Source organism: Rhinolophus sinicus, linkage group LG14, assembly GCF_036562045.2.
Source record: "Rhinolophus sinicus isolate RSC01 linkage group LG14, ASM3656204v1, whole genome shotgun sequence".
NCBI classification, from domain to species: domain Eukaryota; kingdom Metazoa; phylum Chordata; class Mammalia; order Chiroptera; family Rhinolophidae; genus Rhinolophus; species Rhinolophus sinicus.
This window is the reverse complement of record NC_133763.1, coordinates 23,956,336-24,028,424: the sequence shown is the minus strand read 5'-3', so window position 1 is coordinate 24,028,424 and position 72,089 is coordinate 23,956,336. Positions and strand designations below refer to the sequence as shown.

At 37.8% G+C, this 72,089-nt stretch overlaps 1 long non-coding RNA gene across 1 annotated transcript; it reads right to left on the bottom strand.

The window, feature by feature from the left end:
• Positions 1–18,508: 18,508 nt before the first annotated feature.
• Positions 18,509–53,138, bottom strand: LOC141568580 (uncharacterized). The gene is made up of 3 exons (XR_012491740.1): positions 52,993–53,138; positions 22,239–22,548; positions 18,509–20,119 (listed from the first exon to the last, which is right to left on the bottom strand). It is a non-coding gene; the product is annotated as an uncharacterized LOC141568580 (long non-coding RNA).
• Between the last annotated feature and the right edge of the window lie 18,951 nt (positions 53,139–72,089).

The following is a 72,089-nucleotide window of genomic DNA, read 5'->3' as shown; positions in this document are numbered from 1 at the left end:
TGCACCTGAAACAAATATAATGTTGTATGACAACTGTAATTGAAAAACAAATTTTAAAAACTGTATGTTCACTTGGTACAAAACAATCAGGACCAGAAGCAGCAAGTGCATTTTTAAATAAATAATTTCAAGTATGACCTAATAAAATCAACTTGTATATCTGTACTACTCGGGAGGAGAGATGTAAGAAAGAGAAGCCTTCTTATAATCTTGAACAAAAGAGACAGGAAAAAGCACCCTGAGATGGTGCCGATCCCATCCACTCCCTTACCCTCAAGTTTTCTCATATTTTTGGCCAAAGTCTGTGTTTACTGACCTGTGTGACACATGTGTGCATGCATGTGTGTGCGTGCATGTATGTGTGTACATATGTGCATGTGTATAGATGAGGAAGTGAAAGACCTGTGGCAAGGAGAACATGAGAATTCTCAAAAGACTGTGAGTTTAGTTCTTTAAATTCTTTGGTAGCGATGGGGATTAATAGGGAAGTGTGGAGCGTGATAATGATAGACAGTAAGCATTTTATGATTTGCTTTGATTTTCATATCTTCACTTTATAGAACACCATAAATCAATGGTCGTGTTTGAAGATAGCTTCTATTTTTAAGTAATAATTCTCATTGAATCAATTCCTAATGTGATACTTTTAGACTTGAATTGTCTGATCTGACTGCTTGATACTCTAAAGACTGACTTTACTTTATTTTAATTACAGACTGAAACTTCACTATGGTCTCCAATTACCCTCTTGACTCTACATATTGACCAAGACAAATGAATAGTAGCCAACTTTTTCCCCTGCCCTTTCCGGTTACAATTTGTGTGTCGAAGGGTCATAATAAATGCTACTTGAAATGCAAATACCATGGGAATTCAGGTAGTTTTACTTCATTTCTACACTCCAATTGCAGTTAATGTTCATCTAGCTCATGTTTACACTGAAGTGTATGATCAAAGAACAAGAAGAGTGTGATTTGTAATATTTTTGAAAAAGACACAATATAGTGTACCAGAATGATATAATCTGCAGATCCTATCTAGACATTTTTCAAACTGTAATTTCTCATAAGGAATATAACATTGTTTGAGTGAAATTAATAGAAGTGGGTGATTTAGATAACCAATAGAGCAGTAAAATTCTCAATATTCTCAAGACAAATCTTCATTCATGGCCAGTTGTACTACATTGACTCAAATTATTCAGGTCAAAGTTGGCATGGTCTTATCCTGTTTGTCAAAGCAAACTGGATGTCAAAAGTATATAAAAGCCCAGTTATTGATTAACTCCTGAGCAGTTTCTACTTTCCAGTCACTGAGCTAAAGTCTGAGGATATCAAATATGAACAAGTCATCATCTCTATTTGTAAATCAGTGCTCAGAGTAGTGAGGGAATCAAAGGTGTGAATTTGAAAGGTGCTTTAAACAGAGTGTGAACAATAGTCTATGGATACACAAAAGAGGGTAATAGAATACCCAGGGAAGTCAAGGAAGGCTTCAGAAACTAAGTGATATTTGAGTTGGACCTTGAATGAAGTTTGTGGGTGGGGCAAAAAAGAGGCGCTCAAAGACAGATCTATGAACACGGGGGTGTTCAGAAAGCTAAATGCTGCTCACTCTCACGGTAATCCTCATTAGCCTTCTGCTGGCCACCTTAGAGAACACCGGCAAGCACCCTGAACCTGGGCCAGGATCTTTGGGGACCGATTGATTATTCAAGAACTATTCCTGTTAAAGTCTAATTTGCCTAGCATCTGTGTACAATCCCATATTGGATGGCAGCTGAGTTTTTCTTGGAAATAGAACAATGATAATGCAGTATAGTCGAACACTTGTTTTAACTTTTAGAAACTGCTTCTAAACCCATGTTTTTATCTAGTGACTCATTTGAGTTCCTGGGGCTTAGTCTATTGAAACAAAGTGGAGAAAAGGCAAATTCTCTATATCCCTCAAGCAAGATAATATTTTCTTATGCCATTTTCTGGAAAGTATAGGTAAGAGATTGTTTGCCTAAATTACTCTACTTATTACTTTATAAAACATCATGTCTATATTCCATTTACCTTTTCTTGGTAGATCTGTCCTATCTCTGACCTCCCCCAACCTGGATCTCCATCTACTCACAAGTTCTCTGACACATTCACATGTTCCCTAGTGAATGGACAAAACTTTTAAAATAAACCTTTGCCCATTTTAGTGTGCATGAAAATAAATATTTTATCCAAGTCTCTATGGAGTGTGTGTGTGTGTCTGTGTCTCTCTCTGTGTGTGTGTGTGTATGTGTGTGTTAAATGCCTTAAGAAGCCCTATAATGCAACAAATGCAAAGCTTTGATGCTTAAAAATAACCAGATCACAGCTGGTAGAATTTAAGGCAACTAAGATCTTAAGCAAAACCAATACACTGAAAACCTATCACCCTGTTACTTTCTAAGTGAGGAAAGCATTTTTTTTCGAATAGTATTGCCATTTCTTACTTGGCACACACAGATGTCTCCTTACCATTCATGTGCCAGGTAATTCTAACACTTTATGCATAAACATCTACAGCTCATATTATGATCTGAAATATTTTAAAGACATAAGGTATTTTGTACATGTTCCCATGTACATGTAAAACATCAAACATGATTTAATGTGCAAAGTATATGAAAGGATTGTTGAGTCTGTCTCTATCCCTCCTTCCTTCCCTATTTTCTACTTCCTTTCTACATGCTGCCCACCCCGTGTTCTGCCAGTTAATGATCACAGGGCTCTGAGTTGCACCTTGCTTTGCCCCTGAAGGGAATGCAGGTAAAGGGACATGAGCCTTGGATTTTATTGGAAAATGAGGATATGCTCTCACCTATCACATAAAAATTTTAGATCTTTCTAGATTCTTCTAAATTCCCTCAGTTGTGCGCTTTGGTTTCTCAAGCTTGTTTTGTTTTTAATACATTTATCGATTGCTACTGTGTACAAGCATTACAGGCTCCTGAGATCTCTCTTAATCCTTCTGTTTGGCCTGGTTTTGCCTCGCTGTATATCTTCCCTGGTGAGTAGATCTCAATTCTTTATTGTAATACAAGAGAATAAACAATGATTGGACCCTGAAAAGCATTTGGCAAGAATGATGACAGCATGCTAAAATGACAACTTAAACTGCAAATCCAATTTGTTTTATTGTGGGTATTTTGCTATGTGTTTGTTACTAAAATATTCCTTGCGCAAAAAAAAAAGCCAAACCAAACCAATAAAAACCTTACATTTCATGATACTAATGCTAATTTTTGTCCAGCATGAGAGGCCTTGGAATTTTCAGAGTGTTGTTCAGAAGCAGTTCAAAGTATATATTTTGAACGATTCCTAAGTGCCAAGGAAGTTACGGGGCACTGCGCTGCAAAGATGCAACCCAGTCCTTTCCTGTTTGGGGCTCCAAGACTAACGTGAGACAAAGAAACAGAATATTTCATACGATGCAGTATGGAGGCACAATGGGACAAGCGGAGTCACTCAGACAATGAGTAAGAAAGTTAGAAAACATTTCTGGAAATATGGTTATTTGAGAATTCATAACAGAACAAAAGAAAATCGTAGGAAAACAATCATTTCAGGAAGGAGAAGCAGCATGGGCAATGCAATAGGATGGGGTATGGGGAAAAAAGTGAAAAATCTTAATAAAATATTTTTAGAAACTGCATTAATGTACTTAACAAAAACATGGGGTGTTGTCGTGCAGGGTGTCATGTGGGGTCTCTACTCCCGCTCCCCACATAAAAATGCAGGATGTGGCTAGGCCCAAAAGGAACACCCATGGAGCCATAGGTAGGGAAGTCATACCACTGTGGTCTCACTGGAGGCTGGGTTCACACAACGTGCGACCTGCTGTCCGCTTTTCTGCCAACTGACTGACGACTCTCCTCCCCTCTCCTCCACTCTGCTCTTCTTCCCTCTGTAGCCGCAGCAGTTATATTAGTGGCCAATGGCTCAAGGGTTACAGCTGACGGCCATCTACCACCCAAGCCAGCACCTTTCCACGCAAGGCTGAGAGCCTGTAAACTACTTTCTGGGGCTCTGTCCCCACACTCCACCCCTACAGGGTCTTGCCTCATAATCTACGTGACAAGCATCTTCCGCAAGGGTCCCTGTGCTGTATTAGCCTACTGACACCTACGGACAAAAACAAACAGTAGTCTTAGGAACCAACAATGGCAAATCCCTTCCATCTGGGAGGATACATGCTAGTTTTTTGTCCTGGGAAAGGAGGGTCGCTGCCGCTGGCACCTTTCCCGGTTTGTGGTACCAGACCTTTATGGCAGTGCTTGGGGTCCCTTGCATAGTTTCAACATGTAACAGAATAGGGGACCCCATAATAGGCCATAGTGAAAGCACATAGTTTCCTCGCAAAATCATCCCGGTATCAGGACCTCTGTATGCTACAGTCACTTGCAGTGGCCACTCAGCCACCACCCCTGGCGTCACTTGCAAATCATGAGTCAAACCGGCCTCCCCATGGGGCTATCAGGCCCAACCATCGACAGTGGGGGCTTTTGACCTGCCAGGGCCAAGTCCATTGCTGCCGTTCCCCTGCTTTCAAGCATGTGGGTGCTGGCAGCAAAATGTTTCCATTTCTGCCATAGCCTGGCTTTAACAGAGTCTCACTGGTGGTAAGTTGTAATTGAATGGGAGCGGCCATTCTATGTAGCAGAGCTTCTGCTGGTGCGGGCCTTCCCTTCTGTGGTCTCTCATTCAGGACTCTCAGGACGTCCCATAGACGCAAGGCCCAGTCACGCATCGTGGGACGGTGTTTTCACACCCAGAGGCCTTGCTTCAAAAGGCCATTATAGCGTTCAATCATGCCAGCTGCTTGTGGGTTATACGGGGTGTGAAACAACCATTGCACGTCCATCCTGGTAGCCCAGCACTGCACTTCTTGCCCCGTAAAATGGGTACCCCTGTCACTTTCAGTGACTTGGGGACGCCCATAGAGGGCACACAGCCCTGTAAGGGCGACAACTGTATGCCGCTGATCCGCAGCCAGACACGGCCAAGCAAACATCAACCCCGTAGCAGTGTCCACTCTGTAAATGCATATATCGCATTGCGGGCCTTAGGCAGGTGTCCAATGTAATCCACTTGCCAGCGAGTGAGGGGCACCCTCCCTCGCGTAATCTGCTGTGTCTCCCAGGGGAGCCTCCGCCTTTGGGGGCTGTCCTGGGCACAGACGGCACAGTCATAGCAGGCGTCTGCTATCTCCTGCCATTTCAAAGGCAGGCCCCAGCGTCTGCTCACCTGCCACATGGTTTGGCTTCCAGCGTACTGCAATTTCCTATGTAGCCAATGGGCCACATCAGTGGCAGGAGCCCGTTCTAACCATCGTACCCGTGCTAAGGTGTCTGCTTCATCATTACCTGGGGACACTAAGGGGGAGTGACCTGTGACATGCATTAGGGTCACCTCCTTTCTCTGTCCTAGGTCCCAGAGGTCCTGCCACATGGCTTGACCCCACAGTGGACGGTGTCCCACCAACTAGTTTTGGTGTTTCCATGTAGGCAGCCACAACGTGAGGCGCCGGAACACCACCCAGCTGTCAGTGCAAATAACTGGGGTCCCAGGCTCGTGGCTGATTACCATCTACACAGCCCGTAATTCAGCCCACTGGCTACTCTGGCCCATCCCAGTATCAAACCAAATGGTGTCTGTTTTGGGCTGCACACCAATAGCCGTCCAAACAGCTGCAGCCTCTCGGCTAGAACCATCGGTAAACCAGGCATCCTCAGGTACTGGGGACTGTCCTTCTTTGTAGGGCGAGGGCTCCAAATGCTCCCCCCTAGGCAGAGCGCTTGGCTCATCCTGGGCTACAAGCTCTACAGGCCCTAGGACCTGTTGTAGCTCTGTGCTCAAAGGGCTTGAACTAAGGGTGCTATGTTGCTCCAAGTAGGCTCCCCACTTGGCAAGCGTGGTGGTCTGTGCCACCCCCGTTTTGGGTCCTTAGGTCCACATACGGACCCACTCCTGGATAGGATATGTTGTTCGAATCAACATGCGTGCCGTTCCTGTGATGGCTTCTGTGGCCACTAGGGCTGCATACACAGCAGCCAGCTGTTTCTCTATTAGAGAGTAGCGGACCTCCGCTCCTTTCCATAATTGGGACCAAAATCCCACTGGCAACCGGAGACACACCTGCCATTGCCAGAGGCCCCATCCGTATCCCTCTTGGGTTACGTGAACATCAAGTTCAAATGGGCGGCCGGGGTCCACTAATGCAGAGCCTGTGCCTGCTGCACTGCCCGTTTCGTGGCAATGAAGGCTTGCTCTATAGCCTCTGTACAATCCCATGAGGCCCCCTTTTTTATCATATTGTACAAGGGCCTTGCCATTTGTGCTAAATGGGGTACAAACGCCCACCAATATCCTAGCAGACCCAAACAGGTCTGCAATTGGGAGACCTTAGTCAGCCGGGGAAAGGCTTGTATCTTATCAATAATTTCCTCAGGTATAACCTTTGTTTTACCTGACCACAAAACACCCAAAAACTTGATGGATAAGCCAGGGCCTTGGACCTTTTCCTCATTCACCGCCCAACCGCGTGACTTCAGGTGGTGGAGAAGAGAGGGAGCTGCTTGCTCTAAATCAGAAAGAGAATCTGATGTTAACAGAATATCATATACATAATGGAACAAGGCCACAGAGGATGGGTGATCCCACTGTGCCAAATCCTGGGCCACGAACCCATGGCAGATGGTGGGGCTGTGCAAGTATCCTTGTGAAAGGACTTTGAAAAGTCCACTGCCACCTGTCCCATGTAAAAGCAAGCTGCTCTTGACACTCGGGTGCAATGTCAATGGAGAAAAAAGCATTGGCCAAGTCCACTACGTAGTGATATGTCCCCAGGCGGACAGTCAGACAATCCATCAAATCATGAATTGAAGGCACTGCAGCGTGCAAGGGTGGCGTCACCTTATTTAACTCCCTATAGTCCACAGTCATTCGCCAGGTCCCATCTGGCTTCTTGACAGGCCATACTGGGGAGTTAAAGGGATTGTGCGTTGGCCTCACAATATGTGCCTTCTCCAATTCCAATATTGTAAGACCAATCTCCTCCTGCCCTCCTGGCAGGCGGTACTGTCGCACTGTAACCATGCTCCAGGGCTGTGGCAACACTTGAGGAGGGTGGTGAGCATGCCCACGTGTCACTGCTTTCACCACCCGGATCCGGAGACGGAACTCTCCTACCGATGTCTGTAAGCTGAGGCCATGTAGCACGTCCACCCCTAGAATATACTCCAGAACGGGGAGACATAAACCTTGCAGGTACGAGGGGGAAGCCTTCCTATACCCAGTGGTAAGGAAACAGCTTTTACAGTCACAGTGTTTCCCCGTAGCCATCGATGCAGACTGCTGGTCCAGGGAACATGTCTGGGTTCCCATAAACAAGACTGCAGTCTGCACCAGTGTCAACTAGGGCCAAAACCCTCTGTACATTCGAAGGGGACCAATGTATGGACAGTTCCACGTGGGGCCTCCGGTCCCTGCTCGTCCCCTCTGACCGGGTACCTTGGCCCCACCCCTAATCAAGCTGAAAGGAGTCGGCCTCAAGCGGATGCATGAAGTCCTGGAGGGACATGGGTCACGCTTTCCCTGACTCCTCCTTTAAGCTTCTCCGGAATTGTTGTTCCAGACACAATTGTTTCCAAAGTTCCAGCAGATGTGCATTGGGTTGTCAGTCTATTTTCTTCCGATCGACCCCTGCTGCCATGAGATCACTCCACATCTGTGCGTGTGTTACTCTCTGAGGCCCACGACCTCGCCCCTTTACCTTTGGTTTGGGCTTCCAGGTCTCAACTGCGCGGACCTCCTCTCTTAACTTCCTTCGCCTCCAGTTTTCAACATCCCCTAGGGTGGCCATGGCAGTTGTAACTTCATGGATCCGTCGCCCTACATAAGGTGTAAGAATAGCAACCAAGGATCCAAAAGCACTCGCAGGTGCAGTATCCAAAACCAGATCTCTCATGCTGGCTGTAAAAAGATTGTCATCTGGGCCCTGCATGTTAAGGTTAAAAATAGCATGTCTCATACCCATTTCACAGATTATTTGCATAAGTTTCGTATATGACTGCCATTGACTCACAGTGTCTGGCAGCTCGCCAGCCTGTCCCCATACTGTGCGTACCGCAGCAGTGAGCCACTCCATTAGAGAATGGTTGCCCTGGTCGTGGGCCAACGTATGGCAGTTCTGTATCCTTTGTTGCAGGGATGGATGCACAGTCATGAAGGCTAGCTTTTCCATCTCACCTGTGGAGCAGAGAATGCTGTCTGCTCCCTCAACCCATAAACGTAGTAGTCAAGCCGAGACTAGCTCTCCAGGGTGCTGTCGGTACCGCCTCCCCAGCTCCTGCAATTCAGTGGGAGTGTATGGGGTGTAGGTTGTGAACTCAGTCACAGCTGGGTTGCCCTCAGCAATGCCCCCAGGGCCCAAAGGTTGCTCACGTTTTACCTTTTGCTTCAAGATTGGCCGGGCTTGGGGGTTGGGAGCTACACTGTGTCCACTTGCATCGTCTGCCTCTGCCTCAGAGTCTCCACCTTGGGGCTCCTCCTCTAACAGGCGGACCCGGGCTTCCAGCGATTCCAACCGGGACACCTGGTCCAGCACCTGGGCCATTTTATTAAGCACATTTTCCGTGTTGAGACTCAAGGCCGGGAGGAACATCCAACCCACGCGGCCGGCTGTAGCCTTCTCTTCCTCTGGCAACTGCTCAGCCAGAGCCTGCAGGGCCCTCTCCACACTGGCCGGAGAGCCGTCCATGTCCTCCCACCCCTCCTTGGGGGTCCAACTCCTGAGAACAGTGGCCACTGGACACCATATACTGTGTGGGGGCCACATGTCTTCCTGCCCAGAGTCAGAATCCATTCCTACCTGGTTGGAATCTTGCTCACCGTGCCAGGTGTCTGAGTGGGTGGAGGCCTCCGCGGAAGATGTCCACAACCCTCGGAGCCCAAGGCCACAGCAGATCACCAAAATGAAGGCAACGCCGTCCATGGCCAAGAGGGTGGTGTGCCAGCTGGAGGCTTGAGTCTCCCAAGCAAACCATGCCTCAGGTTCCCGGCGTAGCTCCTCGCGGGCCTCCCGAAGCTGGGCTCTCACACGCACAAACTGCTCTACCATGCTTTGGTAGGTTTTGGCCAGCACCATACCCTGCTTACGAAACTGAGCTTTTATACGTGTAAACTGCTCCAGTACATTCCGGAGAGTTTCAGCCGACACCATACCCTGCTCGCTGAGCCATTTGTCATGCAGGGTGTCATGCGGGGTCTCTGCTCCCACTGCCTGCACAAGAACGCAGGATGTGGCTAAGCCCAAAAGGAACACCCACGGAGCCACAGGTAGGGAAGTCATACCACTGTGGTCTCACTGGAGGCTGGGTTCACACGACGACCTGCTGTCCGCTTTTCTGCCAACCGACCAATGACTCTCCTCCCCTCTCCTCCACTCTGCTCTTCTTCCCTCCGTAGCCACAGCAGTTATATTAGTGGCCAATGGCTCAAGGGTTACAGCTGACGGCCATCTACCACCCGAGCCAGCACCCCTCCATATGAGGCCGAGAGCCTGGAAACTGCTCTCTGGGCTCTGTCCCCACAGGTGTACAACCCTACTTTGATACTTTTGGATTAAGAGTATGTCTCTAGAACTATTATCAATGCCCTAAAACCATTTTAAAATTGGTTATTTTGTGGCCCAATTTTCCCTCCTTGGAAAGAAAGAAGCAGTGACAGCATTTTAGAGTGGTTAACAGCTCACGGATCCATATTCCAATCCTATCAATCATATATGTAGACATTATCTGGGGACCCTATCATCCTTTGTGACTTTTTAGGAAAGTTACTAACAACCAGTTATAAATCAGCTCCCTGAAGTGATTTTGAGGGGTGTTGCCTGAAGAAGGCACACAGCTAGGCTAAAAATCAAGTGTCTTGTGACCCTACTGTTAACAGAAACTAAGAAAAATAACTTTTCTCTGCCTCCGTCTTAGGACCATGGCACAGAGCAGGCTCAAGGTAGAATCTTCATTTAACTGCAAAGGGAAGAGTGATAGCAGGAGTTCATGCTCCAGAAGGTCCTCTGAGATCTTTGGGGTTAATGCAGAGTAAGTGCACTTCCAACAGTGTCACTTGCCTAAGAATTCAGTAGCCTGTGTTAGACCCTGAAACAGTCAGGGTCCAATCAAGGAAAGCAGGATTCACTCGGAATATTTAAATGGAGGACTCTCACAAAGGAGATTGATTAAGCACAAAACAGGTGATGAAAGAGACAGACGAAGCCAATTAGGGAAAAGTGAGGCAGCCCAATTTAGCAACAGAAGCAAGTTACAACCAACCCCAGGCTGGAAGGATGCAAGGACCAGGAGGAGCTAGCATAACACAGGAGCCTTGGGTTCCTTGGTGAGAACTGGAGCTGTGGTAAGCTTCTGTGGTGGGAGGTGGAGCATGGAAGAGACAAAACTGCTGCCTGAGAAGGTGCAGGAGGCAAACTGAGTGTCAGGAGAAGTGCCCCAGCCCATCCCTTCTCCTCAACCTCAAGTCTTCTGCCATTGCCCCACCTCCCAAATTTGTTTTACTCTAATGACACAACTTACTTTATAAAGCAACAGAACAGAAGGCATTTCCATTGCTGTCTTGGTAACCAGGTCTGAGAGAATATTCTATCATTCATTAGCAGGAAAGAAGAAAAGCAATTTAAAGGTACAAAAGCATATTCATAGCTGTCTACAGAAACTAAGAAAAATAACTTTTCTCTGCCTCCGTCTTAGGACCATGGCATGGTCCTAAGCTATGAATATTCTTATATATCTGTATGTGTGTACATGTAGTAAGAATATTGATTATTCACAGCATTTTATTTAGACATAGTATATCCTTCTGTGACTCGTAGCCAAATTATTTGCCTAACAGAAGCCAGATTTTAAATGAGAACACAATCTGGGGTAAGACCAGTAGTAGCTGGGCTGCCTCCTTGAATAGTAGTGTATTGGACAGTTCATGGTGCCACTGACAACACTGTGGTGATGAAGGCTGGGCACAGATGTCACACAGGCAAGAGTGATGTGGGGAGGAGAGGAACTGTACATAGAGGAGGCAGTGGAGGGCTTTGAAATGCAAAGACAGTCGGCCAAGAAACTGGAGGGAGTGACAGGCAAATTATGTCTCCCATGTATCTTTTAAAGCAAATAGAAAGAAGAGAGAAGCATCTCTGATTTGTGGGAAATCATAAATACATCATTTCAGTCCATCTATTGCAATAAAATACAAGTGCCTTAGAAAACAGAGCATGGAATAAAAGAAATGTCTTCAAATCATTACTGCTTGATTTCTGAAGTTCCTCCCTTTTGAGATTTGAGGGTCCATTGGGTATCTGGAAACCATTCTATCCTGCTCCTGAAAAGCTCTACTTGATGCTGATACTTCCATTTTTGCCAGTATTATTGATTCACATTATTCATTATTTATTATTTATTCACAAGATTATTAATTCCAAGTATGCACCTACTACGTGCCAGATGCTATGCTTCCTCCTTGCAAAAGATCAGACATGCGGTCTAGTGAAGAAAGTGTATCAAAATGCATGCACATATAAGGCTTCATGAGACCTAAGGGGAGTAATTCATTCTGCTGTGTTGGGAAGGGGTTTGGGGAAAGGGCAGGGGTAGAGAGGCCTGAGAGAGGTGTCCATATTTAGGCTGCATCTGAGAGGATGAGGAGAGCTTTGCCAGTGAGAATTCCGGAGAAAGACTTGCAGGCAGACAAAGCACTATGGCAGGTTCTGGGAACAAATGAATGAAGCTGAGGAGCAGGATTTTTTGTGTGTGGGGAAGGCAGAGGAGGATGTGATAAGAAGCAGGGAGAGGATGGCTGTAAGCACAGGCTCTGCAGCCAGGCTGACTGGGATTTGAGTCTTAACCATCACTAATTTACAGTGTAAACTCTATGCCTCCGTTTGTTCATCTTAAACCAAGTGTCATAATAGCACTCATGAGCAACAGATTTGTAGCTCTCTTTAAGCTATACAGCTCAATAAATGTGAGTTCTGCCTAAATGTTCAGTGTCTGCCAAGATATTTCTTCTGTATGTTTTTTCTTTTTTAAAAAAATATATCTAAATCTTATTTATTTATTTTTCTTTAAAGATTTTTATTGGGGAAGGGGAACAGGACTTTACTGGGGAACAGTGTGTACTTCCAGGCCTTTTTTCCAAGCCAAGTTGTTGTCCTTTCAATCTTAGCTGTGGAAGGTGCAGCTCAGCTCCAGGTCCAGTTGCCGTTTTCTAGTTGCAGGGGCGCAAGCCCACCATCCCTTGTGGGAGTCGAACCAGCAACCTTGTGGTTGAGAGGATGCACTCCAACCAACTGAGCCATCCGGGAGCTCAGTGGCAGCTCAGCTCAAGGTGTCGTATTCAATCTTAGTTGCAGGGGGCACTGCCCACCATCCCTTGAGGGACACGAGGAATTGAACTGGCCACCTTGTGGTTGAGAGCCCGCGCTCCAACCAACTGAGCCATTCAGGAGGCAGCTCAGCTCGAGGTGCCCTGTTCAATCTTAGTTGCAGGGGGCAGAGCCCACCATCCGTTGCAGGACTCGAGGAGTTGAACCAGCAACCTTGTGGTTGAGAGCCCACTGGCCCATGTGGGAATGGAACTAGCAGCCTTCGGAGTTAGGAGCATGGAGCTCTAACCACCTGAGCCACCGGGCCGGCCCTGTGTGTGTTTTTCTGAATAAGTTGTTTGTTTGGTTTGGTTTTCATTTTAGGCTATGTGGAGCCCATTCAAAAAAGAATCATAGCCAAAAAATGGGGAATTTATTAAGGAAAGGAAAGAAGGTAAAGCTGAGCCACCAGGAATCAGATCTGTGTTGACATTTTGGTCAGAAACCAAGGCCTCTCTGTCTGCTCCCCTTGGGGCCAGAGGACTCCTTATCTCTCATTTTCCTTGTGTTTCCTCCTCTATGCTTTCCCTGCCAACCTGACTCTTCTGGCTCCTCAAATCTATCCTCTACAAAGCTAAAGAATGTTTTCCAAAATGAAAACCTGAATACAGATTGTGGGGACAGAGCCAGGAGTGCAGTTTCCAGGCTCTCGGCCTCACTTGGAAAGTTGCTGGCTCAGGTAGTAAACGGCCATCAACTGTGATTGGATGGTCATCAGCTGTGGCCAGTTGGCCATCAGCTGTAACCAGTGACCCATTGGCCACTAATATAACTGCCATGGCTACGCTAGCAGAAAATGGGGGCTAGCAAGAAGATGGTGGCTGGCAAGCGTGGAGTGCAGTTAGCACGGCGGAGTGTGGATTGCAGATTCTGTGGCTCCTGCTTCCTGTGTCTCCAACCCAGCCGCCAGTGAGGCTATAGTGGTATGACTCCCCTATCTATGGCTCCGTGGGTGTTCCTTTTTGGCCTCACCATGTCCTGCGTTCTTATGTGGGGAGTGGGACCAGAGACCCTGCCTGATGCCCTGCATGACAAATGGCCCATTGAGCGGGGTCCCCTGCATGACACATGGCACAGTGATCAGGGTACGGTGCCAGCCAAAACTCTCAGCAGAGCAGTGGAGCAGTCTGTATGTATGAACACTCAGTCTCAGGAAGACCAGGAGGAGCAGCTGCTGGAGAGCTGGACCCCAGTGGAGGGGTGGGAAGACGTGGATGGTTCTCCAACCAGCATAGGCCCGAGAAAGCGAAGGTCTTTGTGGCCCTGTGGGCTGGGAACTGCTTGCTGAGGCCCTCACCCCCAGGTTGGGGGGGACTTGGAGCCCTCGCCCTACAGAGAGGGCACACATTGTGAGGCTAATGCACAGCCCTGGCAAATGACTGTGGACTATGGGGAATGGGATCCATCATATTTTAATGGACCGCTTGACTGTTTGGGAAAATACCACCATGTAGTGAAACTGACAGATGTTTGCTTTTGTGTCCCAACTGGCCGCCATCGAGAACATGTAAGAAACCCTGGCTGTGCCCTGAGAACCCTGGCTGTGACCAGAAAGACTGGCTGTGCCCAGAAAGACTGGCTTTGCCCAGAAAGACTAGCAGTACCCTGAGAAACCCTGGCTGTGTCCAGGAAGTCTGGCTGAACCCAGAGAGAGTAGCAGTGCCCTGAGAGCCCTGTCTGAGTCCAGGAAGTCTGGTGCCCAGAGAAAGTAGCAGTGCCCTGAGAGCCCTGGCTGAGTCCAGGAAGTCTGGCTGAGCCCAGAGAGAGTGGCGGTGCCCTGAGAGCCCTGGCTGAGTCCAGGAAGTCTGGTGCCCACAGAGAGTGGCACCCCCAGTGACTGACCATGCAGGCCAAGTGGCAACTGAGAGGTGTGAAAATGTGGAGTATGGGAGGGTAGTGAGGACAGTTTGTTGTTATTAGTAGTCACAATGTAGTCACAGGGATATGAAATACAGTAGGGGAATGTAATCAATAATGTTGTAAAGATTATGTAGGGTGCCAGATGGACACTGGACTTATCAGGTAGCTTCTAAGTAATCATTCTAAAGATTGTGGGCTATTGTAATAGGGAGAGATATGATCATATTTATGTTTGGGGGATAATAATTTTAGCCACAAAGAAGAGAATGAATTAAAATAAGAAGAAAGTAGTCACAGAAGTTCGTTAGAAGACTTTCAACACAATCCCCATTGAAAGATGATGAGTACTAAGCTAAGGTGAGGAATGTACGGTAAGAGTAGACTACATGTATTAAGTGCTCTATGCTTGGCAGCATACTCTGAACTTTCGAAATATGATCTCAGTTACTCCTCACAATAAAGGTCACAAGGGGGTTGATATTTCTATTCCCATTTTGGATATGGAACCAGAATTTTGAGCAGTAAGACAACTTGCTGACAATCACAGAGCTAACATAGAATGGGAAGCTTGTTGGAGAGGAGGTAAAAAATTTAGAAGATGTTAATAGGTTAAAAAACTCAATTAATAAATCCTGGGGCTAAACAAAAGAAAAAAGTCAAGATGTCTATGAAGAGACATTTCTCTGAAGAGGAAATACAGATGGCCAACAGACATGTGAAAAAATGCTCAACATCACTAATCAGAGAAACACAAATGAAAACCACAATGAGATACCACATCACTCCTGTCAGAATCGCTATCATCAATAAATCCACAAACAACAGTGTTGGGGAGGATGTGGAGAAAAGGGAACCCTCGTGAACTTTGGTGGGCTTGCAGATTGATGCAGCCACTATGGAAAACAGTATGGAGGTACCTCGAAAAATTGAAAATTAGACTACCTTATGTCCCAGCAGTTCTATTCCTGGGTATCTATTCAAAGAAATCCAAAACCCTAATTTAAAAATAAAATTATATATATATATATATATATATATATATATATATATATATATATATATATATATATATCCCTCTGTATATCACAGCACTATTCACAATACCCAAGATATGGAAACCATCAAAATGCCCATCAATAGACAATTGGATAAGGAAACTGTGGTACATTTATACAATGGAGTATTACTCGGCCATAAAGAAGCATGGAATCTTACCATTTGCAATGATATGGATGGACCTAGAAAACATTATGCTAAGTGAAATAAGTCAGACTGAGAAAGACAAATACCATGTGATCTCACTTATATGTGGAATCTAAAGAACTGAATAAATGAGCAAAGTAAACAGAAATAGTCTCAGAGATATAGAGGAAGAACTGATGGTTGCTAGAAGGGAGGGGGATGAGGATGGGGAAAAGGTGAAGGGATTAGAAAGTACAAATTAGTAGTCACAATATAGTCATGGGGATATGAAATACAGTATGGGGAATATAATCAACAATGTTGTAAATATCATGTAAGGTGCCAGATGGGCACTGGACTTATCAGGGAGATCACTTCACAGACTGTGTAGATGCCTGACTACTGTGCTATACAACTGAAGCTGAAGATGAATAATATTGAATATCAACTGTATATATATGTATATATATATACACACACACATACATATATATACATATACATATATATGTATGTATATAGTCACAGGATTTGGAGTACAGCATAAGGAATATGGTCAATGGTATTGTAACAGCTATATACGATATCAGAGGGGTAGTAGATTGGGGGTGTGTTATCACTTTGTGAGGAGTGTAAATGTCTAATTATTACATTGCTTTGTACACCTGAAACTAATAAAAAAATGAAAAAAAATTACATTGTTCCACCATAAAAAGAAAAGTCAATGTGTCTAACTTGGACATTTGAACTGTAAGATTTTTTTTTAAATGCTAAGCATATTGGAAGAGAAGTAGATTAGAAAGAAAACGTCTGGATATTAAGGTAATATTCATGCACAATAGCTGATATGGAATTTCGGTATCTAATCAAACCATTGAGACACAAATACTTTGTTTGAAATATTCAGGTAATTGTTGCAAAGGTCGCTTATGAAAATGAAACATTGATTGTTTTCAAATCTTTGCCTCCCCCTATGTCTAAAGGTTAGAAGATCTGACAGTTTATTTGCTCTAATAAATGCCCTATCTTTTCTATCACAATTGACATAATTCAAGCAAGTAAAGGTACCATGTGACCCTGTTAAAACCAATAGGTATAGTCCTGCCTGAAATTTTATGAAGGCAGAAACCTAATCTATTTTAGTCATCTCTGTTGCCCAAATGCCATCAACAATACCTAAGACTTTGTAGGCATTTGATTATTATTTAATGAGTTAAATCATTACACTCATTGTTTTTAAAAAGCATTATTCTCATGTATATACATACATGTGTATGTATATGTGTACATAAATACACATCTATATGAAAATATAGATAGATATAGATATATAGGTATACCATGTCTCTGTTTTCAAGGATCTTATAATCACATTACAGTCACAAAATAAACATAATATACAGAGTGCAAGAAAAATGTATACAAATTTTAAGAAAGGAAAAAACTGTATTAAAATTGTAATACTCAATATATGTCAATAACAAAAGATGAATACAAGCCATGTGTATACATTTTTTGGCACCCCCAGTGACTGACCATGCAGGCTAAGTAGCAACTGAGAGGTGTGAAAATGTGGAGTATGGGAAGGTAGTGAGGACAGTTTGTTGTTGCTCTTTCTGGGGAAATATTTATTTTGTAATGCCTTCATCTGCAAGTAACAAACTATCTCACAATACAGGAAAAACATTTATATAATAAGGTCATTCATTGGCTCACAAAATAATAAAACCAGAAGTCAGAAGTTCAAAGATATTATCCAAAATTGGATTCTTTCTGCTTCTTTACTCTGTCATCCAAAAAAAGCTTCAGTTTCCACTGAGACAGGCTTCCCAGGTGATCTCAGGATGCTGCCAGTAGCAACAGCATTATGTGCTTCATCCTGGCACATTCACATCCACCAGGAGAGAGAGAGCAGCTTGTCATGACTTCCTCTTAAGAGAAAGGAAGGCATTTCCCAAGAGCTTCAGGGAAGGCTGCCTTACTTCCCTTTAACCAGAATTGAGTCACATACCCATTCTGGAATCAATCCCTGCTGAAGAGATGGGATTCTGCTAGATCAGTCAGACTCACCCCTGGGGTATGTTTGAGATAGGACCTCAGAAAATCATTACCTCTCTTGGGAAGGAAAAACGGGGAAATTAATACACAATAGAGCTACAAATTCATGCTAAACCAACCCAGAGAAACAGAAAGTCACTCCCAGTTAGGATCTAGTTCATCTGTGTAGAGTAAATAATTAAAGATACTACCTGAATTTGAGACAAAGAACAGAAGGAACTTTCTTTTCATATCTTTATATAAAGGCTAAATGTACAGAGTGACAATATAACTTACTATCCAAATGAAGACATTTTAAGCATGAAAGGAGGCACAAAAGTCATTAAAATCATGTGTGTATGTATATGTATGTATTTGTATATGTATATAAAGATCAACAAATAACTTTAGTTCTACTAACTTTACTAGTAGAACTATAACTGATACTATTCAACCTATTTTCAAAAATAAAATTCTAAAAACTATAACATGTGTATGCAATAAAGAAAATTTTCAAATGCTTTATATTGATTAGCCAAATATCAAAAAATAATGCAAGCGAAATAGTTACTCTTGTGTTATATTCAGGTGAATTAATCAGTTTCTTGGTATTTTCTGCCTTTAGCACTATGTCACTAGTATTTTTCAGCATGTTTTTAATATTTTCAACTTTTTAATGAAAATTACCTGTAACTTCTCCAAGTTACATTTCATGTTAATGAATTTGTCATCCTTGATACCATCAACTATCTTTCCTCTGTATGTAGACCAGAATATTTTTAAGTGAGAAAATATTCTTTATAAAGGGGAAGAGGTACATGGTAGTCTCAGAGCAAATTCTGCTAAAATAACATGTTCCTAAGTTTATTTCTTTATTGTTAAATGTAAAAAATATTTCAGCCCAGTTATTTTCACAGACATTACCTTTTTGTTTCCATTCAGAGTATCTTACTTTGACAAAAAAAGAATTATAACACTAAACATTTCAAATACTTTATTTATGATTCTCTTGAATATTCTGACAATTTTACATGCTGCAAAATTATAAGACTTCTCAACTTTATTTCATTCTGGTATAATGTATAAGGTTATCCAATTAGAAGTAGAAGCTCAATCAAAACTTTTTTCTCCCCACAAATTTAGATATTAAGCACAAATTATAGATCTTCAAATTAATTTTGTATACATTAGAGCAGTCATTAATTTATTCAATTATTCTCTTATTTTCGTACAGAAAATTTTCTCTTTTTTTAAGTTTATTGGGGTGACAATGGTTAGTAAAGTTACATAGATTTCAGGTGTACAGTTCTGTAATACATCATCTATATATCACATTGTGTGCTCACCACCCAGAGTCAGCTCTCTTTCCATCACCATATATTTGATTCCTTTTACCCTCATCACCCCCTACAGTCTGGTAACCACTAAACTATTGTCTGTGTCTATAAGTTTTTGTTTTTTCATTTGTTTGTCTTGTTCCTTTGTTGTTTTCAGTAGTATGTACCACATATCAGTGAAATTGTATGGTTCTTGACAGAAAATTTTCAATCACCTTATTTCCAAGTTTTGTTTTCAATAATTGAAATTGCTTAAAGCCTCAAAAACTAAGTTTTTAATGTTCCGTGAGTTGTGTATGTTGAGGGAAAATTTCCCACCATATTTGAAAAATATTGTAATCATAATTTATAAGATTCATAAGTTCACACACATTGTAGGACTCATTGCAGGACCTGCATTCATAAGTTTACAAAGCAGTTTTTCAGTAACTCAAATTTTCCTAAACTATATTGGTTAAGGGCAGAAAAGACAAAAAGGCCACACCACCAAACTGAAGCATTTCAACATCAGCTGTGTCACCCCAGTTTTGTAGTTCGATTACTTACTGTTCATACAAAATATTTATAAACTTAGATAACTATAATATCTTGTATACTAAGTAGAGTATCTCCTATTTTATGAGTACAATTATATATTATGTGTCACCACTACCAATTCTAAGTATATTTTTTGCTCCACGGGTTTTTTTAATCCAGTAAGATTATTATTACATCATGATGCTGTGCTTCACCAAAATTTGTGTTTATATTACCATGACAAAAACAAATGATTTTATGTTCAGTATTGAACTTCTAAACTGAATTTATAACAGCTCTCACAAAAAAAGTCTTATTTTCAATCATCAACAGAATGAACTTCCAAGTGCTGAACTTTGATTTCAGGAATTGGACGAAACAAATCAAATTTTACCAGAATTAACTGATTTTCTTTGTGAAACATCTTAGAACTGACACAAAACTAGCTTCACTAAGTTCTTGCAAAGTTCTTCTCTTGTTAATGGAGGCAACACATCAACAGGTTTGTTTCACACTTGTACATTCATCAAAATTGCTTGAAATTGACAATAAATGAAATTTACTTAGAACACTCATTTGATCTAAATGATGAGCTTTGCTTTATAGAGTGCTACATTAACACATCTTCTACAGCTGCTCATGTTAGCCTTCTTCTTAATTGACCCATGAAGCTTTGAGGCAGAAGCTTCTATGGTGATATGTATCTTCTGGTTTCCATGGCCAGTGACAACTTGTCACTGTTGGGAAAGGTAAAAGCAGTCAGACAATTTGAATGTCACACATTCTCACTACCTTCCATATTCATTGTTTCATTTTTCTTTGAACATGAATATTCATATTTTAGCTCATGACTACCAAAAGGCTTACTTAAAAATTTAAAAAGCATTACTAATCAATTAAATAAATAGATTTACACCACCAAGATAGGAAGAACCGAAGAGTAGGATGGCCAAGACACTGGTGTCTGATCATAATCTGTTTGCACATATGAGGTCAGACAATTAAGGTCATGAACTTGTTGCAACGATGTTACTAAACTTTTTTGATATCAGAGGGATTATTTATTATGATTTTATACCAACTGGACAAAAGTTAACCAAGTTTATTATTTGGAAATTCTGAAAAGGCTACATGAAAATGTTAGACGAAAGCGGCCTGAATTTTTTGCCAGCAATTCATGGCTTTTGCACACAACAATGCACCAGCTCACAAGGCACTGTTTGTGAGGGAGTTTTCAGCCAGTAAACAAATAATTGTATTGGAACACCCACCCTAGTCACTTGATCTGGCCCCCAATGACTTCTTTCTTTACTCGAAGATAATGGAAATACTGAAAGGAAGACATTTTGATGGCATTCAGGACATCAAGGGTAATACAATGACAGCTCTGATGGCCATTTGAGAAAAAGAGTTACAAAATTGCTTTGAAGGGTGGACAAGGAGCTGACATTGGTGCATAGCTTCCCAAGGGGAGTACTTCGAAGGTAACCATAGTGATATTCAACAGTGAGATATGTAGCACTTTATCTAGGATGAGTTTGCGAACTTAATTGTCATACCTCTTAGAGCCACTGGAATGTTGCCCTTAAAAGAAGGTCAGCCACATTGGGCCTGAGGGCCGTGGAACATGAGGTGGTCAGTTGTGTCTTTGCAATTAACACATGACAAGATGCACTGCAGAAGCAACTCGACAAAATGAAAGTTCCCAATTCCAACTTACGTTATTGCAACCGTTAATAACAATACTTCGTTGAGAAATGAAGAATTCCAAGCAAATGTAAAACCCAAAAGGACCATTGCAGGCACACAGGAAGGTATGATAATCTGACCTGCAGTAAAACTGCACCCACTATGTATCTCTTCTCAAACCTAGAGGCTTTATATAACCCATACTGTAAATTGTTTTCCCTGCCACTGTTTCAAAGGTAAGGTAAAATAGCAATTATTTGTCTTTTCATATAGAAATTTATTCATTCTATGCTTTCAGAAGATTTTCTTATTTAATTAAAAAAAATATTTTAGTGGAGATCAAGTAAGCCCAACACCATGGTCCGTGTGTGTGTGTGTGTGTGTGTGTGTGTGTGTGTGTGTGTCTAATAAGCATTCCACATTAGCAGCAAGTCAGATTCATGATGAAAAGGCTCCTAGAAATGGAAGGTGAGTTAATTCAGGGAACAATAAAGTGCCACAGAAATACACAGGTTGAAATAGTCAAACAATGATATCAGTAAGAGGAAATTTCTGTGCCTACTCATTGGATTAAAACATAGAACAGCTCTTGAATACATAAAGATTTTTAAACAGTCCTCCTTAATGAACATGTATTGTTAATAGAAATTGCAAAGTTCCATCAACTTTTAACGCAAATAGGTTATAAATTGCTTCTCCCATTTTTCTCTTTTATAAGAACATGTATTAAATCAAGCAAGAAGCAGAGCAAGATTAAGGAATGCTATGATCAAAAATTGTGCTTTTAGCAGCCTAATGCTAAAAAAATTGGGAACTTGAGGTTAATTTTCCTCTAGAGGAGAAAACAAGGGGTGAAAATTGTTGCTACTTCTAGAGGTTTTTTTTGATGATTTACAAATAGCTTAAATCTAATATGTTGTTTTCTAAACTCGTTATTTTAAAATCAAATGTCTCTAATATTTTAAATAAATAGTATTACATTTCATGAATCTTTGAGTTGTTCCTCCAATAAAAGCATCTTATAGTATTGCAATCATTTTCTTGGGTCTTTCTAAAAGTCTTTTTTAGATTGTTTCAATGATAAGGAGCAGAGGAACAGATAATTACATCAAACTTCCAATTAATACTCCTGTTTGCAGCTGCTGCCTCACTACCACATATACTCACATATTCTGCCTGTGTTCCAAGGCTCCATCTTCCACAGCGTGCGTTCAGTCACTCTCTCATCTCCTGTGTCCTCTTCGAGGAGTGCTCCCAACTGTGGTTTCCTGAACCCTGCTTCTTCAGGTACCTTTCACAACCTACTTTGTTGCTTCTTCCGGAAGTGTATTGAACTCTCATCCATGTCCCTCATCCATTCTCCTCATGGTGTTTAACCTCTTCCCTCCAGGTACTTCCACAGCAGTGGGTCTGGCGAGGGAGAGGACAAAGATAGTGCCTTCAGTCTGGACTTTTAGTTGGAAGATGGAGGAAATTCCTTTAAAAAAACAAAACTGTTTTAGAAAATACTTCTGCAAAAAATAAGAAGGAAAAAGTTCTAATGTGTCCAAAGTGTTATTCTCAAGTTTATCCTAATTATTTGTTTTACTTTTTTTTTTCAATAATTTACCATTTTCACAAATTATGGCACATTTTTGTGCAAAAAATAGTAAGAGAATGACAGTGCCAAACTCCATGAAGTACAGAGGGGTTGTTCAAAGAAAAAGGAAGGGGAGTGGTCAACACAATGAGCAGAAACATGATGTCCTGTGACAACGTGGGCTTTGGAATCAGACAGGCTGTGTCCAAAATCTTGGATTTTCCACTTCCTGGCTGTGTGACTTTGGACAACTTTCCCAACCCCTCTGAGCTGTTTTCTCATGTAGGAAAAGGGTGAAATAAACTTCCTGTGGAAATTTGGAATGTCCAATGAGAAAACATATGTAAAATGTCCAGGTCATAGTTGACTACCAGTAAATATTGCCCCCAACCTTACACTGAACCTCTCTCTCTCTCTCTCTCTCTCTCTCTCTCTCTCTCTCTCATAGATATAGATGATAGATATAGATATAGATATAGATATAGATATAGATATAGATATAGATAGTTAGATATAGAGATAGATAGATACAGATATTTATAGATATGTATACAGACATATAGACATATATAGAGAGATATATAGATATATACAGACATATCAGTATATAGATGATATATTGGATTATATACTACAGTGAAAACAAAGAATCTCCAAGTTATAATTTCAATATTCTGTGAACAATTAACTCTAAAAATATCACTTATTCCATACCCTGGAAAGTATATTATATTTCTCAACAAAGAAAGAAAAAAAGCTAGAGCAGCAGAAATACCAGCATCATTTCATAGTCAAAGATTATCTTATAATTCTGGGTCAAAGAATAAAAGTTGGGAATCAAATACATGGTGATGGAAGGAGAACTGACTCTGGGTGGTGAACACACAGTGGGATTTATAGATGATGTAATAGAGAACTGTACACCTGAAATCTATGTATTTTTACTAACAATTGTCACCCCAATAAATTTTAAAAATAAATTTTAAAAAAGTTTAAAAAATAACTGGATGTTTAAAACAAACAAACAAAATCATGCACTCTTCTGTTCACAAGTGCTGTCACTTTTCCATTGTTTTGCAATTCTATGGATATATTACTTGTGTGCTTTTTCAACATCATTACACAGACGCTGAATTTCACTGGCATGTTTTACTTCTTATTGAGTGTTCTAACCATACATTGGAAGTTGTAACCGAAGCTATGTCTACATGGCATGGAATTAACTTCCTTGAACACCATTAATAATTAAAATAAAAGGTAGAGGAAAAAGATAAATAACTCAATAAAAGAATAGTTGTGTCATGCCAATATCTACACAATCAGAAAACATATCGATTAAAAGTGTTAAGCTTATTTATAGTGGCCAAGACAGGAAACAACCAAAGTGTCCTTCGATAGATGATTAGATAAAGAAGATGTGGTATACATACACAATGGAATACTATTCTGCCATAAGAAAACATGAAATAGTACCATTTGCAACAACATAGATGGATCTTGAGATTATTATGCTAAATGAAATAAGTCAGACAGAAAAAATCAAGAACCCTATGATTTCACTGATATGTCGTATATAACTGAAAACAATAAAAGAACTAGACAAACAAATGAAGAAACAAAAATGCATAGACACAGACAATAGTTTAGTGGTTACCAGAGAGTGAGGAGGGAAGTGGGTGGTAGATGAGGGTAAAGGGGATCAAATATATGGTGATGGAAGGAGAACTGACTCTGGGTGATAAGCACACAATGTGATATATAGATGATGTACTACAGAATTGTACACCTGAAATCTATGTAACTTTACCAACAATTGTCACCGCAATAAACTTTAATTAGATAAAAAAGTGTTAAGCTGATGTTTTTCTAATTAATGTAAACATTATTTTATGTTTTCAGAGTGAAATTACTAAATTCACTAGAAGTTACACTGAAATAATCCTGTACAGAGATCTGGGAGATTTTAGATCTAAGAAAGCCATGTCGATAGATTATTAAAGTGAAGGAGAACTGACTCTGGGTGATGAACACACAATGGGATTTATAGATGATGTAATACAGAATTGTACACCTGAAATCTATGTAATTTTACTAACAATTGTCACCCCAATAAATTTAATAAAAAAAATAAATAAATTCTAAAAAAAAAAAAAAAAAAAGTGGAGGTTGGGCCATTAGACACAACATTATCAATTGACATAATCACATTAGATAATATAATTCTCAAGTTAACCTTATTATTTGAACTGTTCTACCATTGTAGGTAGTGGAACACCAAATTAAATAGTAAATACAATCAGCATTTTAATATATACTAATGAATTTCATAAATCTCTCTCTTTCCATTCCATTTTTACTCTTTTTCCTTTGCTTCCTTTTTATCTTTAAAACAAAATGGGTCAAATACACTTTACCTAGAAGACTGTCAGCTCCAGAGGCTGTGTGACAGGAAGAATAATTAGTGAGGTACAATTTTTAATCTGCATTAGCTGTGTGACCCTAAACAACTTCTTAAAAATGGAAATAATAAAGCTTGGAACTGATCTGTCCTAATTAGAACTGTATCCCCAAATATTAAGAAAGTTCCTTTGCATAAAAAGTGCTCCATAAATATTCGTGAATGAATGTAATCCATTCATTACATGAATGAATTAATAACACCTGTATCATTGGGATTAATATAATGATTTAATCAGAAATGTCTAGTAGAGTAGCACATAAAAAGTGTTCAATAAAAGGCAGCGGTAGCTAAGAATTATTTATTGCAATTTACTTGCCCAGAAAAATTAAAAGAATAAAGTTAAAAATCACAGATCAATCACATGTAATATGCTGCCAGTTGAACTAAGCAAATTGCAATCCCATATCTTGCTCTGAATTCTCACAATCAAACAGACGTGGACATCTGTATTACATCCTAAGATAATTTTCATCAGTTTTACAATTCACATTGCAATAATATTCCCCCATTTAAAATGCACAGTTCAGTAGTTTTAGTGCATTCACATAGCATGTTACCATCACTACTATCTAATCATAGAAAATTTACTTAATAGAAAAGAGGAACCCCATGCCTGTTAGCAATCACTCCTAACCCACCCTGCATCGAACCCCTGGAAAAACATTAACCTTCTGTCTCTGAAGACTTATCTATTCAGAACGTTTTATATAAATAGAATCATAAAACACCTAGTCTTGTGACTGTCTCCTTCCACTTAGCATAATGTTTTTTAAAGTTCATCTATCCTGTATCATGTATCAGTAATTCACACAAACAGGTATGCCACAGTTTTTTTATCCATTCATCAATTCATAGCCCATGGGTTGTTTCCACTATTAGTAATGGTGCTGCTTATGGACATTTTTATACACTATTTGTATGACATTTATTTTCATTTGATTTGGATATACACCCAAGACTGTAATTTCTGCATCTCTTGGCAACTACATTTATAATAATTTAAGGAACTGCCATACTGTTTTCCAAAGTGGCTGCACCATTTTACATTTTCATCAGCAATGGATGAGAGTTCCAATTTCTCAAAATCTTAGCCATCAATTGTTTATTATATCCATTCCAATGGGTTTGAATTGGTATTTTTCTGAGGTTTTGATTTACATTCCCTAATACTAATGATGTTGAACATCTTTTAATATTTTTATTAGACATTTATATATCTAATTTGTAGAAAGGTCTATTTAAGGAAGACCTAATTAAATAAATAAGAAATATATTCCATTCTTAAATTGTCCTTTTGTGACTGACTTATTTCGTTTAGCATAATGTTTTCAAAGTTTATCCATGTTATAGTATGTATCAGAGCTTCATTCCTTTTTATGGCTAAGTAACATTTCATGGTATGTATTTACCTCATTTTATGTACACATTCCTCCACTGATAGATACTTGGATGATTTCCTATTTCCTATTGTTTAGACTATTGTGAATAAGGCTGAAATGAACATTAGTGTACAAATATCTGAGTTCTTGTTTTCAGTTCTTTTGGGTGGATGTCTAGTGGTAGATTGTTGATTCACATGGTAATTCTACATTTGGCTCTGAGAAACTGCCAAACTTTTTTTTACAGAGGTTGTACAAGTGTTCTGATTTTTCCACTTCCTCACCAACATTTGTGATTTTCTGGGGTTATTATTATTATTATTATTATCATCCTAATAGGTGTGAAGTGGTATCTCATTGTGGTTTGATTTTCATTTCCCTAATGACTAAATATATTCAGCATTTCTTATGTGCTTATTGACCTTATGTATACCTTATCTGGAGTAATGTCTATTCAAATGTTTGCCTATTTTCAAAATTGGGCTCTTTGTCTTTTTGTTACTGAATTTCAGGAGTTTGAAAATGTATTCTAGATATTAAATTCTTATCAAATATATGACTTATAAATATATCCTACCTTTCTGTAAGGTGTCTTCACTTACAGATGCACAAAAGGTTTATTTTAATGAGGTTTAATTCATCTATTTTTTTTTCTTTTTCTACTGATGCTTTTGGTGTCATATCTAAGAATCCATTACCAAATAAAAGGTAATGAAGATTTACCACTATGATTTCTTCTAAAAGTTTTATGGATTTAGCTCTGACATTTATGTCATTACCCATTTGGAGTTAATTTTTGTATACTCATATGGTGTAAGATAAGGGTCCAAAGTTATTATTTTACACATGGAAATCCAGTTGTCCCAGAACTATTTGTTGAAAGGCTATTGTTTTTTTTCACGTTGAATGGATTGGACACCTTTGTCAAAAATAAATTATATACATATATATACTCTCAATTGTATTTGATTGGTCTACATGTCTATCCCTGTGCCAGTACCACAGTTTTGATTAGTGTAACTTTGTAGCAAGTGTTGAGATTGAGATGTATAATTCCTCAAACTTTGTTCTTTTTTATTTTAAAATTAGTTTTAATATTTGTGGTCCTGTACAATTCCATATGTGTTTAGATTTGACTTTTACTTATGAAGCTATTGAAATTTTATAAGGATTGTATTGACTCTGTAGATAATTTTAGGTAGTATCAAAATCTTACCAATGTTAAGTCTTCTTATCCAAGAACATCTGATGTCTTCCTATCTATTTAGGTCTTCATTAATTTATTTTACTGTTTTTTGTAGTTTTCAGTATACAGATCTTTTCTTTCCTTGGTTAAATTTGTTTCTACGTATTTTATTCTTTAAATGTTGTTGTAAATGGGATTACTTTCTTAATCTCCTTTCAGAATATTAATTGCACATGTATAAGAACATAACTGATTTGGGGGTGTTAATTTTGTATCTTGCAACTTTACTAAATGTATTTATTAGCTCTAGTAGCTTTTCTTTGACTTTTTTCTATATATATAGTACAATATCATTTGCAAATAAGTATAGTTTTGCTTCTTTTTCTAACAATTTAGATGACTTTTTTTTTTACTTTTTTTTTTTTAACTTTATTGGGGTGACAATTGTTAGTAAAATTACATAGATTTCAGGTGTACAATTCTGTATTACATCATCTATAAATCCCATTGTGTGTTCAACACCCAGAGTCAGTTCTCCTTCCACCACCATATATTTGATCCCCCTTACCCTCATCTCCCACCCCTACCCCCCTTACCCTCTGGTAACCACTAAACTATTGTCTGTGTCTATGAGTTTCTGTTTCTCATTTGTTTGTCTTGTTCTTTTGTTGTTTTTGGTTTATATACCACATATCAGTGAAATCACATGGTTCTCTGCTTTTTCTGTCTGACTTGTTTCGCTCAGCATTACTCTCTCAAGATCCATCTATGTTGTCACAAATGTTCCTATATCATCTTTTCTTACCGCCGAATAGTATTCCATTGTGTATATATACCACAACTTCTTCATCCATTCATCTATCGAAGGACATTTTGGTTGTTTCCATGTCTTGGCCACCGTAAATAAAGCTGCAGAGGACTTGAAGAGACATTTCTCCCAAGAGGACATACAAATGGCAAATACACATATGAAAAAATGCTCAACATCACTAATCATCAGAGAAATGCAAATCAAAACCACAATGAGATATCACCTCACCCCAGTCAGAATGGCTATCATCAACAAGACAAATAATAACAAATGTTGGAGAGGCTGTGGAGAAAAAGGAACCCTCATACACTGTTAGTGGGAATGCAGACTGGTGCAGCCGTTATGGAAGGCAGTGTGGAGGTTCCTCAAAGAATTACGAATAGAATTGCCATATGACCCAGCAATCCCTCTCCTGGGTATCTACCCAAAAAAATCTAGATGACTTTTATATCACTTTCTTACTTAATTTCTCTGACTATAAACTCCAGTACAATGTTGAATAGCAGTGGTGAAAACATTAAGTGTTTTCTAATTTATTTTGTGGTTTCTTCTTTGACTTATTTGTTGTTGTTTAATTTCCACATATTTGTAAATTTTCTACTTTTACTTCTGGACTTGATTTGTAGCTTTATTTCATTGTGACCTGAAAATGATCCTTAGTATAATTTCAATCTTTTGAAAAATTATTGCAACTTGTTTTGTGTTCTCACATACAGTCTAACCTGGTGAAATTTCCATGTACACTTGAGAAGAATATATATTCTACTATTGCTGAGTGGAGTAATATATATATAAAATCTGTTAGGTCTAGTTGGTTTATAGTGTCATTCAAGTCATATGAAGATTTAATATTATGTTATAACAGCATAAGTAGGGAGGGAGATGAATATGTATAGGCACAGTGTTTTTGTGTGCTTTTCAAATTGAGTCAGTATCAAGTCAAGTAGGTTGTTTTAAACTTTGAATGTTAAATGCATTCTCAATGGTTACCACAGATAAAATGTCTTAAAAATATTTACAAAAGGAAATGGGATCAAATACAGGGTGATGGAAGGAGAACTGACTCTGGGTGGTGAACACACAGTGTGATATATAGATAATATATTACAGAACTGTACACCTGAAACCGATGTAACTTTACTAACAACTGTCACCCCAATAAACTTTAATTTAAAAGAAAGGAAATGGGAAAGGAATAAAAGTGGTTCACTGCAAAAAATCAACTAACCTTAAAAGAAATCTGTAATGGAGTAAAGGAGAGCCAAAACTCTATAAGACACACACAGAAAACAAATGTAAAAAATGGTAGAAGTAAGTCCTTCTTTATCAGTAATTACTTGAAGTGTAAATGGATCAAATTCTTTAATGAAAAGATAGAGATTGGCAGCACAGATTTTTCAAAAAAACAAATTATGTGCTGTTTACAAGAAATTCACTTTAGATCCAAAAACACAGATTAAAATGGAAAGAATGGGAAAATGTATTCTATACAAGTAGTAGCAAAAAGAGAACAGTGCTAGCTATATTAATATCAGACAAAATAGACTTTAAATAAAAAAAGATTACAAGAGACAACAAAGGACATTATATATTAATAAAAGGGTCAGTTAATCAAGAAGATGTAACAACTATAAACTGATAAACACCAAATAACAGAGTGCCAAAATAAATGAAGTAAATATTACCAGAATTGAAAGGAGAAATAGATGGTTCTACAATAGAACCATCTATTTAATTGAGTCTGCAATACTTCATTTCCAGAAATGAGTAGAATATATAGGCAGAAGTTCAGTCAGTAAAGGGAGGACTTGAATAAATTTTATCTTTATAGACTGTGTGACCAAAGCATACATTTATATTCATTTATATATTTGTTTTAAAAATCTCATTGTACATAAAAGGTGGCATTAAAAATAAAAATACAATTATTTTAAATTTTATATTTGTCTATATATTTACCTTTAACAGATATCTTTACTTTTCCATATCATTTTGAGTTACTGTCTATTGTCCTTTCATTTAAACCTGAGGGACTTCTTTAACATTTCTTGTAGGGCAGCTCTAGTGGTAACAAACTCCCTCAGCTTTTGCTTATTTTGGAATGTCTTAATTTCTCCCTCATTTGTGAGGGAGGATCTATACTGGCTATAGATTTATTAATTGACTAGGTTTTTTCTTTCATCATTTTAAATATGTCACCCCACTATCTTTTGGACTACAAAGTCTGATAAGAAATTTTCTGTTAATATTATTGAAGATCCAGTGTATGAGATGTGTTGGTTTACTCTTCATGCTTTCAAGATTCTCTCTTTGTTGTTGTCTTTCAATAGTTTGATTGTAGTGTGTCTCAGTGTATTCTCTTTAAGTTTATCCTACATAAAGTTTCTTTAGCTTTTGGAATTGTAGGTTCATGTATATAATCAAACTTGGGAAGTTTTTGGCCATTATTTCTTCAAATATTCCTTTTGCCTTTTTCTCCCTTTCTTCTGCTTTGGAACACTCATAATGTATCTGTTCATCTGCCTAATGGTGTCCCACAGGTCACTTAGGCCTGTTCACTTTCTTCATTCTTCTTTCTTTCTGTTCCTCAGTCTCAATAATTTCAATTTTCCTATCTTCAAGTTCACTGACTTTTTTTTAAAACTGATCAGATCTGTTGTTGAACCCCTTAGTTAATTTTTCATTTCTGTTATTGTAATTTTCATCTCAAGAATTTCTTTTGGAAATTTTCTTTTTGTAACTTCTCTGTCTTTATTGATATTCTCATTTTGTTCATACATAGTTTTCTTGATTTATTTATTTGTATGTTTTTACTTTAGCTCTTAGAGTATATTTGAGATAGTTGTTTTAAAGTGTTTGTCTGACAAGTCCAATGTCTGGCCTTCCTCAAAGACCGTGTCTGTCAGCTCATTTTGATCCTTTGAGCAATAATTTCCTGTTTTTTTTTCTTTTTTGTATGCTTTGTGATTTCTTTTTTAACAGACAACTCGACTATTATAATATTACAACTCTGAAAATCAAATTCATTCCTCAGTGTTTGAATTTTTTAACAATTGAAAGTTGTAATGCTTCATTTGTTTAGTGATTTTCCCAAACTACTATTGCAAGTACTGTATTCCTTGTTGATGTAATCACTGAAATGTCTATCCTTCAGTTGTGTCCAGCTTGTGTTTTGTCAGAAATGTCCTTGAATTTCAGGAGCTCTTCCAGTCTTTTCACATTGCACCGTGCCTAGGGATCAGCCCAATGTAAAAGCTTGGCTGAAGGGGGGTGGGTGGGTTCAGGTCTTTTCTGAACATGTGACTTGCCCTGGAATGCATGTGGCTTTTAAAATTCCCCAGTGTTAACTATTTCTTTTGAATGTCCTCCCCACACATGACTAATTCTGAATCTGCATTGGACTGGTGAACTTTATTTGTCCATGCTGGGACCCCGCCTTACCCAACTCCTGCAATGCCAGACGTACTGTCCACAACTGCCAGCCAACTCCACCCACCACACCCCAGAATGCTGTTTCAGCAGCAAACAGCTGGCTGCAACTCATGTGCCAATTTTGCAGCCAGCAGCCATCCCCAGCCCATGCTACACCCATTCTTGGACAACTCTCAGTGGTGGATAGGCTCAAGACAAAGAGCAGCTAGCCTCAGTGTGCTCTGAGACTTTAGCAAAGGGCTCTAGGCTTAGCATTGGCAACAAAGCAGAATCTAGATTACCGGGTAAACAACATTCACTCCATCCTGGTGATTCCCTGAGACCCTGCCTTACCCAACTCAGGTACCACACAAGGTTTTATCAGTGGCTGAGTGTTATAGGCAGCTGGCAGGCAGCAACAGACTTTAGGGTGCCCTGGGCTTTTCCAGGCCTGGTACTTGGGACAGCCATCCTTGGTTCACAGTGTGGCCTCTCCTACATGCTCTCAGGCCCACACAGGAAGTGACCATCTATGAATCCCTTTGTAGTTCCCACCAGGTAGTCTTGGGCTGGACACAGGCAGCTGCAGAACTGGACCTGCACTGGAGCCCCTCCCAAGAGGCCTTAGAACTAATATACCAGGGTGTTGTCTTCAGACCACAGTAGAGCACCACCCAATTAGCCCCACAAATGGCACACCCAAAGAGCAGTCTCAAGAGGCACCAGAGCCTGCTGGGGAAAACCTCACTGCATAGGGTAAGGCCCCTCGCACAGCATCCCATAAGCAGTGGATGTGGCCAAATCCCATAGTCCCATAGTCAGTCAGCCTGAAGGTCAATCCCACTCACTGAATTGCCAGCAGCAATCAAGTCCCAAATACAACAGGAACAAACACACAACCCATACAAGGGACACTTTCGGAGCACCCCGTGCAGGTGATCAGGGAGATTGTGCCACTGGGTCCCACAGAACACATACTACAAAAGGCAACCTGGTGAAGACTGAGAGACATAGATCTACTTAATACCTAGAAATGAATACAGAGAAGCAGAGAAAATGAGGAAATGAAATATATCCCAAATGAAAGAACATGAGAAAACTCCAGAGAAAGAACTAAATGAAATGGAGGCAAGCAACCTACCAGAAATAGAGTTCAAAACACTGGTTATAAGGATGTGCAGATAACTTAATGACAACTTCAACAAAGATATAGAAAACATTGAAAAAGGACGTAGAAACCATAAAAAAATAACCAGTGAGAAATGAAGAATACAATAACTGAAATAAAGAATGTGCTAGGAATCACTAGCAGATTTGATGAAGCAGAGGATCAAATCAGTGATTTGGAAGATAAAGTAGCAGGAAACACTCAACCAGAACAGTAAAAAAAAAAAAAATCAATAAATTAGGATAGTTTATGGGACCTCTGGGACAGCATCAAGCATAACGACATTCACACCACAGGGGTACCAGAAGGAGAAGAGAGAAAAGGGATTGAGAACCTATGTGAAGAATTAATGACTGAAAATATTCCTAATCTGGTAAAGGAATTAGATATACAAGTCCAGAAAGCTCAGACAGACCCAAGCAAGATGAATCCAAACAGGCCCACACAAAGATACATACAGCATAATGAAAATGGCAAGGTTAAAGGCAAAGAGAGAATACTAAAAGCAGCAAGAGAAAGGCAGCTAGCTGCTTACAAGGGTGTTCCTAGTAGATTGTCAGCTGATTTCTCAACAGAAATTTGCAGGCAAGAAAGGATTGGCAGGAAATATTCAAAGTGATGAAAAGTGAGGACCTACAACCAAGAGTACTCTACCCAGCAAGGCAATCGTTTAAAATTGAAAGAGATAAAGAGCTTTCTAGCAAGAAAAAGTTAAAGGAGTTCATTACCACCAAGCCAGTATTACATGAAATGTTAAAGGGACTTCTTTAAGAAGAGAGGGAAAAACAAAACAAAACAAAAGCAAAAAAAACCCATAAGGATGAATAACAAAATGGCAATACCTATGCATCTCTCAATAATCACTTTACATGTAAATGAATTAAATGCTTCTATCAAAAGATATAGGGTAGCTGAATGGATAGGAAAAATAAGACCCCTATGTATGCTGTCTACAAGAGACTCATTTCAGATCAAAAGACACACAGAGACTGAAAGTAAAGGGATAGAAAAGGATATTTCATGAAAATAGAATGAAAAAGGAAGCTGGAAATAGTGATAGTTGTAATATAAAAAATAGACTTTAAAACAAAGGATATATAAGAGACAAAGGGGAACATTAACATAATGATAAGGAATCAATCCAAGAGGACATAACCCTTGTAACCATTAATGCACCCATCATAGGAGCACCTAAATATACAAAGTTAATATTGACTGACATAAAGGAAGAGATTGACAGTAAGAACAAATTGATCGTTGCCAGAGGGAAGGGGGTTGGAGGTTAAGTGAAAATGTGAAGGGACTAAGAAACACAAATTGGTAGTTACAAAATAGTCACTGGGATATAAAGTACAGCTTAAAGAAAATAGTCAATAAGATTGCAACAACTCAGTTCCTCATATGTTCCTGGCGCCTTACAAGCTGCTGCCCCAGTGCAGGAGCTCAGAGTGAGTGGGTCCATCAGTGAGTAAGTCTGTGTGTGGGCCCTTTAAGAGGAATGTCTGTTACTCTAGCCACCCTTGCGCTCACTCAGCCACAATCTCTGCTGACTTTCACAAACAGAAGTTATGGGAACTTCTCTCCTCGGCACTGAAAGCCTGGGCTGGGGAGTTTGGTGTGGTCCTGGGTCCCCTCACTCCTCAGAAGGCACCTCTGCAGCTGATAAATCTCTCCTGATCTTTAATGGTCACACACGTGTGTGAGACCAGCCCATTCCACATCTCTGCCCCTCCTGCCAGTCTCAAGGTGGCTTCTTCTGTATGTCCTTAGTTGTAGGACTTTGGTTAAGCTAGACTTCAGGTGATTCTTAATGATGGTTTTTCTGCAGTTTAGTTGTAATTTTGATATGGTCATGAGAGGAGGCAAGCACAGCATTTACCGACTAGGACTGGGTAATCTTGACTGGAAGCTTTATTTTAACATTTTAAAAGCTTTGCATTTTTCACACTATTAAGTTGAGGGGGGAAAATTTGGTAGGTAAAAAAAAGGGGGTGAGATTGAGAAAGAACGTAGTTGTCACATTTAAGTATCATGTATTCATCGTTTTCACAACTATTGTCTCATAAAAATCCTAAAAACCTTTTAAGTCGATGTTATCCTAATTTTTTACAAGTGAAAATATGGTGACTCAGAGAAGTCACACAGCTTGCCTAAAATCATAGATTTTGTACAAGTAAAGCCTACATTCAAACCTACTTCTTTGAAGACTCCAGATACACTCTTCCTCTGTTCTGTAACGCTGGGGTCAAGGACCTTGTTTGGGTAGTTCCAAGCAAGGATTCAGCAACCAGCACAATGGCCAGCAACCCAGGAATGCCTGGTACTATAAGGTTCATAAGAACCACAGCTTTTTTCCACTTGGAATTTGACCTCTCTAAAACAGCTATTATTATGTTGCTGCTGCAAAAAGAGAACCTGCATTACTTCCAGATTCATGGAGTAAAATTATGTAACACCATCTTCAAATAATGGAAGATATCTAATGCTTGCTACGCTAAGCTAAAAATACTCCAAATGCTTCAAATGTTTCTTATATGACATGGTATAAGCGTTCCTAATTATTTTTTTAATATTTCTATTGAGATATGATCCACGCATCATCAAATTCATCCCTTTAAAGTGTATAATTCAATGACTTTTAGATTGTTCACAGAATTGTGCAACCATCATCACAATCATTTTGGAACATTTCATCACCCCAAAAAGTTATTTCCAATTTCCTCTCTTACACCCTCATCTCCTGTAACTAATCTCCTTTCTGTCTCTATGAATAATTTCCCTATTCTGGACATTTCATGTAAATGGAATCATATACTATGCAGTCCTTGTAACTTTTTTTACTTAAGATCTTTTCAAGGTCCATCCATGTTGTGGTGTATATTACTATTTCATTTATTTTTATTGCTGAATAATATTTAATATTATCATAGTAGCAATATTCCATTGTGTGTATATACCACATTTTGTCTGTTCATTTATCAGTTGATGAACATTAACATTTGGATTGTTTCCACTTTTTGGCTGTATTAATAATGCTATTATAAGTATTCATGTATAAATTTTTGTGTGGACATATGTTTTTTATTCTCTTAGGTATATATCTAGGATTGAAGTTGCTGGGTCATATGGTAACTGTATATTTAAATTTTGAGAAATTGTCAAACTTTTTTCCATAGTGACTGTGCCATTTTATATTCCCACCAGCAATATGAAATATTTTCAATTTCTCTACATCTCCATGAACACTTGTTGATTATGGCCATATTATTGCCTGTTTGTTTCTAGCCATCCTAGTGTGTGAAGTGGTATCTCATTATGTTTTTTATTTTATTTTATTTTTTCATTATCGTTTTGATTTGCATTTTGGTAATGACTATTGGTGTTGAGCATCTTCTCACATGCTTATTGGTCATTTGTATATCTTCTTTGGAAAAATGTCTGTTCAAATCTTTTCCTATTTTTAATTGGATTGTTTGACTTTTTATTATTAAATTATACTTTTTAACTGTAGTTTTTAAAGTCTACATTAATTTGTTTAAATCCTGCTGCTTACTATACATACTACTATGGAAAAATTACATAAATTGTTTGTACCTTTGTCTCTTTACCAATCAACATAAGATAACATTATCAACATCACAGAGTTTATATGAGGGTTAAACAGATACAAAGCATTTATCACAGTGACTGAACCATTATAGGTGTTCAGGAAATGAGATTCAAATCTGAAATGACTCATTGATGGTAGAATGTAACCATGGTGCAATTATGACTTTATTTGGGGATTTGAGATAAACATTTACAGAAATAAAAGATAATACTAATTATGCTTGAAGTCCTGTCAGAGACAGTTATGAAGTATTTTAAATTAAAACAGTATTAAATATCCCTAGAAGACACATCAAGTTTTGGTATAATTACATAAATGCAAAAAATTATAGTACTGTAACTAAATAGAAAGGTTTACAAAGGGAAAATGATTACAAAAGAAGACATATTCAAGTAGTAATAAGAATAATTATTTGATATGCATGATTATATGGTTTTATATTTATTTTATATGGTTATTGATCAACAGAGCCCGGGAAAAAAAATAAACATTTTGCTTCATCAGAATTAAACTATTTTCTCCATTTGGAAATGAAATATCTTAGGAGATACTATCTACTTGCTGGTAAAGTAGGAAAGAATTTTGGAACCAAAACCCCCATCTGAGTTTCAAGGGATTAAACCAGTCCAGCAAATGTATACCAGTTGTGGATTTTGTAACAGTGAAAAACTATGTGCCAAATGGTTAGTAATGTACTTGCTGTTCACAGAATACCCATAGGTTGATGGATTGCTTATAGCTGTTGTTCTAGTTTTCTGTTCAATGGCAGTGTTGCTAAATGAGGCAGATTAAATTGCCTAATTGGTTGATATTTCAAGTAACAATCTACAGAGAAGATAAAATTAGATGTGCTTTTCCCAAGTTCTATTGAACCAAGTCATATCACTGAGTGAATGAACCTGTATTGAAGACATAAAAAAATAACCAAGTGTAGTCAGTGTAGGAAGCGCTCAAAAAAGAGGTGATGGTAGCATTGGTTAAGACATTATTGGACTCCAATAAAAATTATAAAGACCATTTTATTACTAGGCCATTGTGTTTCAACTTTTTTAGTTTTACATGTAAAATTTAAAAGAAGCATTTTACAGGTTATAAGTTTGTCCAAATAAAAGGCAAGAAATAAAACTGACATATATTTAGAGCATGGCCATGACATAATTTCCCTTTGCTCTCCAAAAAATATCAGAATGTACATTTACAACACAAGCATTTACACTCTTCCTTTTGAAGAACCTTACAAGCACAAGCTCTAATATAGCATAGGTCAAATCAGGTCTCTCTGCTATTAATTGCAAACAGCAAAGGTAAGATGTGGCTTAATCAGCCGCTGGACTAGATGCAAATTATGTTCTTCCTTTTTTGCTATATTAACATTATGAAGAGATAATACTGGTACTCATTTAGCCTCATGTTATCTCTATCATTGAGGAAGGAAGAAAACATAATTATGCTCATTATCCAGGTTAAAAAAAAATGAGGTACAAAAAAATTAAATGCCTGACCTTGTATCCTTTTTTTAATTAAAGTTTATTGGGGTGACAATTGTTAGTAAACTTACATAGATTTCAGGTGTACAATTCTGTATGACATCATCTATAAGTTCCATTGTGTGTTCACCACCCAGAGTCAGTTCTCCTTCCATTACCATACATTTAATCCCCTTTACCCTCATCTACCACCCCCCTCACCCCTTACCCTCTGGTAACCACTAAACTATTGTCTGTGTCTATGAGTTTTTGTTTCTCATTTGTTTGTCTTGTTCTCTTCTTGTTTTTGGTGCATATACCACATATCAGTGAAATCATACGGTTCTCTGCTTTTTCAGTCTGACTTATTTCGCTTAGCATAATGATCTCAAGGTCCATCTGATGGTTTCTGGAAAAATGGCGGTGTGAGGTGAGGCTCTGTAAAGCTCCCCTGCAATTTACAAAGAATCGAACAACTAAAACTCCACAAAGGACTCCCTGCACAGCAGACAGGCAAGATGAAGAGGCCCACTACCGACTGAAATCACCTACAGGTGGGAGATTCGCGCGAGTGGGGGGAGGAGGAAACGGAGAAGTGCGCAGAGACAGAGCCGTGCGGGCGCAGGACGCAGACCTAGCTCAGTGTTCCGAGCTCGCTGCTTCCCGGAACTACCGCAGCTGCGGGAGATCGGACTGCTAGGGCTCCGCCAGCGCTCCACAGGGCTGAGGGGACAGCATATAACACGGCTGAACCCAACGCTCACGGTAGAGACCTCGGAGAAAAGACTGAGGGAAAAAGGCTGAAAACGGTGGTTTAAGCCCGCACTGCCGAGCACAGAAAGGAGCCTTAGGCACTGAGACTAGCCGCCCCCTCCCTCCCCTCCCAGAGCTCGCCCTGCCCCCACCTGCCCAGTGCTAGAAGCGAAACAGTAGCAGTGTCAGATCAAAACAACAGAAAATTTGCTGTTTTGAGAACTGTGGACCGCAAACACAAATTCACAGCCCAACAAGTTCCAGCAAAGGGGAGAGAGCTGTGGAAGCAGGACCGGCTGTGGTGGTGGTCGCTGCCATTGCTCTGGGCCACCTCTCACAGCTCACCCTGCCCCTGGCCCCACCTATCTGGGTGGATCCCTGTAGGAGTAAACAGAACTGCTGAAATATACGGGCTCTGAATCAGGAGCTGGAAGAGCTTTGGAACATCAAAAGCTCTCTGCATACCCACCGGGACACTGCGCCCTGTGACCTAGATGAACTATTAACAGAGGAGAAGCCCGTCTCCCAGGGAATCCCCCCATTGTGAGAGAAGCTAGAGTAGTGAGGAGAAAACATAGCACTACTTTGTGAGAGAGGGGAAAAGAAAGCCTGCAGTCGGAGAAAAAGTAAAACATTCTACCAACAAGTACTGGAAAACAAAAGAAAGACCTCTTCCTATCAACTTGTTGCAGAAGTCACTCCTGTAGAGGTCTAGGAAGAGAAATAGTAAACCAGTAATCGCCATGAATAACCAAGGCAACAAGATAGCTCAGAAAGAAAGTGGAAAATCTCCAGAAAAGGCACTTAAAGATAGAGAAATATGTGACTTAAATGACAGAGAATTCAAGATTGCAGTTCTGAAAAAACTCAACGAGATACAAGAAAACACAGATAGGCAGTTAAATGAACTCAGAAACTCAATTAAAGAACAGCATGAGCATTTTACAAAAGAGATTGAAATTTTAAAAAAGAACCAAATAGAATTTCTGGAGATTAAGAACTCAATAGAAGAAATTAAGAATGAAATAACCAGCTTAGGTAGTAGAGTTGACCAGATGGAGGAAAGAATCAGTGACATCGAAGATAGAAACCTGGAAATGACACAGATAGAAGAAGAAAGAGACTTGAGACTTAAAAGAAATGAAAGAACTCTACAAGAACTTTCAGACTCCATCAGAAAGAGCAATATAAGAATAATGGGCATACCAGAAGGAGAAGAAAGAGAGAAGGGAACAGAGAATATATTCAAACATATTGTCGATGAGAACTTCCCAAATTTGTGGACAGAACTGGACCCTCGAATCCAAGAAGCAAATAGAACACCTAGTTACCTCAATCCCAACAGGCCTTCTCCAAGGCACATTGTATTGAAGCTGTCTAAAATCAACGACAAAGAAAGAATCCTCAAGGCAGCCAGGGAAAAGAAGACGGTAACTTACAAAGGAAAGCCCATTAGATTATCATCAGATTTTTCAGCAGAAACTCTACAAGCCAGGAGGGAGTGGAACCAAATATTCAAACTATTGAAAGAGAGAAATCATGAGCCAAGAATAATATATCCAGCAAAGATATCCTTTAGATATGAAGGAGGAATAAAGACCTTTCCAGACATACAGAAGCTGAGGGAATTTTCAACTACACGACCTGCACTACAAGAAATACTAAAGGAGGCTATTCGACCACCATCAACAGGGACAATTTGTGGCAACCAAAACTCAAAAAGGGGGAGAGTAAAGGCCTGAACCGGAATATAGGAATGGAGAAAGTAAGCGTGCTGAAGATAATGGAATACTCTAAATATCAACCTTTCTTTTACATAAACTTAAGGGTAACCACTCAAAAAAAATCCAGAACTGAAACAAAAGAAGAAACAGAGGGAAACATCATAGAATACCACCACACAGAAATAATACACAACAACAAAAAGGCAAAGAAACAATGGAGACACAGCCTTACCAGAAAACTAAAGCTAGAATGACAGGAAATCCTCATCTATCAATAATCACCCTAAATGTAAATGGACTGAACTCACCAATAAAAAGGCACAGAGTAGCAGATTAGATCAAAAAACTAAACCCAACCATATGCTGTCTCCAAGAGACACATCTCAGCTACAAGGATAAGCATAGACTCAAAGTGAAAGGGTGGAAATTGACACTCCAAGCAAATGGTGCCCAGAGAAAATCAGGTGTAGCCATAATGATATCAGATGAAACAGACTTCAAGGTGAAAAAGATAATAAGAGACAAAGATGGACATTTCATAATGGTGAAGGGGACTGTACAACAAGAAGACATAGCAGTCATCAATATTTATGCCCCCAATCAGGGAGCACCGAAATACACCAAGCAACTACTAACAGAACTAAAGGGAGAAATTGACCAAAACACAATTATACTAGGGGACTTAAATACATCATTGACAGCTATGGATAGATCATCCAAACAGAAAATAAATAACGAAATAGTAGCCCTAAATGACACATTAGATGAAATGGACATAATTGACATTTATAGAGCACTTCATCCTAAAACATCAGACTATACATTCTTTTCTAGTGTACATGGAACATTCTCAAGGATAGACCATATATTGGGACATAAAATCAGTCTCAACAAATTTAAGAAGATTGAAATCATACCATGCATATTCTCTGATCACAAGGCTTTGAAATTGGGTATCAACTGTAAAAAGAAAGCGGAAAAACACAAATACATGGAGATTAAACAACATACTTTTAAAGAAGGACTGGGTCAAAGAAGAAATTAGAGGAGAGATCAAAAGATACATAGAAACAAATGACAATGAAAATACATCCTACCAAAATTTTTGGGATGCAGCGAAAGCAGTTTTAAGATGAAATTTATCTGATTACAGGCCTATCTCAAGAAACAAGAAAACTCCCAAATAAATAACCTCATGTTACACCTTAAAGAACTAGAAAAAGAAGAACAAGTAAAACCCAAGGTCAGCAGAAGAAAGGAAATAACAAAAATTAGAGCAGAACTAAATGAAATAGAGAACAAAAAGACAATAGAAAAAATTAATGTGACAAAGAGCTGGTTCTTTGAAAAGATTAACAAAATTGACAAACCCTTGGCTAGACTTACTAAGATAAAAGAGAAGACACTGATTAACAAAATCAGAAACGTAAAAGGGAAGTTATCACGGACACCACAGAAATACAAAGGATCATCCAAGAATACTATGAAGGACTATATGCCACCAAATTCAACAACCTAGAAGAAATGGACAAGTTCTTAGAAACATATAGCCTTCCAAGGCTGAACCATGAAGAACTGGAAAATCTAAACAGACCGATCACCAGTAAGGAAATTGAATCAGTCATCCAAAACCTTCCCAAAAGCAAAAGTCCGGGACCAGATGGCTTCACTAGTGAATTCTACCAAACCTTCAAAGAGGATCTAATACCAATTCTGCACAAACTCTTCCAAAAAATTGAAGAAGAGACAGTACTCCCCAACTCATTTTATGAGGCCAACATTACCCTGATACCAAAACCTGGTAAGGACAGCACAAAAAAAGAAAACTACAGACCAATATCTCTGATGAATACCGATGCAAAAATCCTAAATAAAATTCTAGCAAATCGAATACAACAATGCATTAAAAAGATTATTCATCACGACCAAGTGGGGTTCATCCCCGTGGCACAAGGATGGTTCAACATACGCAAATCCATCAATGTGATACATCACATAAACAAAATAAAGGACAAAAATCATATGATTATATCAATTGATGCAGAAAAAGCATTTGACAAGATACAACATCCATTTATGATTAAAACACTTAATAAAATGGGTATAGAAGGAAAATACCTTAACATAATAAAGGCCATATATGACAAGCCCTCTGCTAATCTCATAATTAATGGAGAAAAACTGAAGCCCTTTGCTCTACGTTCAGGAACACGACAGGGATGTCCCCTATCACCTCTGCTTTTCAACATAGTGTTGGAAGTCCTTGCCAGAGCAATCAGGCAAGAGAAAGAAATAAAAGGCATCCAAATTGGGAATGAAGAAGTTAAATTATTACTCTTTGCAGATGACATGATGCTATATATAGAAAACCCTAAAGACTCCACCAAAAAGCTATTAGAAACAATCAACGAATACAGTAAAGTTGCTGGCTACAAAATCAACGCACAAAAGTCCATTGCCTTCCTATATACTAACAATGAAATCTCAGAAAAAGAAATACAAAAAACAATTCCTTTTGCAATTGTAGCAAAAAGAATAAAATACCTAGGAATAAACTTAACCAAGGATGTGAAAGACCTATATGCTGAAAACTATAAGACTTCTTTGAAAGAAATTGAAGAAGACACAAAGAAATGGAAAGACATTCCGTGCTCATGGATTGGAAGAATCAACATAGTTAAAATGGCCATATTACCCAAAGCAATATACAGATTCAATGCAATCCCCATCAAAATCCCAATGGCATATTTTAAAGAAATAGAACAAAAAAATCATCAGATTTGTTTGGAACCACAAAAGACCCCGAATAGCCAAAGCAATCTTAAGAAAACTCCTAGGTATCTATCCGGAGAAATACAAAACTCCAATTCAAAAATCTTTATGCACTCCTATGTTTATTGCAGCACTATATACAATAGCCAAGACCTGGAAACAACCGAAATGCCCATCAGTAGATGACTGGATTAAGAAACTGTGGTACATTTATACAATGGAGTATTACGCAGCCATATAGAAGAAAGAAATCTTACCATTTGCAACAACATGGATGGACCTAGAGAACATTATGTTAAGTGAAATAAGTCAGAAAGAGAAAGACAAATACCATATGATCTCACTTATATGCGGAATCTAAAGAAAAGAATAAGTGAATGAACTAATCAGAAACAGTTTTGGAAACATGGAGGAAAAACAGAGGGTTGCTAGAGGGGCGGGGGGGTGGGGATAAGGGGAAGGTGAGAGGTTTTGGGAACGTACAGAGGGATAGTGGATGGGGAGAGGGGGGTTCACACGGTGTGGGGGATATGGATGATAAACGTCTAAGTTTTGCTTTGTCTTGTGCACCTGAAACTAATTAAAAAAATAAATAAATAAAAATTAAAAAAAAAAAAAAGAACTATAATGGAGGTATCACACTTCCTGACTTTGGCTTGTACTACAGGGCCACAATAATCAAAACAGCATGGTATTGGCAGAAAAACAGACACATAGACCAATGGAATAGATTTGAGATCCCAGAAATAAAACCACATAAATATGGACAGATAATTTTTGACAAAGAAGCAAAAAATATACAATGGAGCAAAGACAGCTTCTTCAATAAATGGTGCTGGGAGAATTGGATAGTCAAGTGCAAAAGAATGAAACTGGACTGCTATTTGTCACCATGTACCAAAGTTAATTCAAAATGGATCAAAGACTTTAGCATAAGACCTGACACAATAAACTGCATAGAAGAAAACATAGGTACTAAACTTATGGACCTTGGGTTCAAAGAGCATTTTATGAATTTGACTCCAAAGGCAAGGGAAGTAAAAGCTAAAATAAACGAATGGGACTATATCAAACTTAAAAGCTTCTGCACAGCAAAAGAAACCATTGACAAAATAAAGAGGCCACCAACTGAATGGGAGAATATTTTTGCAAACAGTGCCTCCAATAAGGGGCTAGTATCCAGAATATACAAGAAACTCATGCAACTCAACAACAAAAAAACAAACAACGCAATTGAAAAATGGGCAGAGGACTTGAAGAGACATTTCTCCCAAGAGGACATACAAATGGCAAATAGACATATGAAAAAATCCTCAACATCACTAATCATCAGAGAAATGCAAATCAAAACCACAATGAGCTATCACCTCACCCCAGTTAGAATGGCTATCATCAACAAGACAAATAGTAACAAATGTTGGAGAGGCTGTGGAGAAAAAGGAACCCTCATACACTGTTGGTGGGAATGCAGACTGGTGCAACCGTTATGGAAGGCAGTGTGGAGGTTCCTCAAAAAATTACGAATAGAATTGCCATATGACCCAGCAATCCCTCTCCTGGGTATCTACCCAAAAAATCTGAAAACATTTAGAGATAAAGACACGTGTGCGCCAATGTTCATTGCAGCTTTGTTTACGGTGGCCAAGACATGGAAAAAACCAAAATGTCCTTCGATAGATGAATGGATGAAGAAGTTGTGGTATATATACACAATGGAATACTATTCGGCGGTAAGAAAAGATGATATAGGAACATTTGTGACAACATGGATGGATCTTGAGAGTGTAATGCTGAGCGAAATAAGTCAGACAGAAAAAGCAGAGAACCATATGATTTCACTGATATGTGGTATATAAACCAAAAGCAACAAAAGAACAAGACAAACAAATGAGAAACAGAAACTCATAGACACAGACAATGGTTTGGTAGTTGCCAGAGGGTAAGGGGTGTGGGGGGTGGGAGATGAGGGTAAGAGGGATCGAATATATGGTGATGGAAGGAGAACTGACTCTGGGTGATGAACACACAATGGGATTTATAGATGATGTAATACAGAATTGTACACCTGAAATCTATGTAATTTTACTAACAATTGTCACCCCAATAAATTTAATAAAATTAAAAAAAAAAAAATCCATCCCTGTTGTCGCAAATGGTCCTATTTCTTCTCTTCTTTTTTTTTTCCCCCAAGTCATTTGTTGTCCTTTCAATCTTAGTTGTGGAGGGTGCTGTTCAGCTTCAAGTTGTTGTTGTTTCAGTGTTAGTTGTGGAGGGCACAGCTCAGCTCCAGGTCCAGTTGCAGTTGCTAGTTGCAGGGGGCACACCCACCATCCCTTGCGGGAGTCGAACCGGGAGCTCAGCGGCAGCTCAGCTCAAGGTGCCATGTTAAATTTTAGTTGCAGGGGGCGCTACCCACCATCCCTTGCGGGAGTCGAGGAATTGAACTGGCAACCTTGTGGTTGAGAGCCCCGTGCTCCAACCAACTGAGCCATCCGGGAGGCAGTTCAGCTCAAGGTGCCGTGTTCAACCTTAGTTGCAAGGGGCAGAGCCCACCATCCCTTGCGGGACTCGAGGAGTTGAACTGGCAACCTTGTGGTTGAGAGCCCACTGGCCCATGTGGGAATCAAAACAGCAGCCTTCGGAGTTAGGAGCATGGAGCTCTAACCGCCTGAGCCACCGGGCCGGCCCCTATTTCTTCTTTTCTTACCACTGAATAGTACTCCATTGTGTATATATACCACAATTTCTTTTTTTTTTTTTTTTTTTTAAATTAAATTTATTGGGGTGACAATTGTTAGTAAAATTACATAGATTTCAGGTGTACAATTCTGTATTACATCATCTATAAATCCCATTGTGTGTTCATCACCCAGAGTCAGTTCTCCTTCCATCACCATATATTCGATCCCCCTTACCCTCATCTCCCACCCCCCACCCCCCGCCCCCCTTACCCTCTGGCAACCACTAAACTATTGTCTGTGTCTATGAGTTTCTGTTTCTCATTTGTTTGTCTTGTTCTTTTGTTGTTTTTGGTTTATATATTCTTATATGGCTCTTTCTGATGGAATCAGAAAGTTCTTGTAGAGTTCTTTCATTTCTTTTAAGTTTCAAGTCTCTTTCTTCTTCCATCCGTGTCATTTCCTGGTTTCTATTCGATGTCACTGATTCTTTCCTCCATCTGGTCAACTCTACTACCTAAGCTGCCTGTTTCATTCTTCATTTCTTCTATCGAGTTCTTAATCTCCAGAAATTCTATTTGGTTCTTTTTTAAAATTTCAATCTCTTTCGTAAAATGTTCATGGTGTTCTTTGATTGTGTTCCTGAGTTCAATAAACTGGGTTTCTGTGTTTTCTTGCATCTCCTTGAGTGTTTTCAGAACTGCAATCTTGAATTCTCTGTCATTTCAGTCACATATTTCCATGTCTGTATGTTCATTTTCTGGAGACTTTTAATTTTCTTCCTGAGCTATCTTGTTGCCTTGGTTATTCATGGCAATTTATGATTTATTATTTCTCTTCCTAGACATCTACAGAGTGGGTTCTGCAACAGGGTGACAGGAAGAGTTCTTTGTTTTGTTTTCCAGTACGTGTTGGTAGAATGTTTTATTTTTCTCTCTGACTGTAGCCTTTTTATTTCTCTCACACTGTAGTGTTATGTTTTCTCTGCCTTATTCCAGCTTCTCACTGTATGTATGGATTCCCTGTAAAGCGAGCTTCTCCTCTGTTAGTAATTCACCTGGGTCATAGGGTGCCCTATCCGTGTGGGGATGCTGAGAACTTTTGATGTTCTAAAGCTCTTCCTGCACCAGATTCAGAGCCCCTGTGTTTCAGAAGTTCTGTTTGCTCCTGCAGAGATTGCCCAGATAGGTGGGGACAGGGGTGGGGTGGGTTGTGAGAGATGGCCCAGAACAATGGTGGCAACCACCACCACAGCTGGTCCTATTTCCACAGCTCCCTTCCCTTTGCCAGGATTAGTTGGGCTGCAAATCTGTGTCTGTGCACCACAGTTCTGAGCACTGCAAATATTCTGGTTTTTTTTTATCTGACACCGCTACTGTTCTCTTTCTAGCACTGGGCAGGTGAGGTCAGGGCAAGCTCTGGGAGGGTAGGAAGGTGGTGGCTAGAGTCAATGCCTAAGGCTTCCCCTTCTCTGTGGCAGTGAGGTCTTAAACCACCGTTTTCAGACTTCTTCCCTCAGTCTTTGCTCTAAAGTCTCTGCCATGAACATTGGGTTCAGCTGTGTTACATGCTGTCCTCTCAGCCCTGTGGGCCTTAAACGAAGCCCTAGCAGTCCGAGTTCTTCCCTCTTCCACTGCTGCAGTAGTTCTGGGCTGCAGTAAGTTCGGAGCACTGAGCTAGATCTGCGTTGTGTGCCCATGTGGCTCTGTCTCCCCACTTTTCCTTCCCTCCTCCAGTGCTGGGGCAATTTCCTGAACTTTAGGTGAATTGAGTAGTGAGCCTCTTCGTCTTGCCTATCTGCTGTGCAAGGAGTCCTTTGTGGAGTTATAGTTGTTCAATTTGTTGTAAATTCCAGGGGAGATTTCCAGAGGTTCACCTCTTGCTGCCATTTTGATAAGACTCCTGACCTTGTATCTTAAAATGAATTAATGTAACAAACCTTTGAGATATCCTTATTCTCCAGCTAGGATCCTATTCAATACATCACACTCTGTTTTCTAAGTGTATTGTTTGGAACTGAGTTGTTTTAAATAATTGGTTGGGAAAAAGAATTCAAAGCTAAGTGGTTGTTTTTTTGTTGTTGTTTTTTTTTTCCATCTGCCCTCTCCCAACTTCAGAATGTAAGAAATGTGAGTGGATTAGAAAAAGGACTGTCTTTAAATTGCTCATAGTTTTAGCTCTGTTTCTAACTAGATGTGGAAGATTACCCACATCACTTGAATGTTAGCTCTGCCCTCACATTTCTCATCGATAACATGATGATAGCTAGGGTTTCCTTATCCTACCAACATGTTGGTTTCAGTAACAGTAGATACTGTATTTGAACATGATTCATAAAGTATTACATAAAGTCTTGTGTGTTGATAGAGCCACTTATATCAGTGCAACTGTTATTAATAATCATGCCTTTTCTGAATGCCATAGCATTTACCTATACCTCTCTTAAGATGCTTATCATTCTTCACCTCATGTGTTAAAACAGTTGGTATTTGTTATGCAGAATACATTCTTTGATGAAAAGAATAATGTGACTGTCGTGCAGGGGACCCTGCTGGGTCTCTGCTCCTGCTCCCCACACAAGAACACAGGATATGGTGAGGCCAAAAAGGAACACCCACGGAGCCATAGGTAGGGGAGTCATACCGCTATGGTCTCACTGGGGGCTAGGTTCACCAGACGTGCGACCTGCTGTCCGTTTTTCTGCCAACCAACTGACGACTCTCCTCCACTCTCCTCGACTCTGCTCCTCTCCTCTCCTCGGCTCTCCTCGGCTCTCCTCGGCTCTCCTTGGCTCTCCTCTGTAGCCACAGCAGTTATATTAGTGGCCAATGGCTCAATGGCTACAGCTGATGGCCAACCAGCCACAGCTGACGGCCATCTACCACCCGAGCCAGCACCCCTCCATATGAGGCCGAGAGCCTGGAAATTGCTCTTTGGGGCTCTGTCCCCACAGTGACTTTATACCCTTATATTTCTGAAGTGTATCTATTGCAACTATTGAAAATGTTGCCGAAGGATTGGATTGTTACTGAAACTATTCTTGCCCTTGAAGCAGACCACAATATTCCCAGCAATACTGTGTTTCAGACTAATCCAGGGAACACTGATAGGGACCCAGATGGATGGCAAGCACATCCTTCAGGACACTTTTTCATGGACATAGACACAGCCTAACTTTTCTGTTCTCCCCTGTATACAAATTATTGCTCCCTCCTCCTGACCCCTTAATAATCATAGAGTGAGTTTTTTCCCAGAGCATGGGAAAAAAATAAAAATTAATTTTGGGTGAAACTCCTATTTCAAACAGTTTTTATAGAGGCAGCTTGCTTGTTTACAATCATTAGTAAATGTATATACGTAAGAATGTGCTTGGATGTTCACAGATAAGCATTAGTATTCAAGGTATTTTTACATCAGAAACCACGTTAGCCCAACTCCATGTTAGCGATGTATATTGCTATGTTCTCACATTTATTTAAAAATGAATATTAGAAAGTAAAGAGAATGGGAAACTAAAGAGGACCTTTAATGGTCTGTTAATTGTTCCTTTTTGATGTATGTGTGTGTGTCTGTACACGACTACGTGTGTATGTGTGTGACCATTGACCTCTGTGTACACATAGCACTGCTCCAACCAGGAGAATAGTGTTTCAAGTTATGCTGCCAGGAACAAAGAATTTATGCTATTATATTCATTCTACTAAGCCCTTTTATAATCAAGAGACAGCAGCTGACCTGGGTAGGTTGTAATCTGTGACCACTGAAAAACTTAAAACTAATTGACTCCAGTGTCAAAGTTCTTGACTTCAGCAATACTATTCAGACAGGCAGCAGTGGACCACTCTCTGCAACCTCAGTCTATCTTACTTTGTATCTTCTGTTTAACTTAATAGTACATGTTTTAGAAAGTTTAATCACATTCTCTTTAGAAAAGAGCGCTTTAACACCTACAGTCTTTCCTTTCAATTATTATGTTTGGCTTTCAAAAAGAGGGCATTCCAATTTCATGATGAACATGATGCAATTTTACACTTGAAAATAATGGCAAGAGCTACCTATAATAGTACATGGAGATAGACAGCATTTTAGCCACAGATGACCTATTATTTTACTGGCTGGAAAAAAAAAACAAGAAAGGCACTCAAGATGTCCTGAAGAGTTTCTAGGAAATTTTGGAACTGGATTTTGCAGATTAATATATTTTAAATAATTATTATCTTTGGTCTTACAGATACAGAAATGAGTGCATGGACTTATTAATAGTAAATTCTGTTGACAGTCATAATTAAAATAATAATCAGTACTGTTGACCTTGCTATCTCTCCTTTTTCTTCCTAAGTCTTTAAAAAAAAAACAAACAAACAAAAAAAAACATCTGTTTTGCTTTTATAGGACTAACATTATTATTGATGGAACACAGATCTTGAAGTTAAATTGATATCCAGGTATACATACCAACCACTGGCATTCTCTTGTCTAAAGGAGTATGAAGTTTGAACAGTAAAATAGATATGGGATGTACTGAAATTAAAGTCTGTGCTTTTAAAACTGCAATTTAAGATTTTTCAGAGCTCAAGTCTTTGAAGAATAATGAAATGTAGCCCTTTATTCCTAAAATTACCTCTCAAAGAGAGACTCTCCTTACTCTTAAGGTAAAGAGGGACACCAGTAAGACCTAGAAGCCTTTGCCCCTCATCCATGAACTCTACATATGTACAGTGCCTTGTGTTTTAAAGATGTGTTGACAATGAGACATCACCTCACACTTGCAGAAAAGCTATTATTAAAAAGACAAGAAATAAGAATGGTTAGTGAGGATGTAGAGAAAAGGGAAGCCTTGTGCACTATTGGTGGGATTGCAGATTGGTGAAGCCACTATAAAAAACAGTATAGAGGTTCCTCAAAAAATTAAAAATAGAATTAGCAATTCCAGTTCTGGAAATTTACCTGAAGGAAAAAAAAACCACTATGTTAAAAATATATCTGCACCTTCATGTTCATTACAGCATTATTTACAGTAGTCAAAACATGGAAACAACCTAGTGTCCATCAACATACGAACGTATAAAGAAAACGTTTATATATATATATATATATATATATATATATATATATATATATGCATGTATATATATATGCATGTATATATATATATACATATATATATACACACATATATAATACATATTTCTTTTTCTTCAGAGATATATATATATATATATATATATACACAATGGAAGATAATTCAGGCATAAAAGAAGGAAATCCTCCAACTTGAGGCAACATAAATGGACCTTGAGGGCATTATGCTAAGAGAAATAAGTCATACAGAGAAAGACAAATGCTATATTATCTCACTCGCACATAGAACCTAAAAACCAAAAACCAAAAAAACTTATTGATACAGAGAACAGATTGGTGGTTGCCAAAAGTAGGAATTGGGGGTGAAGGTGGTCAAAAAATACAAACTTTCATTGGGGTGTCATGCACAGTATGATGATTATAGTTAATACTGTATTGTATAGTTGAAAGTTGCTAAGAGAATAAATCTTTTTTATTTATTTTGTTTACCTTTTTTTAATTTAAATTTATCGAGGTGACTTGATGAATAAAATTGTATCAGTATCAAGTGTACAATTCTATAATACATCATCTATATATTGCATTGTGTGTTCAGGGGGATGGGGAGAGGTAGAAGATGGCAGATCTTAGAAGTTCTCACCGTAAGAAAAAAATGTGTAACCATGTATGGTGATGGATGTTAACTAAACTTATCGTAGTAATCAGCTCACAATATATACACGTACCTATATCAAATCATTATGTTAGACACCTAAAACTGATGTTACATGTCAATTATATCTCAATTTTTAAAAAAGTATTGAGTAATCACTGCCTGTAGGAGGTTGTCTCTCACCTCCTTGAAGAGAGCAATGTTTTCATGATTGAGTTTCATATTTCTCCTTCATATTCCACACTGTATCCCCAACACTTGAGGCAGTTCTACTGATTACAGAAAGTTTCAAATACATATTTTTTAATCTGATTAAGTAATGAGATGATTGACTTCAGGGTCTCACTTCCTGTTTAGCTGCACAATCTAAAATGTCTCAGTTTTAAAAGGCCACAGACTCCATTACAGCTTTTCATTTCCAAACTGTTATATAAAGAATAAAATCCAACAAATGTAAGTCAAAAGCACATAGAAGCACTTTGTAAAGCATCCACATGTGCACAGAACCATTCAGCGAGAAGTACAAAGCTGGTTGAAAGCTAAAACTGATGCACAATGACCTGATCCCATCCCATCCAACTGTGTGAACAGCTTTTCCATGAATCACACCTATACAACAAGCGTGCCGGTTAAAGAAAATTATTGGCTAAATTTCTAACTGACACTTGGTTTTCAGTGCTTGGCTAACAGAGTGCACACGGCAGACACAAAACTGTACATCCAGAATTTTTAAAATCAAGGTAGTACCTACAGAATGATTTGAAGTCTGGAGAAAAATCACCTCAATAATACAAAGCACTTTCACAAACAGATTTTGGCAGCAATTTATAGCAATGTTCATCGATTACCTACAGATAAAACAAAGGACAAAATGTATAAGATTACCTGCTCTGTCACTGGGTGAGTCACAGCAAAAGAGGGACTCCATTTCATAGTTTTGATGTTCTTTCCTAGTCAAATCTAAAAACCAATTCGAATTCAACTATAGAAATACATTCTAGTCTATGTGAAGAAAGTGCCTTTTCAATTGAGATAATCAGTAGCTGACTTTCTGAGCTAAGCATTGGAAGGAGAATTCTCATTTACATGTAGATAGACAACTGTATCTTCTCTTATACATACACACATAGAAATGTATGAGGTATGATAAGTATATTTGAGAACTCATCCTAGAAAAACTGCTACATACCTCATTGCTGAATATCACTATGGTCACCTTTGAAGCGTTCCCCTTGGGAAGCTATGCACTGATGCCAGTGCCTGGTCCACCCTTCAAAGCAATTTTGGAACTCTTTTTCTGGAATGGCCATCAGAGCTGTCATCGTATTACCCTTGCTGTCCCGAATGTCATCAAAATGTCTTCCTTTCAAAATTTCCTTTATGTTCGGGTAAAGAAAGAAGTCATTGAGTGAATAGGGAGGGTGTTCCAATACAGTCTTTTGTTTACTGGCTAAAACTCCCTCACAGACAGTGCCGTGTGAGCTGGTGCATTGTTATGATGCAAGAGCCATGAACTGTTGGCAAAAAGTTCAGGTCATCTGACTTTTTTCATGCAGGCTTCTCAGCACTTCCAAATAGTAAACTTGGTTAACTGTTTGTCCAGTTGGTACAAATTCATAATGAATAATCCCTCTGATATCACAAAAAGTTAGCAATATCATTGCAAAGTTCACAAACTTAATTGATAGACTTTGTAAGTCACTCATTCACACACGTATTTATGCATTAATTGAGCAAATATGTATTAAGTGACTGATATGTGCCAGATATGATTTTAGCTCCCAGAATTACAAAAAACAATAAAACAAAGTTCTTACCCCATGAAACTCATGTTCTTGTGAAAAAAGACAGTGAGTAAACCAACAAATGCGTAAGTACCAGGTCTGCCAATTAAGTTCGTGAACTTGTTGCAACGATGTTGGTAACCTTTTTTGATATCAGAGGGATAATTCATTACAAATTTGTACCAACTGTACAGTTAACCAAGTTGACTATTTGTAAGTGCTGAAAAGGCTGTGTGTAAAAGTTAGATGAAAACGACCTGAACTTTTCGTCAATTCCTGGCTCTTGTATCACGACAGTGCACCAGCTCACACTACACTTCCTGTGAAGGACTTTTTAGCCAGTAAACAAATAACTGCATTGGAACACCCACCCTACTCACCTGATCTGGCCCCCAATGACTTCTTTCTTTACCCAAACATAAAGGAAATTTTGAAAGGAAGATATTTTGATGACATTCAGGACATCAAGGGTAATACAATGACAGCTCTGGTGGCCATTCCAGTAAAAGAGTCCAAAATTGCTTTGAAGAGTGGACTAGGCACTGGCATCAGTGCATAGCTTCCCAAGGGGAGTACTTCAAAGGTGACCATAGTGATATTAAGCAATGAGGTATGTAGCACTGTTTCCAGGATGAGTTCATGAACTTAATTGTCCAGGCTTCATATATCACCCATCACATGGTAATAAATTCAATGGAGAAAAACACAGCAGGGTAAGGAGACTAGGGAGTGCTGGAGTGAGGATGGGTTTCTATTTTATTTTATATAGAATAACCAAGGAAGGCCTTCATGAGACAGCACTGATGCACAGACATGAAAAAAGTGAGAGTAAGACATGCACAGAATTCTAGAGTAAGTGAGTTCCAGACAGCATGAATAGCAAGTGCAAAGGCCCTGAGGTAGGAACATATTTGATGTGTTGAAAAAACAGCGAAGAAGCCCCATAGCTGGAATGAAGTGAGTAGACTGGGAGAAGAGTAATTTACATGAATGCGTAAGTGGGATCCTATTGTTTTGATTGGTTGTCCCCTCTTGTTTTCCCTCCCCCCTCTTAGGTGATTACTTAGGCAAATATAATTTTTCCAAATTGAACCAAAAAATCTAAAACTTAAATGAACTAGTTACCATACAAGTGATTGGAAAGGTGATTAAAATTCTACCTTTAAATAAAGCACTAGAATTCGATAGACTTAAAGTAGAATTTGGTCTAACCATAAAGAATTCCAATATTAATAAATAATTGAAGATTATAGGGGGGGGAAATGGAAATCTCCTAGCCTAATTTTAGTATCCAAATCTGATAAATACAGACAAAATCAATAACAATAAATCAATTTATACATGAATATAGATGCAAAAAAAATGGAAATAAAATATGTAGAAGCAGAATCCCCAAATAATCAAGTGTATAATCTTTTAAATACAGGTAAGCTTTTTTCTAGACTGGAGTTTTTCGTATGAGGAAATATATCAATATATTCTTTTACCCAAAATTAAAAGTTTAAAATACTGTGATTATATCACTAGATGCTAAAAGTTCATTAAATAACATTAACAACCATTCTTATAAAAAACACATAGTAAAAAGTAATAGTAGAAAACTACTTAACATAGTAAAGAATATTTTTCAAAAATAAGTATAACACTAAATACTATCCTAAATTTTAAAGCCAGAATTCCTTTCAGTTTAAGTCAGAAACTGGAGAAGGATATCAGTTAACCCCCTTAACATTCAAGAGTGCCTTGAATTCCAACAAATAACATGACAAAGGAAAATGAAATGATTAGGGTAAACATTTTGCTGATCATCTATATGTATATGTAGAAAATATGAGAGACTTTCAAGTAGAAACTACAAAAACCAGAAAGAAAATTTGGTAAGGTGAATAGATATATTTATGTAAAACCAGTAGTTTTCACTGCAATAATGATTATATTTTGAAAATGTAAATGTAAAATGAAATATTTCATTCATAATAGTGAAAAAAACATCTAAAATAAAGATAAATTTAAAAACAAAGCTAGTAGACTTGGAAAATTACTGAAGAATATTAAAGATTTGGGCAAACTGAAATTCCCAGCATGCTCTAAGATGGGAAGAGTTAAGGTAATTTAAATGTCAGATCTCCAAAACCTGATATGTAAATTTAAATTTAAATTAAACTGCCAATGGGAAAGCATTTTAATGGAATTAGATTTATTTGAAAATTCATAAGAAAAGACACATTTAAGAATAACAAGTAGGTAAGAAAAAAAAATATTACCAAAAATCAGAACCCTGTAAAGCCAAGGTGGAAAATAGCTCAGTGGAACAGAATAGAGATCCAGAAAAGAAAAAAAAAAAAAAAAAATCCCAGAATATATGGGAAGATAAGACATAACATTTGGTACTATTGGAAAAAGCGGATTATTTAATAAATAGTGCTGACACAACAGTCTGTCTATCTGTAAGACAAGAGAATTGGATTCCTATCTTACCCCACATAGAAAAATAAGTTCCAGATGTACTGAACACTTAAGTGAAAAAAAGAAATGATATAAACATTGTAAGAAAATATAAGAAACTACAGAAAAATAGTGAAAATTAGGCTAGGCTAGGAGATTTCCATTTCTTTCCCTATATATAAGTAATATAAGAAACTACAGACAAATGAAAAAAGAGAAAAACTTCTACTTTGTGTTTTTTACAAGAATGGTTGTTAATGTTACTTAATGAACTTTTAGCATCTAGTGATATAATCATTAGCATTTTAAACTTTTAATTTTGAACTTCTTAGAATGAGTACAAAGTTCTGGCATTTTCTTCCTCTTTATTCTTTAATACAATTATTCATGAATGTAGTTTTTCTTTAAGTAGAGCTTTTTATATTTCACATATTTTTCTTTATTTAAATCGAGGTAAAATAAACCGGAAAATGCCCCACTCAGTAACACAACCCAAATTAAAACATGGAACACTTAAATTTACAGAAATTTCCCCCTTGACCCTCTTACAAAATCCTCCACCTCAAGCCACCAGTTGCAACCACTGTTCTGATTTTTGTCACCATTTATTAATTTTGCGTGTTTTCAGAATTCATATAAATAGATTTGAACAGTGAACTTTTTTTCTCTGACTTCATTAGCTCAGTATCCTGCTTTTGATGCTGATCCAGGTTGTTGTTTGTGTCAATACTTCTTAGGCTTTACTGATGAGTACTATCCCATTATATGCATACACCTCAATTTATTTATCCATCATCTCATTGGTAGATATTTGGTTTGTCTGGGACTGTTATAAATAAGGCTTCTATGAGCATTTTCTTTAACCAGTCTTTTTACTCACGTAAGTGAGTATTGCTGTTGAGCAAATATTTATTAGAATTCTGTGTCATAGCATAAATTATGCTTAGTTTTATAGGAAAATGTCAAACAGTTCTTTAAAATATTTGGACCTTTTTACATTCCCACTAACAATATCTGAGAATATGCACTATGCCACTGCATCAACAACTGGTGCAGTCTTTTTTATTTTAGCCACTCTAGCAGGTATGGAATAGTATCTCAATTCCATATTGTGGTTTTTAATTTGCAATCAATTCCTGAAGACTATGTTGAGCACATTTCCATGTACTTATTGAACATTTATATATTTTCCTCTGTGAATTGTCTGTTTCAATATTTTTGTCCATGTTTTAAAATGGGTTGTTTACCTTTTTTCTTTTGAGATTTGTTGAAATATTGTATATATTTTGGATATGTGTTCCTTCTCAGAAATATCTTTTGTAAATTACATGTTTATTTCTTAATGGTATATTTTTATTAGAAGAAAAATTAATTTTTCTGTACAATTTATCAATTTTTGTTTATGTTTGGTGCTTTAGGTGTCCTGCTTGAGAAATCTACCTACCTAAAGATATTCTCTTATGTTCTATTCCAGATACCTTATCTGGCTTTATATTCAGATTTGAGATTTATTTATATTTTATATTTCTATCTATAATACATTTCAAATTAATATTTCTATGTGGATAGGAGTCAAGGTTTATATTTTATTTCTATAAGGATATCAAGTTTTTCTAGCACTGTTTGAATTGTTTTTGTATGGCAGCTGAAAATCAAGTGACTATATATATTGTACATCAACTACTAGGCTCTCAACTTGGTACCACTGATCTAAATGTCTGTCCCTACGCCAATATCACAGTTGTAATTATTGTAGCTTCAAAGTAAATTTTGAAATTGTGTAGTGAAAGTCCTCTAGCTTTTTTTTTTTAAGAATCATTTTAGTTCCTCTAGACCTTCTGCATTTCAATAAAATATTTAAGCATGAGCCTTCCAATTTCTTCATAAGTGCCTGCTGTGATTTATTGGGATTGGGTTAAATCAATTTGGGAAGGATGAACACATTAACAATATAGAGACTTCCAATTATAAATACAGTTGTATAGCTCTCTGTTTACATCTTTAATTTCTCTAGGCAATGTTTTAAAAGTTTAAGAATAGAGGTTTCATACACTTTTAATTCTAAACATTTGATATTTTATTCTTTTGCAAATAAATTTTAATTTCAATATGCAATTGTTCATTTCTTGTATATACCAATACAATTGTTCTATATTATCTTTGTAACCTTTAACCCTGTGAAGTTTCTAAATTCACTTATTAGTTCTTGTCATTGTCTTTTAGATTTCATAGTATTTTGTACATACAAAATCATGTTCTCTTCAAATAACAACAGTTTTGTTTTTCCAAACTTTTATGCCTTTTGTTTCTTTTAGCTTGCTATATTGGCTAAAACTCTCAGTTGAACAAAAACAGTACAAGCAGATATTGTTCATACTCCTGGTCTTAGGGAGAAGTAGTTTAATATTTCATTGTTAAGTATGAAGTTAGGTGTGAATTATAAGAGACGGCTGTCTCTTATAAGGGTAAGGAAATTTCATTCTGATTCTGGTTTGCTGAGTGTTTTCCTCCTGCAGAGGTGTTAATCTTTTTCAAATATTTTTACTGCATCTGTTGAAAAAGTTAACATGAAAGGTAAGTGAATTACATTGATTAATTTTCATATGTTAAATCAATCTTACATTCCTAGATATATCTCATTTGTTAAGATACATTATCTTCTTTATATATTGCTGGATTTGATTTGCTAATATTGTATGTATGTTCATGAAAGAACTGGTTTTGTAATTTTCATTGAGCATTTGTCAGATTTGGGTATCAAGATTATGCTGGTCTCGTAAAACAAATTTGGAGGATTTTCCTTCTCTTTTATTTTCTGAAAAATGTGTAAAAGATTAATATTATAGAACACTCCAGTGAAGCCACCTGAGCATGAAGTTTTATTTGGAGATAAGGTTTTCATTACAAATTTAATTTCTTTCACAAATTTGAACTATTTAAATTTTCTGTTTCTTCATAAAATCAGTTTTGATAAATTGTGTTTTTCAAGGAATTTATCTATTTTGTCAAAGTCAATGAAGTTATTGGCATGAAGTTATTAATAACATATTTTTAATGATGCACACTATTTCATTATGATTATGTCAGTAACTTGTGCTACCAGTATTTTCTTGCTAGAAATTTATCACTTTTATTAATCTTTTCACTAACTTTTGACTTAGTTGTTTTCTCTGTTATTTATTTTCATTTTACTGGTTTCTGCTTTTATGTTTGTTTTTCCTTTCTTCTACATATTTTAGATATAATTTGCTGTCCTCTTACCAGTTCCTGAATATGGAAGCTTAAAAAATTAATTTGAAACATTTCTTCTTTTCCAAAGTTAACCATGAAAGCTATGTATTTCCTGTAAGCATTTTTTCAGTGGCATCCCACAAATTTTGATATGTTGTGTTGTCATTATCATTTAGTTGAAAATATTGCTTATTTCCTTCTGTAATTTCCTCGTAGACATAACAATCATTTAACAGCATGTTGTTAAATTCCCCAATATTTAGGAATTCTCCAAGTATGTTTTCACTACTGATTTCTAATTTAATACCATTGTGGCACTGTAAGATGCCAATCTTTTGCTATTTATTGAGACTGTTTTATGGCCTAGCAAGGATCTGTCATCCAGTTTTGTCAATATTTTATGTTGACTTAAAGAGTGAATGTGGTTGTTGGTTTTATGGTTCTATAAATGTTAATTAAGTCAAGTTGGTTCATAATGTTACTCAAATTATTTAAATATTCTTATGTGTTTACTAATTATTTGTGAAAAAATTCTCTAACTTACTAAAAAGAATGTACTAAAATTTATAGTTATGATTATAAGTCTCAGATTCTTCTAGTTCTTTCAAAGTTTGCTTCATATATATTGAAGATCTGTTATTAGATGCATGCATATTTATGTTTATGTCTTCTTAATAAGTTGATCTTTGTGCCAGTATGATATGTCGCATTTTATCTCTAGTAATAGCCTCTGTCTTGAAATCTACTTTGTGTGATATAAATATAGTCAGATCAGTGTTATTACACTCAGTTTTTGTATGGCTGGTGTGAATAAGAAACTTAAATTTTTGTTCCATTTCATTTTAATTAACTAAAATGTAAATATACATAGCTATGCATGGCTAGTGGCTAGTGTATTGGGCAGCACAGCTATAAAGATTAGAGTATGAATTTACCACAGCTTACTTTTAAAATAATATTATATTACTTCATGAGGAATGTAAGAAATTTATAAACATACAATTCCATTTACCCCCTTCTTGACCATAATGCTGCTATTGGCTTATATCTTACTTCTATATATGCTATAAAAGACACAATATGCTTTATCGTTATTTTTGCTTTAAACTGTTAATAGTTTCTTTTCCTGATCCCAGAGTGTCTTTGAAAGAATTCTCTTAGGTCCTCCTGTCAGGCTCCAGACTGCAATACCTGATTAGTCAACTATGAGATCAGAATAAAATATTAGTTAGGTGGTTTTTTAAAATTATGTAATCTCTCCTTATGAAAATTAAACTGTGCCTGCGGCAATGACCCTAGAAAGACAGAAATGGATGCAAGAGACATTATGAAGGGAACATTAAGCTCACTTGGAACATTTTGATTTAAAAAATGAGGGTGATAGAGGAGGTAGAGAAGGATATGAGGTTCTAAAGGGCAGGTGTATTGGGATTTTTCTAAAACAAAGCCAGGAAAAATTGAATCTTACAATTAGATTAAGTTCACTACAGAATTACAGTGAATTTGGCAGATGCAGAAACAGCATTTTTTAGTTCAACATTAGATAAAGCATGAACCAATTAAGTGAATTTTTTTCTAGTGCACAATTAATGCAAATGTAGAATTGACTTCTTCTGAGATGCAAGTATTTTGTCTCTAGATTAAAATATAACTAGCCAGATTTATTTTTCATGCCAGTCCTTACAAATGATAAACCAAGTGAGTACTCAATATAATATCTTCAAAACAGGGTTGGGCTATGCTAATATTAGACAAAATAAACTTTAAGTTAAAAAGTGTCTCTTATAAGAGACAAAGAAAGACATTATATATTGATAAAAGGGTCAATTCATCAAGAAGATATAACAATTATAAACATGCATTGACCAAACAGAAGAGTCCCAAATTATATGAAGGAAGTATTGGACAGAATTGAAGAAGTAAACAATTCTACATAAGTGTTTGGAGACTTCTACACATCATTTTCAATAAAGGATAGAACTTTTAGACAAGATCAATAAAATAGAGAACCTGAACAACAGTATAAACCAACTACACCTAACAAATACATAGGACACTCCACTCAACAACAGCAGAATACACATTCTTCTCAAGTTGACATGAAATATTCTCTAGGATATATAGTACATTAAGTCACAAAACAAGTCTCAATACATTTAAAGATCAAATCATATAAAGTATCTTTTTTAATCACAATGGACTAAAGTTAGATGTCAATAACAGAAGGAAAACAGAAACATTCATAAATATGTGGAAATTACACACTATTGAACAGTTAATAAGTCAAAGGAGAAATCACAAAAGAAACTAGAAAATACTTAGAGATTAATGAAAATGAAAACACAACTTACGAAAACTTATGATGCAATAAAGCAGTGATCAGAGGGAAATTTCTAGCAGCAATGCCTATATTAAAAAAAAAAAAAAAGAAATATCCAAACTCAATAACCTAACTTTACATCTCAAGAAACTAGAAAAAGAAGAGTGAACTAATCACAAAACTAGCAGAAGGAAAAAAATAATAAGGTTAAAGATAAATGAAATAAAGAATAGAGCACAATAGAGTCATTGAAGCCAAAAGTTGGTCTTTTGAAAAAAATCAACAAAATTGACCTAACCTTTAGCTAGACTGATAAAGAAAAAAAAGAGAGAAAATGCAAATAACTAAAATCAGAAATGAAATGATGAATGGGGAAACAAAATGTGGTATACCAGGTCTGGCAACTAAGTTTCAAACTTGTTGTAACAATGTTGCTAACCATTTTTTATATCAAAAGGATTATTCATTATGAATTTGTACCAACTGGACAAGCAGTGAACCAAGTTTACTATTGGGAAGTGCTGAAAAGGCTGTGTGAGAAAGTTAGACGACCTGAACTTTTCTCCAACAATTCATGGCTCTTGCATCACGGCTATGCACCAGCTCACATGGCACTGTCTGTGAGGGAGTTTTTAGCCTGTAAACAAATAACTGTATTGGAACACCCTCTCTACTCACTTGACCTGGCTGCAATGACTTCTTTCTTTACCTGAAGGTAACGGAAATATTGAAAGGAAGATATTTTGATGACATTCAGGACATCAAGGGTAATGCGATGACAGCTCTGATGGCCACTTCAGGAAAAGAGTTCCAAAATTGTTTTGAAGGGTGGACTAGGCACTGGCATCAGTGCATAGCTTCCCAAGGGGAGTACTTCAAAGGCGAACATAGTGATGTTCAGCAATGAGGTATATAGCACTTTTTCTAGGATGAGTTTGTGAACTTAATTGTCTGGCCTCGTAGTAACATGTCTCAGGACACTCTTGAGATTTTGAAAATATGAACCTGTTTGTAACCTGTTTGAACCTGTTTGTAATTTGTCCTTAAATGGATCTGTGGTAATCTTAATCTTTTTTTTTAAATTTAAGTATCAAATGTTCAGGGCTTCTTGGAAGTTGGAATACAGAGATTTAAAAAGAAAAGAAAAAAGACAAGCATATGGCACTGACAACATCTTAAGTTTTGCCTACTTAAGTTCTCTGGAATGGTTTCCATAGAACTTAATAAATTATTTCATTTAATCTGACTATTTGCATTGAGATTTTAAAGATCTGTACTCTGAGCTTTAGTTCCATTTTACTTTGGCTTATAATACCCCAGTAATTAAGAACATGCATTGACTCTTTATAGATAATTTGGTAGGCAGTTTTCAGCTGGGCAGTCCTCTCAAACAGCTGTGATATATGGAAAGTTTTAAAAAATCTTTCCTCATTATTAAGATGAGGCTACTAGTATCTGTAATGACAGTTAAACACAAGCATTTGAACAATACCTGTGTAAATGTTTGTTGTTATTCTTATTGTTTTCTCCTGTTTTGTTCATGAACTCTGTTGATTACAGTAGTTTAAACTGTATTAACAATATAAACCTCATAACTTCAAAGGCTTACAGGAGAATAAGTGTATTTCTTGCTCATGAAATACTTCTAGCAGGAGTTTCAATTCCTTGGGTGGCTCTTTTCCACCTGATCATTCAGGGACCCAGGATCCTTCCATGTTGTGAGGGTTTGTGAACTCCTAGGGTTTAACTGTCACTTGCAAACAGTTGCAGGAGACAGAGCTAGAGGGACATTCATGGGAGATTTTTATAGCAGCCATGGAAGTGGTCCACATTCTACGGGAAATAACTTCTCATGGAAAATGTCATCCACCTGTGAACCTGCAGAAAAGCTTTCTGTCACATCGCCTCAATATTTTGGATTTTTCTCATTTTAGGGTATGTGCATTTGTCTCATCAGTTTGGAAGCATGTGAATAGGGGATTGGCTTGCTCATCACATCTTCTAAAGCACATATAGGATGCTGACAGGATGCATGCATGTGTTGAGTGGAATAATGCCTATCTTCTTCAGGGATTTATGTTAACACTAAAGAAGGTTTTGTTTTTTTGTTTTTGTTTTCTATTTTTGAGTTTGCAATTGTCCAATGAAACAAAATACTACTAATAAAAAAGAACCATGTAAATCTGGTTAAACATATCATTGATATTCACAGGGGAATAATATTTGGCAGTTTATAGCTTATACTAGAAACTTAAAGCAGCAAAACAAAACTGGCAAATACTTTTGTCCTTGGGAACTGACATTTTTTGAAGCCAATTTAAGAAGTAAGTGACATTAAATAACTGTTGCTATTTTATTAGAAATTATACAAAACTAACAAAATATAGGGAACTTCTATATATGAATCATGCAATAAAACCATGGTTAGTATCAAAAATAGTTTTTATTTAAATGATCAATCAATAAATAAAATGTATATTTATCACAATTTATTTCTCCATTTAGCATTTTATCTTCTTGAAATTACATTATTAATTTATATCAGAGACAGAGCAAGCTAAAGGTTGACTGGTAAAGTCATCTATCACTTACTCAGATTCTTTTGTGAGTGGGAGAAAGGTCACTGTTCTCCTTGATCTTTGAATATCTTGCCTTCCTTCCTTCTGTGTTTCAATGGTAAAGATTATGAGACTCGCAAGAAAATAAAAGTGAACAGAATCACTGCTGGCTATAAAAGTGATGAAAGAATATGTTCATGGTGTGAACCAGACATGGAGTAATAAGGCCATTCCAGGAGCAGGAACCTGGCCAGTGTCATGTGGACACTAATGACTCAAAACCCACAATTCACAAAAGTCATTAAAACAAATGCTGGGCTTCGCTGAAGTTTAGCAGTTATATAGGAAAATACATCTCATTTCCTTCCTGTCACCCTTCTAAAACCCATAATCTGAGTGCCTCTTTGTGGGTTGGGGTTTTCTGGGACAATCACTTGAGCCTCAGCTTTGCAAGTTAGAAGCTGCATTTCAACAGTTCACCAGGAGGTGATGGGCTCAGGCTGTGAGATGCAGAAACAGAAGAAAAAAACTCATTTTTAAAAATGAATTCTGAAGTCTTTTTTCACTCACTTCAATGTTTTTGATGAATCACTTTTAATAACAATTCAACAGTAATTCAAAACTAACATGCTAAAAGTGGAAGGCCCGAATACAACTAAAAGCAAGGTCTGAATAAACCTCCCAGTCACAATTCCCACAACAAAGCAAGACAAATAAGCAAAAAACCCTAACAATTGTAACTCAGACATCAAACTCTATCAACATGGGAAATTTGTATGTAAGACATAAATAAAACGAATGTTACTGTAAAGACTTCAGGCCAGTTTCCATGTTAAGATAGTTAACTGAACATATGCACACAACTTTGCTCCCTTCTGAAACCCCTTTAAAACTACATACACACACAAATTAAGGCATGTACACTGAAGAGGAGAGAACATGGTGAGAGCCAACAACAGATGGACAACACTCGATAGTTGGCTTAGCATCCCAAGAAAGCTACACAAAGCTTCCAGAAGAGAAAAGTGAGATCTACTTTAATTTATCTAACAAAATCCTTGAAATATACAGGAGTCGAAGGCCCCATTTACCGCCAGAATTAGGAAAAAAGGGAGGGGAATAAAATAAGGAGGAGTGGGTGAAAGCTATTTTATAGGCCATTAGACCTTGGATCACCTCTCCCACTCAGTGCCCTTTGGGTAACTACCTTAATTCCACTCCAACAAAAGCTTCTAGCTTAATTCCCTAGAGAGGGTAAACAAAGAATATTTGAAACGGGTGATGCCGAACAACTAAAAGGGGTTAGATCCTATAGCGAAAACTAGGAGATCATATATATATATATATATATCCAGGAGAGGGATTGCTGGGTCATATGGTAAGTCTATTCTTGATTTTTTGAGGAACCTCCACACTGCCTTCCATAATGGCTGCACCAGTCTACATTCCCACCAACAGTGTATGAGGGTTTCTTTTTCTCCACAGCCTCTCCAACACTTGTTACTATTTGTCTTGTTGATGATAGCCATTCTGACTGGGGTGAGGTGATATCTCATTGTGGTTTTTATTTGCATTTCTCTGATGATTAGTGATATTGAGCATTTTTACATATGTCTATTGGCCATTGTATGTTTTCTTTGGAGAAATGTCTATTCAGGTCCTCTGCCCATTTTTTAGTTGGATTGATTGCTTTTTTGGTGTTGAGTTGAATGTGTTCCTTATATATTTTGGATATTATATGAAAACATTTATCCATAAAGACATATGTGCTCCAATGTTCATTGCAACTTTATATGTGGTGGCCAAGATATGGAAACAACAAAAATGTCCTTCGATAGATGAATAAATTGAAATTGTGATACAGATACACAGTGGAATGCTACTCTGCCATAAGAAAGATGAAATAGTGCCATTTGTGACAACATGGATGGATCTTGAGATTATGGTTTCACTAACCGAAATAACTCAGACAGAAAAAGTAGAGAACCATATGATTTCACTGATATGTGGCATGTAAAACTGAAAACAACAAAAGAACAAGACAAATAAATGAAGAAACAACAACTCATAGACACAGACAACAGTTTAGTGGTTACCAGAGGGTAAGGGGGAAGGGGGTGGTAGATGAGAGTAAAGGGGATCAAATATATGGTGGTGGAAAGAGAACAGAGTCTGGGTGATGAACACACAAGGTGATATATAAATGGTATATTACAGAATTGTATACCTGAAATCTATGTTACTTTACTAACAATTGTCACCCCAATAAACTTTAATTTTTTAAAAAATCACATGTATATGGAAAGCTGAATTTAAAATTCCCAATCATCTTTTCTCTTCAGCAGCTAGGATGCTAGAAGCTAGACCTTTGGTCATTAGACACAAGATTTGAAGAGTCTTTTCCATAGATTCTTTTTAAAAAGATTTTTATTAAAATATAGCAAAAATACAATATTATGTTAGTTTCAGGAGTACACCATAGTTATTCAACATTTTATATACCTAAAGAAGTGAACACCATGATAACAGCAGCAACCATCTGACACCATACCATGCTATCACAATATTATTGGCTATATTCTCTAAGCTGTATATTATATACCTATGACTTATTCATTTTATACCTGGAAATTTAAACTTCTTATTCCTTTCAGTTTTTGGTTTGTTTGTTTTTTAAGATTTTATTGGGGAAGGGAAACAGGACTTTATTGGGGAACAGTGTGTACTTCCAGGCCTTTTTTTCCAAATCAAGTTGTTGCCCTTTCAATCTTAGTTGTGGAGGGTGCTGTTCAGCTTCAAGTTGTTGTCCTTTCAGTCTTAGTTGTGGAGGATGCAGCTCAGCTCCAGGTTCAGTTGCCAGTTGCTAGTTGCAGGGGGTGCAGCCCACCATCCCTTGCGGGAGTCAAACCAGCAACCTTGTGGTTGAGAGGACGCATGCTCACCAACTGAGCCATTTGGGAGCTCAGCGGCAGCTCAGCTCAAGGTGCCATGTTCAATCTTAATTGCAGGGGGCGCTGCCCACCATCCCTTGCGGGACTCGAGGAATTAAACTGGCAACCTTGTGGTTGAGAGCCCATTGGCCCATGTGGGAATGGAACTGGCAGCCTTCGGAGTTAGGAGCATGGAGCTCTAACCACCTGAGCCACCGGGTCAGCCCCTCCTTTCAGTTTTTTCCACTCCATTTTTAATTTTTCCATTAGAGTTGACATTCAACATTATTTTATATTAATTTCAGGTGTACAAAATAGTGGTTAGACATTTATATAATTTAGGAAGTGATCCCCTCGACTAGACTAGTACCCACGTGGCACTATACAGTTATCACCATGTCATTGACTATATTCCCTATGCTTTACTTTATATTCCCATGACTATTTGGGAATAGTCTACCCAATTTATATTTCTTAATTCCTTCCCCCTTTTTACCCATCACCCTCCCATCTGGTAAGCATCAAAATGTTTTCTGTGCCTATGAGTTTGTTTTTGTTTTGTTTATTTGTTTATTTAGTTCTTTAGATTCTACATACAAGCAAAAACACATGGCATCTGTTTTTCTCTGTCTGACATACTCCACTCAGCGCAATACCTTCAGGACCATCCATGCCATTGCAGATGGCAAGAATCCATTCCCTTCCAAGGCCAAGCAATGCTTTTTGTATATATGCTCCACCTCCTCTTTATCCATCCAATACCCATTATGACTCCACATCTTGGCTATTGTAAATAATGCTGCAGTGAACATATGGATGCACACATCCCTTCTAAACAGCTTTCTGGATTTCTTCGGATAAATATCCAGAAGTGAGATTATTAGGTCCTTCTGTGTCTCTTGTTAGAGCCTTTGTTTTAAAGTCTATTTTGTCTGGTATAAGTATGGCTACCCCAGATTGTTTTTTGTTTTATTTTTTTCCCCATTTTCATGAAATACCTTTTTTCATTCCTTTACTTTCAGTCTGTATGTCTCTTATAGGCAGCATGTATAAGGGTTTTGTTTTCTTATCCATTCAGCCCTCTTATGTCTTTTGTTTGGAGCATTTAATCCATTTACATTGAAAGTAATTGTTGATAGATATGTAGCTATTGCAATTTTATTATTCATATTTTTTATCTTTTTTTAGTTTCAGTTGCACAAAACAAAGTAATACTTAAACGTTTATCATTTATATACCTCACTCTGTGTCAACTCTCCTCCCCCATCCGCTATCCCTCTGACATCGCACACAGCCATTACATTTCCACTGTCTCTATTCCTAATGCTGTACTCCGCTTCTTGTAAGTATATACATATATATAATATATATATTATATATACACATATATATGTGTATATATATACATATATATGTAATATATATGTGTATATATATATATATATATATATATATATATATATATATATATATGTAGTTGACATTCATTACTGTTCAGCTTCAGCTTCAGGTATACAGTGCAGTGATCAGGCATCTACATCATTCCTAAAGTGGTCTCCCTAATGAGACAAGTGTCCATCAGATACCCTACAAAATCTTTACATTATTGACTTTCGTAACCCCATGGCCATCTTGTGGTTCCTGATTGTGCTGTCTAATCCCCTCACCTTCCCCCTTATCCCCTCCAACCCCTCCCTTCTAGCAACCTTCAGTTTTTCCTCTGTCTCCAAAACTGTTTCTGATTAGTTCATTCACTTATTCTCTTCTTTAGATTCCACATATAAGTGAGATCATATGGTATTTGTCTTTCTCTGTCTGACTTATTTCCCTTAACATAACGTTCTCTAGGTCCATCCATGTTATTGCAAATGGTAAAATTTCTTTCTTCTTTATGGCTGCGTAATACTCCATCGTATAAATGTACCAGTTTCTAAATCCAGTTGTCTACCGATGGGCATTTCGGTTGTTCCCCCGTCTTCGCTATTGTGTATAGTGCGGCAATAAGCATAGGAGTGCATAAATTTTTTTGAATTAGAGTTTTGGATTTCTCCGGATAGATAACTAGAAATGGAATTGCTGCATCATAAGGTAGTTCCATTTTCAGATTTTTGAGATACTTCTATACAGTTTTCCATAGGGGCTACACCAGTCTGCAATCCCACCAACAGTGCACAAGGGTTCCCTTTTCTCCACATCCTCACCGGCACTTGTTGTTTGTTGATTTATTGATGATAGCCATTTTGATTGGGGTGATGTGGTATCTCATTGTGGTTTTTATTTGCATTTCTCTGACGGTTAGTGAGGTTGAGCATTTTTTCATGTCTGTTTGCCATATGTATGTCCTTTTTAGAAAAACGTCTCTTCATGTCCTCTGCCTATTTTTTAATTGGGTTGCTTGTTTTTTTGGAGTTGAGTTGAGTTTTTTTATAAATTTGTGATATTAACCCCTATCGGATACATCATTGGCAAACATCTTTTCCCATTCAGTAGGATCGCTTCTTGTTTTATTGATATTTTCCTTTGCTGTGAAAAAAATTTTTAGTTTCTCTTACTTCCCTTGCACGAGGGGATATATCAGTAAAAATCTTACTCCGGGTAATGTCTGTAAAGTTTCTTCCTATATTTTCTTCTAGGAATTTTATGGTTTCAGATCTTACATTTAAGTCTTTAAGCCATTTTGAATTTATTTTTGTATATGGTGTAAGGAAGTGGTCCAGCTTCATTTTTTTGCATGTGTCTGTCCAGGTTTCCCAGCACCATTTATTGAATAGACGGTCTTTACCCCACCGTACATTCTTGCTTCCATTGTCATAGATTAAGTGGCCATATAGGCATGGATTTTTTTCTGGGCTCTCTGTTCTGTTCCACTGATCTATGTGTCTGTTTTTATGCCAGTACCATGCTGTTTTGATTACTGTAGCCTTGTAGTATAATTTGATGTCAGGTATCGTTATACCTCCCACTTTATTCTTATTTCTCAAGATTGCTGAGGCTATCCAGGGTCTTTTATGGTCCCATATAAATTTTAGGATTATATGTTCTATTTCTGTGAAAAATGTCGTTGGTAGTTTGATAGGAATTGCGTTGAATCTGTATATTGCCTTAGGCAGTATGGATGTTTTAACTATATTAATTCTTCCTATCCATGAACACGGTATGTGTTTCCATCTATTTGTATCTTCTTTCACTTTAACAGGACAATATACACAACACAAGAGTCACCTTTGGAGCACACGCAGAGGTGAAGAAGGAAGTGGTACAAGTCAAATATAAAGGACACATTCTACATAAGATAACCCAGCAAGAATTAAGAACCCTAGGGGATTTGCCTAATACATCGAAGCAAACACGGAGAGTCAGCCAGAATGGGGAAACAAAGAAACATGTCCCAAAGAAAAGAACAGAAGAAATCTTCAGAATTGGAACGAAATGAAATAGAGGTAACTGACCTATCAGAGACAGAGTTCAGAACTCTGATGATAAGAATGTTTAAGTAACTTAGAGATGACATAAAGAAGGATAGAGACATCATAATGAACAACCAGTTAGAAATAAAAAACACAATTACTGAAATAAAAAACTCACTTGAAGGAATTAACAGCAGGTTAGATGAAGCAGAGGATCGAATCAGCGACTTAGGAGACAAAGTAGCAGAGATCACCCAAACAGAACAACAAAAAGAAAAAAAAAGAAAAAACAATGATGATGGTTTAAGAGACCTCTGGGATAACATCAAGCACAACAATATGCACATCATCAGAGTACCAGAAGGTGAAGAGAGGTAGCAAGGAATTGAGAACATATTTAAAGTAATAATGTCCGAAAACTTCCCTAACCTAGTGAAGGATACCAACATACAAGCCCAGGAAGTGCAGAGAGTTCCAACCAGGATAAACCCAAACAGGTCCACACCAAGACACATTATAGTTAAAATGGCAAAGGTTAAAGACAAAGAGACAATCCTAAAAGCAGCAAGAGAAAGACAGAGGGTTACATACAAGGGAACTCCCATAAGACTATCAAATGACTTTTCTATAGAAACATTGCAGGCCAGGAGGGAGTGGAAGGAGATAATCAAAGTGATGGAAAACAAAGGTCTACAACCTAGATTGCTTTATCCAGCAAGGCTATCATTTAAAATTGAGGGAGAGATAAAGAGCTTCCCAGAAAAAAATAAGCTAAAGGAATTTATTACCACCAAGCCAGCATTGCAAGAAATATTAAAAGGACTTCTGTAAACAGAAGAAGGATTAAAACAATCTTACTGCAACTTTTAAAAATGGCAATAATTATGTACATTTCAATAATCACTTTAAATGTAAATTGATTAAATGCTCCAATTAAGAGCTTTCTTTTGTCTGAGAAGCTCTTTATCTATCCTTCAATTATAAATGATAACCTTGCTGGGTAGAGTACTCTTGGTTGTAGGTCCTTGCTTTTCATCACTTTGAATAGGTTGTGCCAATCCCTTCTGATTTTCAAATCTTCTGTTGAGAAATCAGCTGACAGTCTTAGGGGAGCTCCCCTTGTAGGCAACTAACAGCTTTTCTCTTGCTGGTTTTAGGATTTTCTTTTTATTTAACCTTTGCATTTTAATTAAAATGTGTTTTGGTGTGGAACTCTTTTGGTTCATCCTGTTTGGGACTCTCCGTGCTTCCAGGGCTTATATGTTTGTCTTTGCCCAGTGGCTTCATGTGGTAGGTGCCCTATGGGGCTCAGTGGCACAGTCTCCCTGGTCACTTATGCTGGGTGCTCCAGGAGTGTCACTTGTGTGGGTTCTGTGTGTCCTCCTTTTATAATTGAGCTTTTATTGCTGGTGGCATGTCCGTTGGTGGTATTGACCCTCAGGCTGTTTGGCTGTGAGGTTTGGCCACATCCACAGCTTACAGGCTGCTGTTCAGGGCCTTACCCTATTGACTGGTATTCACCCCATCAGGCTCTTGTGCCTGTTGAGACTGCCCTCTGTGTGTGCTGCTTTGGGTCTAACTGAGTGGTGCTCTGCAGTAGTCTGATGTCAA